General features: G+C 36.4%; 1 protein-coding gene across 2 annotated transcripts; it reads left to right on the top strand.

Moving 5' to 3' along the window:
• The first annotated feature begins 47,212 nt into the window (after positions 1–47,212).
• LOC104092183 (calmodulin-7) lies at positions 47,213–51,430 on the top strand. 2 transcript variants are annotated; one of them, XM_070192588.1, is made up of 3 exons: positions 47,213–47,398; positions 49,505–49,874; positions 51,107–51,430. In XM_070192588.1, exons 1-3 carry the CDS (start codon positions 47,323–47,325, stop codon positions 51,207–51,209), a joined length of 549 nt encoding a protein of 182 aa, XP_070048689.1. In that variant the 5' UTR covers positions 47,213–47,322; the 3' UTR covers positions 51,210–51,430. The 2 variants fall into 2 exon arrangements, with proteins under 2 accessions (XP_070048689.1, XP_070048691.1); XM_070192590.1 differs by lacking the exon at positions 51,107–51,430 and adding an exon at positions 50,447–51,074.
• Positions 51,431–72,089: the final 20,659 nt, after the last annotated feature.

The following is a 72,089-nucleotide window of genomic DNA, read 5'->3' as shown; positions in this document are numbered from 1 at the left end:
CACGGCATCACCCTTCTTGCATTAACACTCACAATATGGCACGACATCACCCTTCGTGTATTAACACTCACAATATGGCACGACATCACCCTTCGTGCATTAACACTCACAATATGGCACGACATCACCCTTCGTGCATTAACACTCTCCCTTACCATAATGCAATACATAAATAACAACAGAGAGATAGAATAACAAGTACAAACCTTACTTCAACATTTGGTTCCATAATATCAATCTCAACTTTGAAATAAAAACTCAATTATCACCAGAAAATCCGTAAACATGATAAGAACGATAAATTGAACAACACTAGTATAACACGTAGCAATTTGGCATAGGAATGAGACAATATAAGAAAAATAAAGAAACATGGAAAACAAGTAAATTGGCGGCGCATAAGTACTCGTCACCTCACATATACGTCGTTCACATGAATTTCACTTAGCAAGTGATCTAAGGTTCCTAATTCCCTCAAGTCAGGGTTAGACACAACACTTACCTCGCTCCGAAGGCCACTTAATTCTCAATCAGATCCTTTCCTTTGGAATTCACCTCCAAACCACTCTTAACTATTCAAAATGACTCAATAATATCAAATATTGCTTAAGAAATCAATTATATCGCATAAATTAAATCCCCCAAAATTTTCTCCAAAAGGTTAAAAAATCGACCCCGGGCCCACTTGGTCAAAAACCCAAAGTTCGGACCAAAATTCTTTTACCCATTCACCCCTGAGCCCGAATATGTAATTAGTTTTGGAATCCGACCTCAAATTGAGGTCTAAATCCCCAAATTTCCGAAATCCCTAATTTCTACCCAAAATCCCTAATTCTACCATGAAAACCTTAGATTTTAGGTTGAAATATTGTAAAATGTAGTGAAAGATTGAAAGAAACCAGTTTAGAATCACTTACCTATGATTTGGGGGAAGAAATTGTCTTTGGAAAATCGCCTCTTGTGTTTTAGGTCTTGAAAATTAGGGAAATGAATGAAAATTCCCGTCCAAAAGTCATTTTGGTCAGCTGCATATGTCGCATTTGCGACATGAGCTTCGCAAATGCGAAGGAGTCACCGCAAATGCGAAGCCCTTCACACTTCTGCTGCCTTCGCAAATGCGAAGATAAGTTCGCAAATGCGACCTTGAATCTTCGCAAATGCGACTAAATGATCGCATTTGCGATCACTGCCCTTCCCCGACTCCCTTCGCAAATGCGAAAATTATTGGCCCAGATTCTCTTCGCATTTGCGATGAGAAGCTCGAAAATGCGAACCTCTCAGAGGTCACAATTGCGATGCCTGATCTCGCAAATGCGAGATCAGAGGCCTGCAATAATATCAGATGCACCAGCAGTGTTTTCCAAGCCAAATCTCACTCTGTAGCCTATCCGAAACTCACCCGAGCCCTCGGGGCTCTAAACCAAAGGTGCACACAAGTCTAAAAACATCATACGAACTCGCTCACACGATTAAATCGCCACAATAACACCTAGAATGACGAATTTAGCACCAAACCAAATGAAATTCTCAAGAACACTTTAAAATTTTTATTTTCTCAACTGGACGTCCGAATCATGTCAAACCAACTCCGTTTCTCACCAAATTTCACAGACAAGTCTTAAATATTATAATGAACCTGTATCGGGCTCCGAAACCAAAATACAGACCCGGTACTAACAATTCCAAACATCAATCAATTCTTAAAAATAATTAAATTTTTAGACTTTTAATTTTTATCATAAATTCATAACTTGATCTAGGGACCTCCGAATTCGATTTCGGGCATACGCACAAGTCCCATAATTCAATACGGACCCATCGGGACAGTCAAAATATAGATTCGGGTCCGTTTACCAAAAATGTTGACCAAAGTCAAGTTAAATCAACTTTTAAGGCATATATTCTTATTTTCATTAATTTTCAACATAAAAGCTTTTCGAAAACCTGTCCGGGCTGTGCACGCAAATCAAGGAGGGTAAAAATGAGATTTTAAAGTCTTAAGAGCGCAGATTCGAATTCTAAAACATAAGATGACCTTTTGGATCATCACATTCTCCACCTCTAAAACAATCGTTCGTCCTCGAACGGACATAGAAGAGTACCTAGGCTGGTGAAAAGGTGGGGATATCTACTCCGCATATCAGACTCAAACTCCTAAGTAGCCGCCTCAATAGGCTGACCTTTCCCCTATAATCGAACTGAAGGGTAACTCTTTGATCTCAACTGGAGAACTTGCCGTGCTAGAATTGCCACCGGCTCCTCCTCGTAAGTCAAATCCTTGTCAAACAGGACAGAGCTGAAATCTAACACATAGGATGGATCACCATGATATTTCCGGAGTATAGACACATGGAACACCATATGAACCACTGATAAACTAGGTGGTAATGCAAGCCTGTAGGCTATTTCACCCACCCTTTCAAGAATTTCAAAGGGTCCAATATACCTAGGGCTCAACATCCCCTTCTTTCCGAACCTCATTACACCTTTCCTAGATGAAACCTAGAGCAATATTCTTTCTCTAACCATGAATGCAATATCACGAAATTTACGGTCGGCATAACTCTTTTGCCTAGATTGAGCTGTGCGAAGTCGATCCTGAATAATCTTGACCTTATCCAAGGCATCCTGTACCAAATCGGTACCAACAACCGAGCCTCTCCAGGTTCAAACTATCCAACTGGCTATCGGCATCGCCTTCCGTATAATGCCTCTTATAGAGCCATCAGAATGCTCGATTGGTAGTTATTATTATAAGCAAACTCCGCAAGTGGCAAGAAATGATCCGAAGAACCTCCAAAATCTATAACACAAGCGCGAAGCACATCTTCTATTATCTGAATAATGTGCTCTGACTATCCGTCTTTCTGTGGATGAAATGTTGTACTCAACTCCACCCGCGTGCCTAACTCACACTGTACAACACTCCAAAAATGTGAGGTAAACTGCGTACCTTGATCTGAAATAATAGACACGGGCACCCCGTGAAGGCGGACAATCTTACGAATGTACATTTCAGCTAACCTCTCTGAAGAATAGGTAATTGCCACTGGAATGAAATGTACTGACTTGGTCAACCTGTCCACAATGACCCAAACAACGTCAAATTTTTTCTAAGCCCGTGGGAGCCCAACAACAAAATCCATAGTGATACACTCCCACTTCCACTCAAGCATTTCTAACTTCTGAAGCAAACCACCAGGTCTATGATGCTCGTACTTAACTTGCTGACAATTCAGACACCGAGCTACATATGCAACTATATCCTTTTTTCATTCTCCTCCACCAATAATGTTGCCGCAAATCTTGATACATTTTGGCGGTACCTGGATGAACAGAATAACAGGAACTGTGGGCCTCCTCAAGAATCAACTCATGAATTCCATCCAGATTAGGCACACAAATATGACCCTGCATTCTCAAAACTCCATCATCTCCAACAGTAACCTGCTTGGCACCACCGTGCCGCACTTTGTCTCTAAGGACAAGCAAATGAGGATCGTCATACTGCCAATCTCTTATGCGCTCAAACAAAGAAGACCGAGCAACTGTACAAGCTAGAACACGGCTGGGATCAGAAATATCCAACCTCACGAACTGATTGGCCAAGGCCTGAACATCCAATGCAAGCAGTCTCTCACCAATTGGAATATATGCAAGGCTACCCATACTAGCTAACTTTCTACTCAAAGCATCGGCCACCACATTGGCCTTCCCGAGATGATACAAGATGGTGATGTCGTAATCTTTCAATAGCTCTAACCACCTCCTCTGCCTCAAATTGAGCTCTTTCTGCTTGAACAAATACTGCAAGCTCTGATGATCCGTGAATAGCTCACATGGCACGCCGTAAAGATAGTGCCTCCAAATTTTCAGCGCGCGAACAATGGCTGCCAGCTCTAGATCATGAACATGGTAATTCTTCTCATGAACCTTCAACTACCGCGAAGCATATGCAATAACCTTGCCACCCTGCATCAATACCGCACCCAGACTAATACGAGATGCGTCACAATATACTGCATAAGATCCTGAACCTGTGGGTAACACCAATACCAGTGTCGTGGTTAAAGCAGTCTTGAGCTTCTAAAAGCTCGCTTCACATTCGTCTGACCACCTTAATGGGGCACCCTTCTGGGTTAATCTGGTCAACGGGGCTGCTATGGATGAAAACCCCTCCACAAATTGGCGGTAATAGCCCGCCAAACCCAGGAAACTGCAGATCTCTATAGCTGATGTGGGTCTAGGCCAGTTCTCGACGGCCTCAATCTTCTTAGGATCCACCTTTATGCCTTTTGTCGATACAACATGGCCCAAAAGGCAACTGAGTCTAACCAAAACTCACATTTTGAAATTTTTTAGCATATAACTGATTATTCTTCAAAGTCTGAAGCACACTCCGAAGATGCTGCCCATGCTCCTCTTGACTGCTGGAGTAAATCAAGATTTCATCAATGAATATAACCACAAAAGAACCCAAATAGGACTTGAACTCTCGACTCATCAAATCCATAAGTGTTGCTGGGGCGTTGGTAAGCCCAAATGATATTATTAGGAATTCGTAATGCCCATACCGAGTCCGAAAAGCTGTCTTAGGGATATCAGATGCCCTAATCTTCGACTGATCTCATAATTATTTACCCGAATTAACGAGTCACATTTAATGCCACCTGGGCGGGCACCTACCTCGTAGGTTACAACTCAATATTACAACACGAATTTAGCAAGTATGCATAGAGAATTTCATACAAAAAAGTTTTCAAATAAGCCTAGCATGCATGACTCCCTATTAGTACTGTAGTACAAATTTAATTTTCACAAGGGATAATTTAAACACAAGAATTTTTATCACAAGGATCTCGTTCTTATATAACTTCCACCGCAGTTCATAGCCCGGTTTAAACATATCAATTTATTTTAAAGTACGAGGACCTCGGCCTCAATTCTGAATCACAAGTAATATGAACATCTTACCAATCGAAACTTTCCATTTTCTCCTTTTAAATAACTTTCGTTAAACAAAATCACAACACATAATGAACCCCACACCGATAGGGTATATAATTCACAATTTGTAATTAATTATCCGGAAATACATCAAAACATACCGAAATAAGTACCAGAAAGGTACCTTTAGCCTCACAGATCTTATTAGAGTCCATCATAGAATGATAGGTATAGTTATGTCCATAAAACCTCCCAATAGAAGTAAACACATAAGTAAATTATAGAATTACGAAGCTCACTCATAAGTGGAGCACAATTGGAGGACTCGTCGTGATACTCAGAACCGAATCAAGTTAAGGAAATTATTCCTTTATTTTAAATCGAGGTCATACCTATAATGATACCATCTGATGTAATGACCTCCACCATACCATAAAATAAATATAACAATGGCTGGGTCTCCACATCTAGGACGCCTTCTACCCGCCTGTACTCCACCCTTAACTGATCGTGTGGGTGGTGTAGTAACTGCAATGGGGCACGTAGCCTGAGTGCTTTGATGAAATATGCCTCTCCCAAGTTTGGGACAATTTTCCCATGATGTGCCTAGTATCGTCGTATTAATAACAATCCATTTGCGGGTTTGGCTGCTCATATTGAGTCTGTGCTAGATAACTGGAATAACCATTGTAGGAAACTCATGTCAGTGGTGCATTAAAAGAACTTACTGGAGCACCTCAATTAATCCGATGTGCGAACTGGGCTGGCCGACTGCCTGAGCCCCCGCCATAATGATTTATACTCGCATAGTAGAATCCACTGAATCCTCCAGAACCTCGAGACGTCTTGGTCTTCTTAGTTTCCCTTTTTCCTCACCCCGAATACGTTCCAATATCTTGGCAATTTCTACCACTAGTGGAAATGAAGTATCAATCTGTAGCTCCCGAGTCATACAAAATTTTACGATCATAATTAATTCCTTTAATGAGCCCGTGGACTCGCTCTCTGACTGTATGAAGCAAAGTAGGAATATGACAGGTTAACTTATTGAACCCGATGGCATATTATGACACTGTCATGATGACCTGACGCAATCGTTCAAACCCTATGCGCCATGCATTACGGAGAGTCCAGGAAACAAACTCTTTCAAAAGTATTTCTGAGAACCGAGCTAAGTGGGCAGTGTTGTATTGGCTGGTCTGCCCTCTTCATAGGCTTGCTACAGACACCTGTGTATAATTATCTATCCCAAGGCCAATTTCTTATTTTGTTATGCTAACTCAACACTGTTGAGCTGACCCATTTCTTAACATACTCTTCGATTATTCTTTGGGGTAAAATTTACCCTTATTTATATATAATGATCACAAAAGTAGAGCTCCATACAGACAATTCTTAGTCCAGAATCTTGTCAACCACTGTACTTCCTCCGAAGCACCCCAAAATCCGCAACCGTGACGTCCATGCTCAGTAGACCTTCTGTAATTTTAATGTTGTTTCTCTAACTTCTTTGGTACTGAAGTATAAGATTATTACGGAGGCGGATATACCGCAAGTCCCAACCTTATCCTATACAAAATCTCAGGCCTTAAACACATGTAAATTTTGGGAGAACCTTTCAGTACCACATATATACATTTCAGGCCAAAACTGATATAACACATGACTCGCATTCCATTCATTGATATTAGACTCCCCCACTCGGCGTGAAGTCATAGTTCACCATGTCCGATGGTCCACAATATTAACCTTCACAACTCGTATAAATCAACCAGATGCCAAGGTACGTTGCACCCCCCACATTACATTGGGTGATCTCTTTATATGTCCGCATCTTCAGTCGAAATCACACGTGGAGGCAATATTTGAGCATCTCTGGCTCCCTCGTAGTTCATCCGCGGCATCACGAACCGTTGACGTACAACTGATACCGAGTGCGCAAAGTCATACACGAGTAGATACAAAGGAATGTGAGATATAGGTTTCAAGAAAAATAAATGTCGCACGATAAGGAATGAAAGAGGTGATATTGTTCCTAAACTTCGTAGCCTCTGAGAGATAAGTACAGACGTCTCCGTACCAATCATTCAGACTCTACTAAGCTTGCTCGTGACTCGTGAGACCTATGTAACCTAGCGCTCTGATACCAACTGTCACGAACCAAAATTCCCACCGACGGGATCCTGATGGCGCCTAACATTTCACTTGCTAGGCAAGCCAACATTAGAGAATCATTAAACTAATTCCTTATTTTCATTCAGTAATTAACAATATTTAACTAAGTTGAAATATAATAAGTGCAGAATATCATAAAACTGTATTAATTACTACCACCCGGATATGGATTCACAATTCACGAGCCTTCTAGAATTTACTATAAGTAATAGTTTGAAAGAAATACAACTGTCTGAATGAAAGAAATAGTAGAACAGAAAAGATAGACGGGGACTTCAAGGTTTGTGAACGTCAACATATCTACCCTGAGTCTCCGTACAACGGACCAATAGCAAAATCTCGATCAATCCGAGCCGGTATCAAAATCTGCACAGAAAGTGTAGAGTGCAGTATTAGTACAACCGACCCCATGTAGTGGTAAGTGTCGAGCCTAACCTCGACGAAGTAGTGACGAGGCTAAGGCAAGGCACCTACGAATCAACCTGTAAAATTTAACAGTGTATATAAAAATAACAGAAATGAAGATCTAGATAGGAAATGTCAGGAGAGGAACATACTCAGGGGAATGCAAGATAAAGAACTACTACAGAATGATTATTAGAGCAGTCAATATACCAGGAATAGTGAATACATTAAGGAAAAATACACGGCATCACCCTTCATGCTTTTACTCTCAATCTCACCATAAAATAAATAGAAACGACACGGCATCACTCTTCGTGCATTAACTCTAATATCATGGTACGACATCTCCCTTCGTGCATTAACACTCACAATATGGCACTACATCACCCTTCGTGCATTAACACTCTCCCTTACCATAATGCAATGCATAAATAACAATATGGAGATAGAATAACAAGTACAAACCTTACTTCAACATTCGGTTCCATAATATCAATCTCAACTTTGAAATAAAAACTCAATTATCACCAGAAAATCCATAACATGATAAGAACGTTAAATTGAATAACACTAGTATAACACGTAGCAATTTGGCATAGGAATGAGACAATATAAGAAAAAGAGAGAAACATGAAAAACAGGTAAATTGGCGGTGCATAAGTACTAGTCACCTCACATATACATCGCTCACATAAATTTCACTTAGCAAGTGATCTAAGGTTCCTAATTCCCTCAAGTCAAGGTTAGACACAATACTTACCTCGCTCTGAAGGCCACTTAATTCTCAATTACAGCTTTTCCTTTGGAATTCACCTCCAAACCACTCTTATCTTTTCAAAATGACTCAATAATATCAAATATTGCTTAAGAAATCAATTATATTGCATAAATTAAATTCCCCAAATTTTCCTCCAAAAAGTTAAAAAATCGACCCCGGGCCCGCTTGGTCAAAACCCAAGGTTCGGACCAAAATCCTTTTACCCATTCACCCCCGAGCCAGAATATGGAATTAGTTTTGGAATCCGACCTCAAATTGAGGTCTAAATCCCCAAATTTCCGAAATCCCTAGTTTCTACCCAAAACCCCTAATTCTACTATGAAAACCTTAGATTTTAGGTTGAAATCTTGTAAAATGTAGTGAAAGATTGAAAGAAACCAGTTTAGAATCACTTACCTATGATTTGGGGAAGAAATGGTCTTTGGAAAATCGCCTCTTATGTTTTAGGTCTTGAAAATTTGGGAAATGAATGAAAATTCATGTCCAAAAGTCATTTTGATCAGCTGCAGATGTCGCATTTGCGACCTGAGCTTCGCAAATGCGAAGCTCGCAAATGCGAAGGAGTCATCGCAAATGCGAAGCCCTTCACACTTTTGCTGCCTTCGCAAATGCTAAGATAAGTTCGCAAATGCGTCCTTGAATATTTGCAAATGTGACTAAATGATCGCATTTGCGATCACTGCCCTTCCCCGACTCCCTTCGCAAATGCAAAAGAAAACTCGCAAATGCGAACCTCTCAGAGGTCGCAATTGCGATGCCTGATCTCGCAAGTACGAGATCAGAGGCATGCAATAATATCAGATGCACCGACAGTGTTTTCCAAGCCAAATCTCACTCAGTAGCCTATCCGAAACTTACCCGAGTCCTCGGGGCTCTAAACTAAAGGTGCACACAAGTCTAAAAACATCATACGAACTCGTCGCATGATCAAATCCCCACAATAACACCTAGAACGACGAATTTAGCACCAAACCAAATGAAATTCTCAAGAACACTTTAAAATTTCTATTTTCTCAATTGGACGTCCGAATCACGTCAAACCAACTCCCTTTCTCACCAAATTTCACAGACAAGTCTTAAATATTATAATGAACCTGTATCGGGCTCCAAAACCAAAATATGGACCCGGTACTAACAATGCCAAACATCAATCAATTCTTAAAAACAATTAAATTTTCAGACTTTTATTTTCATAAAAAATTCATAACTTGAGCTAGGGACCTCCGAATTCGATTCCGAGTATACGCCCAGGTCCCATAATTCGATACGGACACACAAGGATCGTCAAAATATAGATCCGGACCCGTTTAAAAACAATGTTGACCGAAGTCATCTAAAATTAACTTTTAAGGCATAAATTCTTATTTTCATCAATTTCAACATAAAAGCTTTCCGAAAATCTGCCCGGATTGCGCACACAAATCAAGAAGGGTAAAAATGAGATTTTTAAGGCTTAAGAGCGCAGATTCGAGTTCTAAAACATAAGATAACCTTTTGGGTCATCACACTTAAAATATGGGGGGGAAATATAACTAGACAATATTTAAGGAAAATTTGCATATTCGTAGCCACAATAATTAATTGTCATTCTATAACACCTAAATATTAACATAGCATGGTAGTTTCAATAAACATATCTAAAATCAAGCTAGACAATAATCAACCCTAACATATCGGTCCTAGTTTTTCGCCCATAGTTAAATCCCCAAAGATTCCTTCTCAAACAAAATCAATGAATTATACACATTAAACTTAGGAGTCATACACCTAAATTTAAAGATTTGTTTAATTATTTTTCTAAAGAAAATGAAACATATAATTTTTTCTTTTATAATTCAAATTAGGATAATACACGTTCTATTTTAACATGTTACAAATTTGTTGTTGGACCGAGAATCACATTTGTAACTGTGATAACCCAAAATGTCATCTTAAATTTAATAAATAATTCTGTGTTCTAAGACCTCGAAAAGTACCATTTATTATTTCTAGACTTGCGTGCGCAGTACGCAAAAAATTTTCGGAAAGTTTTCATGTGAAAAATGGATTAAAATGTGAAACAAAGCTTTAAAACTCAACTGAGTTGACTTTGGTCAACATTTTTAGCAAACGGACCCGGATCAATATTTTAACAGTTTCGGTAGCTCTGTATCGTGATTTGGGACTTAGGCGTATGCCGAAAATTTAATTTGGAAATTTAAACAATTCTGTTATGTCATTTATGACTTGTGTGCCAAATTTCAAGTCATACCGGATTCATTTGATATGTTTTGGCACGAGATTTGTAAATTGAAAAGTTTAAAACACAAAGTTTGAATCGGGATGTGAATTATAATTTTAGCGTTGTTTGACGTGATACGAGACCCTGAGTAAGTCTGTATTATGCTATTGGACTTATTGGTATATTCGTACGGTGTCTCGAGTACCTCGAGAGTGATACGGATTGAAATCGGATCAAGAATTGGACTTAAGCAAAATCTAATTTTTTCCCCTTCTGTTGTAATCTCACCTGCGGATTTTTGCCCGCGGGTGCGAGCTCGCAGATGCGATCCTTCCATCACAGATGTGCCCAGGTGTGTCAAGGCTTCGATCGCAGAAGCGGACAACTTCTTGCAGAAGCGTGTCCGCAGATGCACACCAAATCACGCAGATGCGGGCTTGGCCTGGCCTGGGGTCTTCGCAGGTGCGGCCATTTTGCGCAGAAGCGGATGTCGCAGGTGCGAAATGAGTGTCCGCAGATGCGGAACTTCACCTGGTAGCCTGGCATCGCAAATGCAAGCTTTGTCTCGCAAATGCGAGTCCGCAAATGCGGAACTTTTATCTACAAATACGAAAATGACTGGGCAGAGCCCATAAATTCGGAAGTCGCCATTTTTACTCATATTTTGAGTTTCAAGTCTCGAATTTGGGCGATTTCAGGGGGGATTTTCATGAATTTGAATTGGGTAAGTGTTCTTTAACCAAAAGTGATTATATTTTACAAATCCATGTCTATATTCATCATTTATTTCGGATTTAGATGGAAGAAATTGGAATTTTTGTAAAACTTTCCAAAAATAAAAAATCTAGATTTGAAGGTCCATTTGACATCGGAATTGGATAATTTTTGTATGGTTGAACTCGTAGCGGAACGGGTGTTCGAATTTAGCGAGTTTTTTCGGGATTTGAAACATGGGTCCCACTGTCAAATATTTTCATGAATTTCGGATTTTTATCCGAAAAATTTATAAATTCATATGGAATTAATTCCTATGATTAGTATTGAATATATCAAATTGTTTGTGAATAGATTTGAAGCTTTCGGAGATAAATTTAAAAAGAAAAGTTGTGGTTGAATAATTGATTGGAATTTGCAAAGCGAGGTAAGTGTCGTGGTTAACCTTGACTTGAGGGAATAGAACCCTTAAATTATTTGTTATGTGAAAAGCATGTGAACAACGTATAGGCGAGGTGACGAGTGTCTATACGTCGTAAAATTAATTATTTACTTGCTTTCTTGAAAAATCATAAATTATTTTAATCACAAATTAATTATTATAACAATTATTTCTCTCCTATTCTTTGTCAAATATAAATTCTTGAATTTCTACATTAATTGTTACATGCTATTTGAATTATGTGTTTTAATTGTTATTTGACATTTAGCATATTAAATATTAAACTGTATATTTTCTCTTTGATTTCTATAATAATTTGCTTTTAGCCTTTGTTTGTTTCGTAATTAAATCATAATTATTGTATGCTTGTTGTCTTATAATTTTATATTAATTATTGCATTTATTGGGAAAATTCTTCTATAAGAATTGCTAAATGAATATGTTGGAGGAGCGGGTTGCATGCCGCAACAGACTTATTAAAAGTCCATATTGGAGGATCGGGTTGCACGCCGCAACAGACTTATTAAAAGTCCATATTGGATGATCGGGTTGCACGTCGCAACAGACTTATTAAAAGTCCATATTGGAGGATCGGGTTGCACGCCGCATCAAACTTATTTAAAAGTTGACTATATATATATATATATATATATATATATATATATATTCGAGGATCGGGTTGCACGCCGCAACAGACTTTATTAAAATAAATATATTGTGAGAGCGTGTTGCACGCTGCAACAAACTTGATTAAAATGAATATATTGTGAGAGCGGGTTGCACGTTGCAACAGAACTGAATGTGAATATATTGTGAGAGCGGGTTGCACGCTGCAATAGAATTGAATGTGAATATATTGTGAGAGCGGGTTGCACGCTGCAACAGAATTGATGGAAATGTTAATTGGTTATGACTGCTGAGTTGGCTTCAATCATTATAAATGAGTTACCTGATTTATTTCTATTATTGCTGTTGTTACTAATATTGCGTACAAGTTAATGTAAGTGAACCGCCTTAGCCTCGTCACTACTTCGTCGAGGTTAGGCTTAGCACTTACCAGTACATGGGGTTGGTTGTACTGATACTATACTCTGCACTTCTTGTGTAGATTTCAGAGTTGGTCCTAGCGGCGTGCCATAGACTTGCTCGGATTTCAGCTACTCGGAGGAGACTTGAGGTATAACTGCATGGCGTCCGCAGTTTTGAAGTCCCCGTCTATTTTACTTTAGTTGTGTGTTTATTTTCAGACAGCTTCATTTTATTCAATCCTTTATTTGTATTATTCTAGAAGCTCGTGCACTTGTGACACAAATTCTGGGATGGTATTTAGACGCTGTTGTTTTTATGGATTATTCACTATATTTCAAACTTTGCTTCCGCATTTGTTTCTTTGATTATTAATAATTTAAAAATTAGTTAATATTATTCTAACGTTAGCTTGCCTAGCAAGTGAAATGTTAGGCGTCATCACGGTCCGAAGGTGGGAATTTTGGATCGTGACTGTTAGTATCAGAGCACTAGGTTACATAGGTCTCAGGAGTCACGAGCAAGCTTAGTAGAGCCTGAAGGATCGGTATGGGGACATCTGTACTTATCTCTGAGAGACTATGAAATTTAGGAACAATATCACCTCTTTTATTTCTTATCGTGCTGCATTGATTTTGCTTGAAACCTATATCTCATATTCCTTTGTATCTACTCGTGTATGATATTGCACACTCGGTATCAGTTCTACGTCGACGGTTCGTTATACCGCAGATGAACTACGAGGGATCGAGAGATGCTCAAATATTGCCTCAACGTGTGATTCTGACTGAATATGCGGACGTATAAAGAGATCACCCAGTGAATAGTGTGGGGGTGCAATGTACCTTGGCATCTGGTTGATTTATACTAGTTGTGAAGGTTAATATTGTGGACCTTTGGACGTAGTGAACTATGACTTCACGCCGAGTGGGGGAGTCCACTATCAATGAATGGATTGCGAGTCATGTGTTATATCAGTTTTGGCCTGAAGTGTATATATGTGGTACTGAAAGGTTCTCCCAAAATTTACATGTGTTTAAGGCCTGAGATCTTGTAGAAAATAAGGTTGGAACTTGCGGTATGTCCGCCTCCATAATAATCTTATACTTCAGTACCAAAGGAGTTAGAGAAACAACATTAAATTTATAGAAGGTCTACTCAGCGTGGACGTCACGGTTGCAGATTTTGAGGTGCTTCGGAGGAAGTACAGTGGTTGACGAGATTCTAGACTAAGAATTGTCTGTATGGAGCTCTACTTTTGTGATCATTATATATAAATAGGGGTAAAGTTTACCCCAAAGAAGAATCAGAGAGTATGTTAAGAAATGGGCCAGCTCAATAGTGTTGAGTCAGCATAACAAAAGAAGAAATTGGCCTTGGGAGAGATAATTCTCCACAGGTGTTTGTGGCAAGCCTATGAAGAGGGTAGACCAGCCAATACAACACCGCCCACTTGGCTCGGTTCTCAGAAATACTTTTGAATGAGTTTGTTACACGGACTCTCCGTAATGCATGTCGCATAGGGTTCGAACTATTGCGTCAGCTCACCATGACAGTGTCATAATATGCCATCAGGTTCAATAAGTTAGCCCGTCATATTCCTACTTTACTTCCTACAGCCAGAGAGCGAGTCCACAGACTCATTATAGGACTTAAGTATGATCGTAAAATTTTGTATGACTCGGGAGCTACAGACTGATACTTCATTTCCACTAGTGGCAGAAATTGCCAAGATATTAGAACATGTTCGGGGTGAGGAAAAAGGGAAACTAAGGAGACCAAGACGTCTCGAGGTTCTGGGGGATTCTGTGGATTCTACTATGCGAGTATAAATCATTATGGCGGGGGCTCTGGTAGTCAGCCAGCCCAGTTCGCACATCGAATTAATCGAGGTTCTCCAGTAAGTTCTTTTAATGCACCACTAACATGAGTTTCCTACAATGGTTATTCTAGTTATCTGGCACAGACTCAATATGAGCAGCCAAACCCGCAAATGGATTGTTATAAATAGGACGATACTAGGCACATCATGAGAAAATTGTCCCAAACTTGGGAGAGGCATATTTCATCAAAGCACTCAGGCTACGTGCCCCATTGCAGTTACTACACCACCCACACGATCAGTTAAGGGCAGAGGACATACGGGTAGAAGGCGTCCTAGAGGTGGAGACCCAGCCATTGTTATATTTGTTTTATGGTATGGTGGAGGTCGTTACATCAGATGGTATCATTATAGGTACAACCTCGATTTAAAATAAAGGAATAATTTCCTTAACTTGATTCGGTTCTGAGTATCAGGACGAGTCCTCCTATTGTGCTCCACTTATGAGTGAGCTTCATAATTCTATAATCTACTTATGTGTTTACTTATGTTGGGAGGTTTTATGGAGATAACTACACCTATCATTCCATGATGGACTCTAATAAGATCTGTGAGGCTAAAGGTGCCTTTCTGGTACTTATTTCGGTATATTTTGATGTATTTTCGGATAATTAATTACAAATTGTGAATTATATGCCCTACCGGTATGGGGTTCATTATGTGTTGTGATTTTGTTTAACAAAAGTTATTTAAAATGAGAAAATGGAAAGTTTCGATTGGCAAGATGTGCATATTACTTGTGATTCAAAACTGAGGCTGAGGTACTCGTATTTTAAAATAAATTGATATATTTAAACCGGGCTATGAGCTGCGGTGGAAGTTATATAAGGACGAGATCCTTGTGATAAAAATTCTTGTGTTTAAATTCTCTCTTGTGAAAATTAAATTTATACTATAGTACTAATAGGGAGTCATGCCTGCTAGGCTTATTTGAGAAATTTTTGTATGAAATTCTCTGTGCATACTTGCCAAATTCGTGTTGTAATATTGAGTTGTAACCTACGAGGTAGGTGCCCGCCTAAGTGGCATTAAATGTGACTCGTTAATTCGGGTAAATAATTATGAGGTCTTCATGCCTCGCATCTCGTTATTAGTATTGTGAAGGTTTGAAACGAGATTTTTGTTAACATGAAGTTAATTGATGATTCTGTAAATAATTATGAACAACTATTAAGACCAGATTGACCCAGAAGGGTGCCCCATTTAGATGGTAAGACGAGTGTGTGTTGAGCTTTTAGAAGCTCAAGACCGCTTTGACTACGACGCCAGTGTTGGTATTACCCAGAGGTTCAGGATCGTATACGGTATACTGTGATGTATCTCACATTAGGCTTGGTGTAGTATTAATATAAGATGGCAAGGTAATTGCATATGCGTCGCGGCAGTTGAAAGTTCACGAGAAGAATTATCCTGTTCATGACTTAGAATTGGCAGCCATTGTTCATGCGCTGAAGAATTGGAGGCATTACCTCTACGGTGTCTCGTGTGAGGTATTAACTTATCATCGTAGCCTTCAGTATCTATTCAAACAAAAGGATCTTAATTTGAGGCAGAGAAGATGGTTGGAGTTATTGAAAGACTATGATATCACAATTTTGTATCACCCCGAAAAGGCTAATGTGGTGGCCGATACTTTGAGTCGAAAGGCTGTGAGTATGGGCAGTCTTGCGTATATTCCGGTTGGTGATAGGCCATTAGCTGCAAATGTTCATACTTTGGCTAGTCAATTTGTGAGGTTAGATGTTTCAGAACCCAGTCGGGTTCTAGCTTGCACAGTCGCCCGATCTTCTTTATATGAGCGCATCAGAGAGAAGCAGTTTGATGATCCTCATTTACTTGTCCTTAAGGACACGGTGCGGCAGGTGGTGCCAAACAGGTTGGTGTGGGGGAAGATTGGGTTCTGCGAATGCAGGGTCATATTTGTGTGTCTAATGTGGATGTGCTTCGTGAATTAATTCTTGAAGAAACACATAATTCCAGGTATTCTATTTATCCAAGTATCGCCAAAATGTATCAAGATTTGCGGCAAAATTATTGGTGGAGGAGAATGAAAAAGGATATAGTTGTATATGTAGATCAGTGTATGAATTGTCAGCAAGTTAAGTACGAGCATCAGAGACCTGGTGGTTTGCTTCAGAAGTTAGAATTTCCTGAGTGGAAGTGGGAGCGTATCACTATGGATTTTGTTGTTGGGCTCCCACGGACTAAGAGAAAATTTGATGTAGTTTGGGTCATTGTGGACAGGTTGACCAAGTCAGCATATTTCATTCCTGTGGCAGTTACCTATTCCTCGGAGCGGTTGGCAGAGATTTACATTCGTGAGATCGTCCGTCTTCACAGTGTGCCCGTGTCTATTATTTCAGATCGAGGTACGCAATTTACCTCATATTTCTGGAGGGCTGTACAGCGTGAGTTAGGCACGCGGGTGGAGTTGAGTACAATATTTCATCCACAGACAGACGGATAGTCAGAGCGCACTATTCAGATATTAGAAGATATGCTCTGCGCTTGTGTTATAGACTTTGGAGGTTCTTGGGATCATTTCCTGCCACTTGCGGAGTTTGCTTATAATAATAGCTACCAGTCGAGCATTCAGATGGATCCATATGAGGCATTATACGGAAGGCGATGCCGATCGCCAGTTGGTTGGTTTGAACCGGGAGAAGCTCGGTTGTTGGGTACCGATTTGGTACAGGATGCCTTGGATAAGGTCAAGATTATTCAGGATCGACTTCGCACAGCTCAGTCCAGGCAAAAGAGTTATGCCGACCGTAGAGTTCGTGATGTTGCATTCATGCTCAGAGAGAGAGTGTTACTTCGGGTATCACCTATGAAAGGTGTAATGAGGTTCGGAAAGAAGGGCAAGTTGAGCCCAAGGTATATCGGACCCTTTGAAGTTCTTGAAAGGGTGGGTGAAGTAGTCTACAAGTGTCACGACCCGAAATTCCCACCTTCGGACCGTGATGGCGCCTGACATTTCACTTGCTAGGCAAGCCAACGTTAGAATAACATTATCCATTTTTAAAATAATTTTAAGTTTATTAATAACAAGAAAGCAAATGCGGAAGAAATTTTGAAATAATCCATAATAATAACGATGTATAAATACCATCCTAGAATTGGTGTCACAAGTGCACGAGCTTCTAGAATAAATACAAATAAAGGTCTGAATAATATAAAGCTGTCTGGAAATAAACACACAGCTAAAGTACAATAGACGGAGACTTCAGAACTTCGGACGCCATGCAATTATACCTCAAGTTTCCTCCGAGTAGCTGAAATCCGAGCAAAACTATGGTACGCTGCTGGGACCAACTTCAAAATCTGCACAAGAAGTGCAGAGTGTATTATCAGTACAACCGACCCCATGTACTGGTAAGTGCTGAGCCTAACCTCGATGAAGTAATGACGAGGCTAAGGCGGTTCACTTACATTAACCTGTACGCAATATTAGTAACAACAACAATAATAGGAATAAATCAGGTAATTTATTTATAATAATTGAAGGCAACTCAGCAGTCATAATCCATTATTATTTCAACCAATTCTGTTGCAACGTGCAACCCGCTCTCACAATATATTCACATTCAATTCTGTTGCACCGTGCAACCTACTCTCCTAATATATTTCTTTTAATCAAGTCTGTCATATATTTATTTCAATCAAGTATATATATTAGACTTTTTAATAAGTCTGTTGCGCCATGCAATCCGATCCCCCAATATTGACTTTTAAATAAGTCTATTGCGGCGTGCAATCCTATCCCTATATATATATATATATACTTTCATTTCCGTTGCGGCGTGCAATCCGTTCCCCCAATATAATTTTAAACAACTCATAAATGTAATAAAACTTACTCCAATAAATACCACGTCCAATGAGAAATTATTAATCATCAAGGCACACAAAAATTATAATTTATTTATGAACCAAACAATGACAAATAACAATTTATTATGAAAATCATAAGGTAGTTTAATATTTAATATGCTAAATGTCAAATAACAAATAAGGCACATAATTCAAATAACATGTAACAATTAATGCAGGAATTCAAGAATTAATATTTGACAAAGAATGAGAGAGAAACAATTATTATAATAATTAATTTATGATTAAAAATAATTTATGATTTTTCAAGTAAGCAGGCAAATAATTAATTTAACGATGTATAGACACTCGTCACCTCGCCTATACGTCGTTTACATGCAATTCACATAACAAAAAATTTAAGGGCTCTATTCCCTCAAGTCAAAGTTAACCCCGACACTTATCTCGCTTTGCAAATTCCAATCAATTATTCAACCACAACTTTTCCTTTTAAATTTGCCTTCAAAAGTTTCAAATCTATTTACAAATATTTCAATATATTCAATACTAATCATAGGAATTAATTCCATATGAATTTATAAATTTTTCGGATAAAAATCTGAAATTCATTAAAATATTCGGTAGTGGGACTCACGTCTCAAATCCCGAAAAAACTTGCGAAATACGAACACCCGTTCCAATACGAGTTCAACCATACCAAATTTGTCCAATTCCGATATCAAATGGACCTTCAAATCTAAATTTTTTGTTTTTGGAAAGTTTTACAAAAATTTCAATTTCTTCCATCTAAATCCGAAATTAATGATGAATTTAGACATGGATTTGTGAAATATAATCACTTTATAATAAAGAACACTTACCTAGTTCAAAGTCGTGAAAATCCCCCTTGAAATCGCCTAAATCCGAGACTCAAAACTAAAAAATGAGTAAAAATGGCTAAGACCCGATTGTTATTTATTCTGCCTAGCATTTTCGCATCTGCGATGCCTGGGCTCGCACATGCGAGCTCGCATCTGCGAGAAAAATCTCACATCTGCGAAAAGGGGGGTGCCACGCGAGGTTCCGCATTTGCGGACAAAATGTCGCACCTGCGACGTCCGCTTCTGCGCAAAAGGGCTGCACCTGCGAAGGCCGCATCTGCGATAGAAGTCTCGCTTCTGCGAGCTCGCACCTGCGGTCAAAATTCCGCAGGTGCGATTATACGAGAACCCATATTTCAGATTTTTGCTTAAGTCCAATTCTTATTCCGATTTTAATCCGTTTCACTCTCGGGGTACTCGGGACCCCGCTAGAATATACCAACAAGTCCCGTAACATAATACGGACTGACTCGGGGTCTAAAATCACATCAAACAACACTGAAATTATAATTCACACCCCGATTCGAATTTTGAGTTTTAAACTTTTAATTTGCAAATCTCGTGCCAAAACATATTAAATGAATCCAGAATGATTTCAAATTTGGCACACAAGTCATAAATGACATAACGGAGCTGTTCAAATTTCCAGAATCGGATTTCGGCTCCGATATCAAAAAGTCAACCCTGTGGTCAAACTTGAAATATTTAGCCTTTAAATTGCTAGTTCTGTTAAATGGTTATAACTTGAGTTAGGGACCTCCAAATTAAATTTCGGGCATACGCCCAAGTCCCAAATCACGATACGGAGCTATCAGAATTTTCAAAATACTGATCCGGATCCGTTTGCTCAAAATGTTGACCAAAGTCAACTTAGTTGAGTTTTAAAGCTCTATTTCTCATTTTAATCAATTTTTCACATGAAAACTTTTCGGAAAATTTTACGGACTGTGCACGCAAGTCGAGGAATGATAAATGGTACTTTTCAAGGTCTTATAACACATAATTACTTATTAAATTTAAATATGACATTTTGGGTCATCACAACAGGCTTGCATTACCACCTAGTTTATCAGCAATTCATCCGGTGTTCCATGTGTCTATGCTCCGGAAATATCATGGTGATCCGTCCCATGTGTTAGATCTCAGTTCAGTCCAATTGGACAAAAAATTAACTTACGAGGAGGAGCCGGTGACTATTCTAGCCCGGCAGGTCCGACAGTTAAGGTCTAAGAGTTATCCTTCAGTTCGGGTGCATTGGAGAGGTCAGCCGGTAGAGGCATCTACCTGGGAGTCCTAGTCATACATGCGAAGTAAATATCCACACCTTTTCTCCAGCTCAGGTACTTTTTCTAACTCCGTTCGAGGACGAACATTTGTTTTAGAGGTGGAGAATGTGATAACCCAAAATGTCATCTTTAAATTTAATAAGTAATTCTATGTTCTAAGACCTAGAAAAGCACTATTTATCATTTCTCGACTTGCGTGCACAGTTCGTAAAATTTTTCGAAAAGTTTTCATGTGAAAAATGGATTAAAATGTAAAATAGAGTTTTAAAACTCAATTGAGTTGACTTTGGTCAATATTTTTAGCAAATGAAACCGGATCAGTGTTTTGATAGTTTCGGTAGCTCCGTATCATAATTTGGGACTTGGGCGTATACCCGGAATTTAATTTGGAGGTCCCTAGCTCAAGTTATGATCATTTAACGAAAACTAGTAATTTAAAGGATAAAGATTTCCAAGTTTGACCACGGGGTTGACTTTTTGATATCGGAGTCGGAATCTGATTATGAAAATTTGAACAACTCCGTTATGTCATTTATGACTTATGTACCAAATTTGAAGTCATTCCGGATTTATTTGATATGTTTTGGCACAAGATTTGCAAATTAAAAGGTTTAAAACTCAAAGTTTGAATTGGGGTGTGAATTATAATTTCAGCGTTGTTTGACGTGATACGAGACCCCGAGTAAGTCCGTATTATGCAATTGGACTTGTTGGTATATTTGTACGGGGTCCCGAGTACCCCGAGAGTGATACGGATTGAAATCAGATCTAGAATTGGACTTAAGCAAAATCTGAATTTTTTTCCCCTTCTGTTGTAATCGCACCTGCGGATTTTTGCCAGCAGGTGCGAGCTCACAGATGCGAGCCTTCCATCGCAGATGCGCCCAGGCATGTCAAGGCTTCGATCGCAGAAGCGGACAGCTTCTCGCAGAAGTGTGTCCGCAGATGCGCACCAAATCACGCAGATACGGGCCTGGCCTGGCCTGGGGTCTTCGCAGGTGCGACCATTTTGAGCAGAAGTGGATGTCGCAGGTACGAAAGGAGTGTCCGCATATGCGGAACCTCACCTAGCAGTCTGGCATCGCAAATGCAAGTCCGCAAATGCGGAACTTTTATCCGCAGATGCGAAAATGACTGGGCAGAGCCCATAAATTCGGAAGTCGCCATTTTTACTCATTTTTTGAGTTTCAAGTCTCGGATTTGGGCGATTTAAAGGGGGAATTTTCACAACTTTGAATTGGGTAAGTGTTCTTTAACCAAAAGTGATTATATTTCACAAATCCATGTCTATATTCCTCATTTATTTCGGAATTAGATGGAAGAAATTGGAATTTTTGTAAAACTTTCCAAAAATCGAAAATTTAGATTTGAAGGTCCATTTGACATCGGAATTGGATAATTTTTGTATGGTTGAACTCGTAGTGGAACGGGTGTTCAGATTTCGCGAGTTTTTTCGGGATTTGAGACGTGGGTCCGACTGTCGAATATTTTAATGAATTTTGGATTTTTATCCGGAAAATTTGTAAATTCATATGAAATTAATTCCTATGATTAGTATTGAATATATCGAATTATTTATGAATAGATTTGAAGCTTTCGGAGACAAATTTAAAAGGAAAAGTTGTGGTTGAATAATTGATTGGAATTTGCAAAGCGAGGTAAGTGTCGTGGTTAACCTTGATTTGAGGGAATAGAACCCTTAAATTATTTGTTATGTGAAAAGCATGTGAACGACGTATATGCGAGGTGACGAGTGTCTATACGTCATGAAATTAATTATTTGCCTGCTTACTTGAAAATCATAAATTATTTTAATCATAAATTAATTATTATAATAATTAATTCTCTCCTATTCTTTGTCAAATATAAATTCTTGAATTCCTGCATTAATTGTTACATGATATTTGAATTATGTGTTTTAATTGTTATTTGACATTTAGCATATTAAATATTAAACCGTATATTTTCTCTCTGATTTCTATAATAATTTGCTATTAGCCTTTGTTTGTTTCGTAATTAAATCATAATTATTGTATGCTTGTTGTCTTATAATTTTATATTAATTATTGCATTAATTGGGAAAATTATTCTATAAGATTTGGTAAATAAATATATTGGAGGAGCGGGTTGCACGCCGCAACAGACTTATTAAAAGTCCATATTGGAGGATCGGGTTGCACGCCGCAACAGACTTAATAAAAGTCCATATTGGAGGATCGGGTTGCATGCCGCAACAAACTTATTAAAAGTTCATATTGGAGGATCGGGTTGCACGCCGCAACAGATTTATTTAAAAGTCGACATATATATATATATATATATATATATATATATATATATATATATATATATATATATATATTGGGGGATCGGGTTGCACGCCGCAAAAGACTTGATTAAAATGAATATATTGTGAGAGCGGGTTGCACGCTGCAACAGAACTGAATGTGAATATATTGTGAGAGCGGGTTGCACGCTGCAACAGAATTGAATGTGAATATATTATGAGAGCGGGTTGCACGCTGCAACAAAATTGATGGAAATGTTAATTGGTTATGACTGCTGAGTTGGCTTCAATCATTATAAATGAGTTACGTGATTTATTTCTATTATTGCTGTTGTTACTAATATTGCGTACATGTTAATGTAAGTGAACCGCCTTAGCCTCGTCACTACTTCGTCGAGGTTAGGCTCAGCACTTACCAGTACATGGGGACGGTTGTACTGATACTATACTCTGCACTTCTTGTGCAGATTTCAGAGTTGATCCCAATGACGTGCCATAGACTTGCTCGGATTTCAGCTACTCGGAGGAGACTTGAGGTATAACTGCATGGTGTCCACAGTTCTGAAGTCCCCGTCTATTTTACTTTACCCGTGTGTTTATTTTCAGACAGCTTCATTTTATTCAAACCTTTATTTATATTATTCTAGAAGCTCGTGCACTTGTGACACCAATTCTGGGATGGTATTTAGACACCGTTATTTTTATGGATTATTCACTATATTTCAAACTTTGCTTCCGCATTTGTTTCTTTGATTATTAATAATTTAAAAATTAGTTAATATTAATCTAACATTGGCTTGCCTAGCAAGTGAAATGTTAGGCGCCATCATGGTCCAAAGGTGGGAATTTCGGGCCGTGACAGTAACTATCCAGATAATCTCTTCTTTTTTTCTTGCTAACAAATGTTCTCCTTCTATATTTTCTTTGATTTTGTATCATTTATAAAATATGAAACTAATAAATCTAGATTATATAATTTATAATAATATACATATGAAATCAAACAATAGTATACAATAATATCAAATATTACTATTATATATTGAGTATAAGTAAAAACAATACTACAACATTGAATATACCACGCATTTTAAAAAAAATTACATTGAAATATATACATTGTTTATTTGATGTATATCATTGTGAAATATACATTATATTTTATTATGTTTGCAAAGACATGGAGAAGTCCAAAAAATGTTTCAGGTCAAATATACATAAAATATATTTAGATTACACCCAAATTACATAAACGATACATTAAATATGTGCATTCTGTTACAAGTCATATATGCAATAATATATAAATTACAAATATAAATGTATTATATACAAAGAAGAAGTAGAGTGAAGGCAAAAGAAAAAAATTGGATTAGCAAAAGTGAAGGGGTAAAGTATTGACAAGAGGGAGTTGCTCTGATGGTCAACACCCTCCACTATAACTCCATGGTTGTGGGTTCGAGTCACTAAAGTAGCATTAGTGGGGATCAAAGTAGAATAAAAAAAGGGGTAAAGTGTTAGGTGAGATTTGAAAAGAAATTTATGTAGATTCAACTATTATCCCCCACCCAAATATAACATCAGATAAAAGAAAAGTTAGCTATATTAAATTCCTTATTTAGTGCATTCTTTAATTTGTGCATTCATTAATTGTGACATAATCTTTATAATATGATAAGATTGTCAAAAAAAAAAATGCTATTTATGGAATAAAAATAATTTTAATAAAATGCCCAGCCATGTAAAAATCTCTTAAAATATCCATAAGCTAATAAGGAACCTAACTAGAGACAAATCACAAAACTAGCCTAATTAAAAAGCTAACCGCAATAACCCTAATCGCAAATATAGCCCCCAATTATTTCTTCTAGCTTGATCCTTGACCTTTGAAGTATTTCCTTGACTTGATATCACGTAGTAAGCTCTTCTCAACGTGGGTGAAACACGGATCATCTATATTATATTAAAAGCATGAAGGCGCTTAGCGAAATATTGTTCGCCTTTTTTATCCCTTAATAATAGAGTTTACATCAGACAAAATAGTCAATTTAATTAATTTTCAAATATTTAGGACATTAAAATCAACTAAATTTTGTTTATTAAATTATTCCTTATTTGAACTATGTATGAAGTCCTAATATTTAGGACTCTAAAATTGATAAATATTTTTACTTTATATAAATCAACTAAATTTTCAAGTATGTATTCCGTATTCACCAAATTGCATTTGGACATGCTAGGAAGAGTTCCAAACCTCCAATCCTTAGAATCAATTTGAGTTGTTAGAAAGGTATAAAAGTTCCCATAGACACATAATTTAGTTCTGTTAGATTTATTAAAAAATAATTACATGAGGAATAATTTAGGTCCAAGGTGCAACTCACATTGGAATAACATATTTATCTATACTATATTAAAACACAAAACTCCTTAGCGAAATGTCGTTCGCCTTTTTACAAATAGAAGTCCACATTAGACAAAATAGTAATTTAAGTTATTTTCTAATATTTAGGATTTGAAATCAACTAAAATTTTATTTATTAAATTGTTTCTTATTTGAACTATGTATAAAAAGTCCTAATATTTAGGATTTTAAAATTATTTTTTGAATAGCTTGATTTCCATAAATTATAACAATTATAAAGTGACTTCCGTAAAAGATAAATTGAAACTTACATGAAAGAGGAAAACACCTTAATTTGATAAAACACGTCCACAAATGCATGAGCAATTGCTCTAGGCATTAATGAGCAAATAAATTTTACGGTTCTCCTAAAATGAAAAGGTTACTTAGAGTTAATGTAAGGAATATAACTTAGGTTAAGATGAGTAACTCAGAACAAACCATGTAAAATAAGTTAATCTGTTAATCTACTTGTATTTAAATGCACTAAATTTCAAGCAAATCAACTTTTTATTTTTTTTTAAAATTTGATTTTACATTTGGCAAAATAGTATTTTATTATTTTTTTAATATTTAAGATTTTAAAATAAAAATAAAAATTTAGCTTACGAAATTATTTTTTATTTAGATTATACTTAAGAATTCCTGACGTTTATGACTAAATCACTTAAATTTTATTTGTATAAATTCTTTTCTCATTGAACACTTTAAAAATAAAATTGTTATTAAATAAATTACAAATTTCTTATTAACTTCTTTCTTGTTTGAACGAATATGGAGGATCTCCTAACGTTTAATAATTTAAAATTAATTAATATTTCATCTTACATAATTTTTCTTAATTGAACACATTGAAAATAAAAGTTTAATTCGATAAAATTATAAATACACTTTAATATTTAAAATTGAGATGATTTAAAAATAAAAGTTTCAAAATAATTTTTACTTATTTATACTATTATAAAAGTACAAAACTCGAATACAAAATATTTATCATCGACAAAATGTGAGTGAAATCAATCATTAAAAAGGATAAAGAATGAAAGTAAAGAGCATAAAACGTTTTTAAACTTTTCATCTCTTTTGTTATAAAAATAGCTTAACCTCATTTTGTACATAAAATATTTATTTTAGAATCTTGATAAATTAAAATTAAATATTATTTTCCTTATTTTTCAGAAATGTGAAAACTATTTGATTTGTTACAGGATTAGAATTAGCATAAAGTTTTTATGCTCCATTTTATATCAACTGATCTATTATAAAGATCGATTGTCCAAAATTTACAATTAATAATAAAATCTTCGTTATTTTTTAATATTCGTTACTTGCCTTTTTTAAAATTCATTATCTTCTTAATGTAATAACATTATGAATGTAACATTTATAAAGAGATGTTTGGGGAAATATTATAATATAACATATTTATTTTTTATACAATAAATTATTTATAATTACAAATACTATTGAACTAATCCAACTAAATTCATCATCTTTTACATGTTCAAAAGATATTGAATTTAACTATTCTGTCAATATAAATTAATTTTTATTATTTAAACATATATTGTATCTATTTTAACTTCAATTTCAATTTGTGAACAATTTTTTTGTCTGGTATATGTTTAATAATGATTGACGCGATGTACGCGTGCAACGCACGTACACTAACACTAATATAATTAAAGATTCGTTTGGTTCAGGAATTATATGGTTATCCAAGTATAAATTTGGGATTAAATTTATCTTGTATTTGGTTGGAGGTATAAATTAAAATTGTTATTATTATTTTATACCAAAATCTTGATATATTATTGTTTACCCGAAAAATCGGATAGAGTTGAATTTATGTATGGTTCTAAGGACACGTGATATAACTTGATACAAATTGTAGAGTAAAATGTAAAAATATCTATTCTTGGCAAAATGGAATGAAATATAAGACAAAGAAAAGGAAATGTTGATCAACAAGATAACCTGCCCGTAAATGTGTTAACATCCTCCTTTTATATTAGAGGGATCCTACTTTATCTATAATAATAAAAATATATAGTGGAGGTCCCATGATGAATTGTCTTTTCCTCGATTTCCGCTAAGCTTCTCTCCCATAGTGCGGTTGCAACGACTCTTGTCTACGAGCTCGATACTGGCTCGAGCTCGGTATTGGATCGAGCCCTCGGTCTTGGTTCGAGTTTGATTCTGACTTGGGATCTCGATATTCGAGGTGAGTGTTGGTCGGTCTATGCATCTTCGATAATCTCCGCCTTGCCTCATAGTTCGATTTGGATATGAGCTCGATAATGATACCGAGCTTGTCATTGATCAGTCTTATAGGTCGAAGCTCGATGCCCTTACTTCGAACCTCGACCGAGCTTGTCATGCAGATACCCTTTGATCGAAGCATCATCATCTCGACCAGTCCGTACGACTGACTCAATCGGTTTTGACCGTACACAGATAGTCCCCTCGTTTCTCGGAAAAGGATGTGGCGAGAAACGATATGATTTCCCAACAGCTCGATCATATACATGCTGACGTTTACATCGATCTCGACCATAACATATGTGATAGTTGTCCCATCGGTTCGGTTTTACCAAGGCATTTAATGTGTGTCAGACAGTGGTCGGCCACTGATGATATTGAACCGTCATTGCTTCAATCTATAAATAGCCTTTCCTTCCACCATTCATCACTTTTACGTATTCAATCCTCCAAATTTTCTAAGTTCATTTTCATCTTTTCTGAGTTTTCTGCCTGCAAATCTGTGAGTTTTACTGCAAACTCTTTCTTTAAACATCGAATACTCCCATTCTTTGTTCACGGAATTTTAAATGGCAAAAACGTCTAAAACTGTTCCGCAAAAAGAGATTGCTTCTTCATCTCGACCTGTGGCGAGGATGTGGAAGATCCCTGCCCTGAGGAATTTGTTTCGGTAAAGTGTTCGACTGTAGGTGATTTTAAAATTAAAAAGCCTTCTCCGATACCGGGTCGGTGTGAGCCGATGTCGAGGTACCAATGTTCAATTACCGTAAAAGTTATCAATAAAGTCATACAAGAATGCAACTGGGATAATAAACTCGTAGTAATCCCATTACCTGATGAATCAATTACTACCCATGTCGAAGGGTTCTTAAGTGTTTATACTTATCCTTTCACGTTGGGACCTCTAGAACCTATCATCGTTGCCTTTTGTAAGAGGTACGATGTGACCCTTGGCCAAATCCACCCTTCCTTTTGGAGGATAGGGATTCTTCTTCGATTTTTCTCGAGCAAGGTTGAGGGGCATATCTTCACCCTCAATCATCTTATGCGCCTTTATAGTCCCCGACTTTATCGAGGAGGGTTGATCAATCTTGCTCACCGAGCAACCAAAGCACCATTCTCGAGCATAGATGAGACTCGGGATCGGGGTTAGATGGGCTGTTTTGTTCGAATCAAAACCTCGAACCTGATCCCTGCCGACGACTTGCCATTTCCCGAGAAATGGAATATGAGCCATGAGTAAACATTTCTCTTCGCCCATTTTGATTTTGTGATTGCCTTTTATTTTGTTGATCCATTTTTCTTTTCTTATCACAGTCGTAGCTCGAATGCCGGAACCGATCCCGGATCTTAAACAATGGGTCGAAAGTCTGGTGTTGCAGAGACCGTGCTCCGAGCGCGCTTGGGTCGAATTATCAAAAGGTCGATGGGAGGCCCGCAGTCATGGTAAATGATTTTGTCGATTTGTTTATTCATCGGTTTGTATGGTAAATCTCCCTTTTCCCTTTTGAAGGACTCAGGAAAGATGTAGTCATGAGGCACCTATCTGGTGGCGAAGAAGTTCCTGTCCTGAAGCAGGTAAAAGAAAGGAAGAGAAAAGACATATCGGGCTCCCCGAGCTCGGAAAAGAAGAAACCGGCTAAGAGATCTCGAAAGCCGAAGGGGGGGATATGGTGTTATGTCTTCGGAAGTGGCCCGCCATTTAAGGGACGAACCCGAAGAAAGAGAGGAGAATTTAGCCTGCGTACGGGCTAATGTTATGATTCAACAATCTTTCAATTTGGTGAAAGGGATACCGATGGTGGGTCTTTTCGAGCAATAGAAGATATTTCAAGGGATGAGTTTGGGATAGTTGACATTGGCGGATCCCCTCAGATTTAGGATGCCATGATTCGAGAGACCGTCATGTTGGAGGATCGGTCCTATGAGGGTATTCAGGGGTAGGCCGATATCCATGGTTTTCTGGAGGGGCTCGAGTCAGGTGCCTCAGAGGAGGTTACCAATTTTGGTGGAATGCCGGTACCCAAACAAGCGCCGTGGCTGGGTTTTACCGAGCCTTCATCGATTCATAAACTGGCGGATCGATTTCCGGCCCCGTGTATCGATCCCGACCGAAGGCGGAAGATAGTGCTCTCCGTACCTGCGGATACCCAAATATTTTCTTCCCCTGTGGGGGTTGCCAGTTACCTTCGGTCCTTGGTGACCAAAGAATATAAATCAATAATGAATGCGGTGGGCCTGCCTGTCTTTTCAACGAGGCCCAACATACTTTGAATCGGGTAATTCTCATGGTGTTTTGCCGCTTCTTTTACACATAGAGTTGTAGGTAATTCTAATGTTTCTCCTTTTGTTTGTAGGCTTCAGTGTTGCATCACGAGGCCTTTCTTTGAATCTGGGAGGAGCATGATGTCGAGGTTCGTAGCCTCCCTAAGAAGAGTGACTCGTACAAGGTCCTTAGTGAAAAACTTAGAGCAGATTTGACAGCGGCTCGGGAAGAGCATTAGGAGATGGTTGAGCAGGTATTCCGAATGTTCCATGATGGTGAAGATGAAAATGAGATAACCACTAATGATCTGATTCTGCAGGTCCGGCAGAGGATCGAGCAGATTGGACGACTTAACTCATAAGTAGATGCGCTAATGGCCGAGGCAGAAAAAATTAAAAAGTGTATGGATATCCTTGCCTTGAAAAAGGAAGTCGTTCAAGCTCAGTTGGAGTTGTCTAATGCCCAGCTTCGATCTGCGAAAGAAAATACTTCGGGGCTGATCGAGAAGATTAAAGAGCTTCAACATCGGTTGGATTTGGCCATTTCAGATAAAGCAGATTTGGCTAAAGAACTTGAAGTGGCCAGATCTGAGGTGATCGAAGCCAATAAAAGAGCTGATACCAAAGTGGCTCAGTTCAGGATCGATGTCGAGATTAACCAAGCCAAAGCTGAGAGCATGGTCGAACATGTAAAATGGCAAGCTCGAAGAGAAGTTCTCGAGGAGGTCAGAGCTCAGGGCTTCGATATTGGGACTGAGATTGAAGTAGCTAGGGCGAAGGAGAACAAAGCTCGAAGGTTGGCCTTTCCTGAGGAGGACTCCGATGACTCGAGGGAGTCTGAAGATGAGGACGATGCTAAAAATATGGCCTCCGAAGAAGATTGAGTCATTTAGGGCCTTAGGTCGTTTGCTGCATTTTCTTGATACCGCTTTCGGTTTTTGTATAAAGAACTTCCTTTTGGCAGAGTTGCCGCCTCTATACAAAAGAATTGTAAATATAAAGCTTTCTTCCTTTTGAAGTAAAATAGCCTTTCTAACTAAATAGATAGTTTGAATTTTAATCTCGGTTGCCTTCGGGCCTTGTGGGTAGTCCCCTTTGCTTTATCGGGCTCGAACATCCTTCAGATTAAATAGTCAAGTGTTTGTTTGAATTCGAAGAAATGAGTAGTTTTGCTCGAAATGATGTAGCTCGTAGGCATAATGGTCGAGTGAGTGCTTGCTCGAACGCGAAATAAAAGTAGCTTGTAGGATTAGTAGTCGAGTGAATGATTCAAACTCGAAATAATGTAGCCCGTAGGCGTAATAGTCGAGTGAGTGCTTGCTTGAACTCAAACTAAAAGTAGCATGTAGGCTTAGTAGTCGAGTGAATGATTCAAACTCGGAATAATGTAGCTCGTAGGCGTAATGGTCGAAGTAGCCCGTAGGCTTAATGGTCGAGTGAGTGCTTGCTCGAACTCGAAATAAAAGTAGCCCGCAGGCTTAGCAGTCGAGTGAATGATTCGAACTCGATGTAATGTAGCTCGTAGGTGTAGTAGTTGAGTGAGTGCTTGCTCGAACCCGGAATAAAAGTAGCATGCAGGCTTAGCAGTCGAGTGAATGATTCGAACTCGATGTAATATAGCCCGTAGGCGTAATAGTCAAAGTAACATGTAGGCTTAGTGGTCAAGTGAGTGCTTGCTCGAACTCGAAATAAAAGTAGCCCGTAGGCTTAGTGGTCGAGTGAGTGCTTGTTCGAACTCAAAATAAAAGTAGCATGTAGGCTTAGCAGTTGAGTGAATGATTCGAACTCGATGTAATATAGCCCGTAGGCGTAATAGTCTATAACGACCCGACCGGTCGTTTTGAGCATTTACGTTCCTTTCAACTATTTGAAGTCTTGAATAACTTCCTACGATGTATTATGACTTGTGTGAATTGTTGATTTTGGTTTTAAGGTATTTCGGAGTTATCTTGGAAGAATGAATTTTCATGTTTGAAGCTTAAATTGAAATAGTTGACCGAGTATTGACTTATGTGTAAACAACCACGGAATTTAATTCTAATGATTTCAATAGCTCTGTACGGTGATTTTATACTTAGGAGCATGTCCGGAATATTATTTGGAGGTCAGTAGAGGAATTAGGCTTGAAATACCGAAAGTTTAATTTTTGAGAAGTTTGACCGGGGGGTTGACTTTTTGACATCGAGGTCGGAATCCGATTCTGAAAATTGGAATACCTCTTTTATGTCATTTATGTCTTGTGTGCAAAATTTGAGCTCAATCGGACGTGATTTGATAAGTTTCGGAGTCGTTTGTAGAAATTAGAAATTTCAAAGTTCATTAGACTTGAATTAGGGTGTAATTCATGGTTTTAGCGTTGTTTTAGGTGATTTGATGGTTCAACTAAATTTGTATGATGTTTTAGGACTTGTTGGTATATTTGGTTGAGGTCCCGAGGGGCTCATGTGAGTTTCGGATAGTTAACGGATCAAATTCGGACTTAGACGAAATAGCTGAAGTTTCTGCCCTCTACTGCAATCGCACCAGCGGAAATTCTATCGTAGGTGCGAGCTTGCAGAAGTGAGCCTGGCAAGCGCAGATGCGCAAATGGACTATGGGGCAGTGGTCGCAAGTGTGAGGGAAATTCCGCACCTGCGTGAGCGAAGATGCGGAGGAACGCGCGCAGATGCAGCCTGCACAGGAGCACAAACAGGCACGCAGATGCGGGCAAAGACGCAGACGCGGGACTTTTTCCGCACATGCGGTTGGCGCAGAAGCGGCCAAGTTGCCGCAGGTGCGAAAATCCCTGGACAGTACAAAAACATAGGGGTTTCGAGCTTTTGCCATTTTTCGCATTTCAAGCTCGGGTTGGGCGATTTTGAGCAAGGTTTTCACAGGAAAACTTGAGGTAAGTCCCTTGTGATCAGTTTTACTCCATAATATTGAATTATCATCGAATAATCTGACTAGATTACATGTTTTTGAGGTGTAAATCGGAGGTTGGAACTTAGAGATTTGAAAATAAGATTTGAAGCTTTGGGGGTCGAGTTGAGGTCGTATTTTGGTAAAATTTGTATGGTTAGACTCGTGGTTGAATATGCTTTCGGATTTTGTAACTTTTGTCGGGTTCCGAGACGTGGTTCCCACAGGCAATGTTTGAGTTAAATTTTGGATCTTTATGAAAAATTAGTAATTTCTTATGGAATTAATTCCAATGAATTTTATTGACTGAAACGAAATATTTATGGCTAGATTCGAGACGTTTGGAGACCAATTCACGAGGAAAGGACATTGCAGAATAATAATTTCACGGCTTGAAGTAAGTAACAGTTTCAAATCTGGTACCGATGGTATTAAACCCCGAATTTTGGTATCATGTGATTATTTTGGAGGTGACGCACATGCTAGGTGATGGGCGTGTGGGCGTGCACCGAGGGGATTATGACTTGGTCCGTCCCGCAAAACTGTAAAGTTGAATAATTTGTTGTTAGCTATATGCTATCTATGTGTTGATAAAATTTGACTGTAAATCATATTAGAAATCATCCTTAAGCTGTGTGATAGTACTGTTGGGACCCACAAAGGTCATGTACTTATTGAATTACCTGCTAAATGGTATATGTACTCAGTCTCAGTTTTTACTTGCACATTTTATCTCAGTCTCTGTTATTATTATTGATACATCATATCATTGTTGTTTGGGCTGATTTCATAATTAATGAGAGCCTGAGAGACTGGAGAGATTTATGACTGAGAGAGGTCGAGGGCCTGATTGTGAGATATTGATATCATAGCACGTGAGTTGTCCGTGAAGCACGTGAGTTGGCCGTGCAGATCCTTATATTATACTCTAGCACGTGAGTTGGCCGTGCGGATCCTTATATTATACTATAGCACGTGAGTTGGCCGTGCAGTACGTGAGTTGGCCGTGCAGATCCAGATATTTATATTATGGCACGTAAGTTGTCCGTGCAGAGTATATCGCTTGGGGTATAGGAGTCCCTCCGGAGTCTGTACACTCCCAATGAGCGCGGGTACCCATTGAGAGTGAGTGATGAGGGCTGAGAGCCCAGGGAGTGATGAGGGCTGGGAACCCAGTGAGTGATTGTTTTTCCTAAGAGGTTGTACTTGATTTCTATTTGTTGTTTCACTTAGTTGCTATCTGTCATTGTTGTGAAATCTCTGAAAGAATGTTGATATACAGATTACATGGACAAGAACTGTATAAAAATTGATTTGTCATTAAACTGCCAGATTTGATAGCATGTCTATTATATGCTGGAATTACTCGAAATGAACCATAACTGTGTAGCTCGTTACTATCTTCAGTTCCTTATTTATTATTGTTACTTGCTGAGTTGGTTGTATTCGTACTACACCCTGCACTTCGTGTGCAGATCGAGGTTTTCCCGGACATAGCAGGTGTTGATCCTTTCGCGCGGTTGATTTTCAGGAGATTTTGAGGTAGCTGCCACGTTCTGCAGACCTTGTCTCTCCTTCTCTATCTCTTTGTTTACCGCATTTGGTCTCAGACTATTATAGACTATATTTTTCAGAATTGTATTCATATTAGATGCTCATGTACTCAGTGACACCAGGTTTTAGGGAGTGTTTGTATTGTATTTAAATATTAAATTTTCAACCTTAAAGAGGAGTTTTGGTTTATTGAGATTTTCGGCTTGCCTAGTATCGAGATCTGCGCCATCACGACAGGTTGGGATTTTGGGTCGTGACATAGTTAAAGTATCCCGTATGCTTAGTGGTCGAGTAAGTGCTTGCTCAAACTCGAAATAAAAGTAGCCCGTAGGCTTAGCAGTCAAGTGAATGATTCGAACTCGATGTAATATAGCACGTAGACGTAATAGTCAAAGTAGCCCGTAGACTTAGTGGTCGAGTGAGTGCTTGCTCGAACTTAAAATAAAAGTAGCCCGTAGGCTTAATGGTCGAGTGAGTGCTTGTTCGAACTCGAAATAAAATTAACCTGTAAACGTAGCAGTCGAGTGAATGATTCGAACTCGATGTAATATAGCCCGTAAGCGTAATAGTCAAAGTAGCCCGTAGGCTTAGTGGTCAAGTGAGTGCTTGTTCGAACTTGAAAATAAAAGTAGCCCGTAGGCTTAGTGGTCGAGTGCATGATTCGAACTCAATGCAATGTTGCCCGTAGGCGTAATAATCAAAGTAGGCCGTAGGCTTAGTGGTCGAGTGAGCTCTTGCTCGAACTCGATCCTCTTTGCATAATAAATCTTGAACATAGAATATCGGTAAAGAAGAGGGCTTTCTTTGCAAGTCATTATACATGTGTTCATGTTTTGCGTCAGAGCTCGGGCCAAATACATAATCATGGTTCGTTTTGACCATTTGGCTCTTACAACGTTTCCTGTTGAGACACTGTTTGTCATGAAATAATGAAGTAACTTCCTTTGCACCGAACTTGATAATCATCACAGATGCATTCAATGATAAAGCCCCCCCAGTATACGAGGTTGATTTTAAAGAGGCCTCGGATATTCATCAGTAGTATCGTTTCCGCTATATGGCTGGTATCGATCTCTGGTCGACTTTTGCTTGGTAGTTCTTTTCGTAACGAACCTAGAAATCAACTAGTCATCTTCGACTCTTATTTTGGATTGATATAGATTGTGCACATCGGTCCAAGTAATAGCTGGGTACTCGATCAAATTTTGCTTCGGCCGCCGTGAAGCCATCTAGCTCCGATCGTTCAGACCTTGAGTGAAAGCTTGAACAGCCCAATCGTCTGTGACCTGTGGCAGATCCATTCGTTCCATTTGAAAATGAGATACAAACTCCCTTAGCATCTCGTTATCCTTTTGTATTACCTTTAACGTGTCCGACTTTCTGGTTTTGACCTTTATGGCTTTGACATGTGCTTTTACGAAGCAATCTGCAAGCATAGCAAAAGAATCAATAGAGTTAGATGGTAAATTATGATACCATACCATTGCCCCCTTTGACAGGGTTTCACCGAATATTTTTAACAATACAGATTTGATCTCATCATCTTCCAAATCATTGCCCTTGATGGCACACGTGTAAGAAGTGACGTGCTCGTTGGGGTCAATCGTTCTGTTATATTTGGGTATTTCAGGCATACATAATTTTTTGGGGATTGGTTTTGGGACTGCACTCGAGGGAAAAGGCTTTTGAGTGAATTTTTTCTAATCTAGCCCTTTTATCATTGGTGGAGCTCCAGGGATCTGATCAACCCTGGAATTATATGTTTCTATTTTTTTATCGTTGGCTTCCACTCGTTTTGTGAGGTCCTCGAGCAATTTAGTAATTTCGGGAGTAGTCTCCGATTCTTGCTCATTTGACTTCACTATGGCTGGTTCCATTCTGTGGATGATTTCTCGAAATGGATTGGGCTCCGGACTGCTTTGTACCTGAGTTTGGCTCTGCAACTGAGCTGTCGATATTTGTTGGGCTTGTAACATCTCGAAGATCATCCGTAAGCTGACTCCTATTTCCTACACGTTATGGGTGTCTCGAGCTACAGATCGAGTACCGCCCTGAATGCTCTTTTCTGGTTCGGAACGTTGGTTCGCCTCAAGAGCCACTTGTGAATTGACATCTAGCGGTACTTCGACTCGAGCGTCGGTGACATCGTTAATTCGCCTTCCGGCCTTGGGTGTCAAGTTGTTGGTTTCATATTGAAGGCCGACTTCGTGGTCGATAGGTAAAGCCATCAATCGAGGGTTTGCCATTATTGATTTGAAATTGTAAACCGGTGTGTATTGCAGCTTTGTATCAAATAATCACTGTTACCCTTAGCCCCACGGTGGGCGCCAAATTATTTACTCGAAAAATCGGATAGAGTTGAATTTGTGTATGGTTCTAAAGACACGTGATATAACTTGATACAAATTGTAGAGTGAAATGTAAAAATCTCTATTCTTGGAAAAATGGAATGAAATATAAGACAGGGAAAAGGAAATGTTGATCAACAAGGCAACCTGCCCGTAAATGTGTTAACATCCCCCTTTTATATTAGAGGGATCCTACTTTATCTATAATAATAAAAATATATAGTGGAGGTCCCATGATGAATTGTCTTTTCCTCGATTTCTGTCAAGATTCTCTCCCATAGTGCGGTTGCAACGGCTCTTGTCTGCGAGCTCGATACTGGCTCGAGCTCGGTATTGGATCGAGCCCTCAGTCTTGGTTCGAGCTTGATTCTGACTTGGGATCTCGATATTCGGAGTGAGTGTCGGTCGGTCTATGCATCTTCGATAATCTCCGCCTTGCCTCGTAGTTCGATTTGGATATGAGCTCGATAATGATACCGAGCTTGTCATTGATCGGTCTTATAGGTCGAAGCTCGGCGCCCTTACTTCGGACCTCGACCGAACTTGTCATGCAGATACCCTTTGATCGAAGCATCATCGTCTCGACCAGTCTGTACGACTGACTCAATCGATTTTGATCGTACACAATTATCCCATATAAAAGATAGGATTGATTATCTAGGTTATAATCCTAGTTATAATTCCAAGATTGTAATCGTGATAAATTCTAGTTTTAAACTAAACCAACCCCAAGCGTATTAGAATAATTGCACTTATAAGTGAGGGCCCTAAAGTAACATCACAATTTATGCATAACATTAGTACTAAATCATAACCTAATTAAAGTGACGCATATGAATTTTCAAGAAAATATGCTACGTATGTTTATGAAGAATATATATATATATATATATATATATATATATATATATATATATATATATATATATATATATATAATCCACGATGTACGAATGTTTCAAGCTGCCTAGTACATGGTCAATTAAAAAAAAGCCATTGCTAGTTAATTGAATAAAAGAATACGCGTGGCTTTCATAATCCACAATGTACGTATGTTTCACGCTTCGTAGTACATGGTCAATTAAACAAAAGCCATGGCTAGTTAATTGAATTAAAAAAGAGGCCATTTTAACACTATATATATATATTTGCTCAAGGAATTACATTCTCACATCATTTTCAGGGACTCTAAACTATTATCTCTTCTCCCTTTTCTTCATAAATATTACTCCACATTAAAGTACGTAAAATTATAGTAATGGGTATTTCAGCTCGTTTTGGTAGGGAATTGATTTCTATTATTGCAAGTTTCGGTAGTGCTGCAAGTGTAGGTGTCAGTATTAATGTAGGTGGAAATTCGGTGCGGCTACAACTGGAAACTAATAATTAACCTTATTCTTGCCGACAATGGCGTACACATAATTTTATATAAGCGATGTCATAATTTAAAAAATAAATAAATAAATAAATTACTATAATAATAAGCAATGTCATTTTCTATATATGTATCTCCAATATTTTTATTTTTCTTTTAAATGTATAGTGAAAAATTTCTGCCAAGTGGTTGTCTCATGACATCACATGGTATAAGGTGCATACGTCACTGCTTGCAGAAGAAAGTCATGATTTTTTTTTTATAACAGTATCACTTATTTATCTTATCCTTGTTGCTTCTGTCAGCAATACTGGAGATGTTATAAGAGAAATCAAATTATGGTGGATATCTACTCTTCCTCCATGATCTTCTCAAATGCTTAATGACATATTCAATGACATATTTCTATGCTTAATGACATATTTTTATTCACTTTTCATGCCTATATAAAGGCCTTGTAATAGATAGGAAAAGACACACAATTGAAGAAGAAATAAGAATCTCTCTTCCTCTCTATATCTCTTAGTTTGTTTTTCCTTGTTCGATATTGTTATTTTGAGTTATATTTCATAATACGTTATCAACACGATTGTCATCCTCATTTTTACAATCACATCCTAGTTGTGTTCGATTCTACTTCAGGTATATCACTATATATTCTTTTGGTTTATGGTAATATATATGCACCAATATGCTATTTATTAACAAATTCATATATTGTTAAGCATTTATTTATTTGATCATGTTACTGAAATTTTCTTACCTTACTTATTGTTAAAGAAAATATAAGATATAGATCTTAAGTGCGTTAAACTAACAAAACCAATTTAATAAATATGTGTGGACTTGCGTAGATCAAAACTTATCTTCAAGACATATTACAAAATAAAATAGTGATAACCAAGGTGACAAAGTAATTATTGTACATACTGGTTTAAATTACTTTACAATTGATGGAAAGTAATATTTGAATACATTCACTCTTATCACCGTATATGGTTATTCCTCAAATCCCCGTTTATAATAAATTGCTTTTCTTTTACCATACTGAATATATCTCTTTGTGTTTATTCATATACTGCATAATTCTTGTTTATTTGACATATATATTATATGTTACTTACACCTTTTTTTTATACTACATGTTTGAAGTGATCAACTTCTTAATTAGCTGTCTGATTTATTTTTACAAGTATATTTTCATTGAAAACTATTTTTATTCTTTCTAATCCATTTACTTTTGTGATTAGTTTCAATATGTCAAACTTGTCAAAACTTGAATTCGTGGCACTAAACATTACCGAGAAGAATTATTTATCATGGGTCCTTGATGCTGAAATTCACCTTGACGCTAAAGGTCTTGGAAATACTATTATACAAGGAAATAAAGCATCAAATCAGGATAAAGCGAAGACCATAATTTTCCTTCGTCATCATCTACATGAAGGGTTAAAAATTGAATATTTAACTGTAAAAGATTCACTTGAATTATAGATTAATTTGAAGGATCGATATGACCACCTAAAACTTACGGTATTACCGAAAGCTCGGTATGAGTGGATACATTTAAGGTTGCAAGACTTTAAAATCGTAAGTGAGTACAATTCTGCTATCTTTAAAGTAAGTTCTCTATTAAAATTATGTAGAGACACTATCACAGATGAGGACTTATTAAAAAAAATATTTTTTACTTTTCACGCTTCAAATGTGGTGCTACAACAGCAATACCGTGAAAAAGGTTTTAAGAAATATTCTGAGTTAATCACATGCCTACTTGTGGCAGAGCAGAATAATACTCTATTAATGAAAAATCATGAAGCCCGTCCCATTGGGTCAGCACCATTCCCGGAAGTGAATGTTGTAGCAACATATGATAAGTCTGAAAGAAAATAAAATAATTACCGTGGTCGTGGACATGGCAGGGGACGAAGTAATTATCGTCATTATGGTGAAAATAAACAGGAGAACAATAAGGGTTCTCAAATTAATCCTTCAAAAGGTAAAATCAGAATGTGTCACCGATGTGGTATGAAAGGTCATTGGGCATGCATTTGTCGTACGCCAGATCATTTTGTCAAACTTTATCAAGTCTGCCATAGAAAGAAAGAAAATAATGTGGAGGCACACTTTACCTTTCAAAATAATGATGATGAAGCATGTCCCTCAAACAAATATGATTCTGAGGCACGTCTTGCATATAAAGATGATGATTTTGGAGGCCTAGCAAATATTAGTCATTAAGAAGCTAGAGACTTCTTTGAGGATATTGACTGAAGAACTAATCATCTTATTGGGAATGAAGCTATAATAAAAGTTGTCATTTTATTATGTTTGCAACTAGTTTATTTTTCTTAAGTGTATTTTCCTAATGCATCATGTGTTGCTAGTTTTTATATTCCTAATGTATTTCTTAATATTTTTTTTGTTTGTCTTTCATATTTCTTATAATGTACTTTTGATTTTTTTTATGAAGAATATGAAATATTTTCAGTCTTCAGTTGGACTCAAGATTAATAAAGATGATATATGTCTTCTGGATAGTGCTACAACACACGCTATTTTAAGAGATAAGAGATATTTCTCTTATTTGGTAATGAAAGAAGCCAATATTAATACAATATCCAGCAATACAAAATTAATTGAAGGTTTTGGAAGAGCCAATTTATTACTACCAGGAGAAACAAATTTGGCTATTGATAAAGCACTATATTGTAGTAAATCTCAAAGAAACTTATTAAGTTTCAAAGATATTCGCCAAAATGGCTATCATATTGAGACTACAAATGATGAAAAGATTGAATATCTTTATATTACTACAATAATGTCTGGTAAGAAATATGTGCTTGAAATGTTACCTGCTCTTTCCTCCGACTTATACTACACAAGTATTAGCAGGATTGAAACGCATGCCATAGTAAATGAAAAATTTACTAATCAAAATAATTTTATTATTTGACATGACCGGTTGGGTCATCTTGGTTCTACTATGATGCGTAAAATAATTGAGACTTCACATGAACATTCAATGAAGAGCCAAAAGATTTTTCAATTTAAGGAATTCTTCTATGCTGCATGTTCTCAAGGCAGATTAATTATTAGACTTTATGGTCTCCCCATTGCAATTGGCTTTTGGTGAGGAGCCAAATATTTCGCATCTTAAAATCTTTGGTTGTGTGATATATGTTCTAATTGCTCCACCACAACGCACAAAGATGGGTTCCTAAAGAAGGTTGGGAGTATATGCTGGGTATGAACCTCCTTCTATTATAAAATATCTGGAGTCTATGACTGGAGATTTATTTACGGCAAGATTTTCTGATTGTCATTTTGATGAATCAGTATACCCAACATTAGGGGGAGAAAATAAGCAGCTGATAAAGGAGATAGATTGGAATGTATTATCGATATCTCATTTAGATCCTCGAACAAATCAATGTGAACAAGAAGTTCAAAAGATAATTCATTTGCAAAATATTACAAATCAACTGCCAGATGCATTCACCGACCTACCAAGAGTGACTAAGTCACATATTCCAGATGTTAATGTTCCAATTCGAGTGGATACCCCGGTAGGATAATTAATTAAAGCAAATGAGTTTAAACCACGCTTCAAACGTGGTAGACCAATCGGTTCTAAGGATAAAAATCCTCGAAAAAAAGGAGCAAATGATCAAAGTGAACATAATGCGGAGGTAATGACTAAAGAAGAGCACAGGGACATAACAAACTATAAAACCTTAAGGGAGGTTCAGGTACCTGAAAATGATGAGAATGGAGAGATCTGAATAAGTTATGTCTCAACGGGAAAAATATGGAACCGAAAAAATATTGTTATCGACAACGTTTTTGCTTATAATGTCGATGTTGAAATAATGCAACAAGATGAGGATCTTGAACCAAAATCTGTTGATGAATGTAGACAGAGAAATGATTGGCCAAAATGGGAAGATGTTATCCAGGCAGAATTAACTTCACTTGCGAAACGTGAAGTTTTTGAGTCTGTAGTCCAAACACCAAATGGTGTTAAGACTGTTGGCTATAGATGGGTTTTTGTACGTAAGAGGAATGAGAAAAATGAGGTACAAAGATATAAGGCACGCCTTGTTGCATAAGGATTTTCACAAAGGCCTGGTATCGATTATGAAGAGACGTATTCTCCTGTTATGGATGCTATAACATTCAGTTGTCTCATTAGTTTTGCTGTCAATGAAAAGCTTGACATGTATTTAATGGATGTGGTTACAACCTACCTTTACGACTCACTTGATAATGAGATATACATGAAAATTCCACAGGGATTAAAAATGCTTGATACATATAATTTGAAGTCCCGAGAAATATTTTCAATCAAATTGCAAAGATCTTTGTATGGTCTAAAGCAATCAGGTAGAATGTGGTATATCTGCCTTAATGAGTATTTATTAAAGGAAGGTTATATAAATAATACCATTTTTCCAAGTGTTTTTATAAAAAAAAAATAAACATCGGAGTTTGATGTACTTGCTGTATATGTTGATGACATAAACCGTATTGGAACTCCTACAAAACTCCAAAGGCAATTGATTATTTAAAGAAGGAATTTGAGATGAAAGATCTCGGAAAGACAAAATTATGTCTTGGTTTGCAAATTGAACATTTGGCAAACAGAACTTTTGTTTATCAATCTGCCTACATAGAAAAGGTATTGAAACAGTTTTACATGGATGAAGCACATCCATTAAGTACTCCGATGATTGTTCGATCACTTGATGTGAATAAGGACTCGTTCCGACCTCAAGAAAAGAATGAAGAACTTCTTGGTCCTGAAGTACCATTTCTTAGTGCAATTGATTCACTTATGTATCTTGCTAACACTACAAGGCATGACATAACTTTTTCAGTTAATGTCTTAGTAAGATATAGCTCTGCTCCTACAAGGAGACATTGGAATGGAATCAAACATATATTGTGATATCTAAAAGGGACTACCGATATGGGATTATTTTATGGCAATAATTGCAGTCCCGATCTTGTTGGTTATGCCGATGCTGGGTATTTATCTGACCCACACAAGGCTCGATCTCAAACAAGCTATGTGTTTACATATGGAGGCACTACCATACCTCGGCGATCGACTAATCAATCAATCGTGGCTACTTCATCTAATCATGCCGAGATAATTGCTATTCATGAAGCAAGTCGAGAATGTGTATGGTTGAGGTCTATAATACACCTTATTCGAGACAGATGTAGTTTGAAGTGTGATAAACTATCCACAATTTTGTATGAAGACAATGCAGCATGCATAGCCCAATTGAAAGGAGGATTCATAAAAGGGGATAGGACAAAGCACATTTCACCAAAATTATTTTTCACATATGATCTTTAAAAGAATGGTGATATCAATATGCAACAGATTCGTTCAAGTGATAATATGGTTGATTTGTTCACCAAATCTCTACCGACGTCAACCTTCAAGAAACTAGTGTACAAGATTGGGATGCGAAGGCGCAAGGATGTGAGTTGATGCTCTCATCATGGAGAGTTAATACGCGTTGTACTCTTTTTCCCTTACAAGGTTTTGTCCTACTGGGTTTTCCTTGCAAGGTTTTTAACGAGGCAACCAAAAGGCGTATTTCTAAACATGTGTACTCTTTTTTCTTCACTAGGATTTTTCCCCAATAAGATTTTAACAAGACACATTATCTATGGACATCCAAGGAGGAGTGTTATAAGAGAAATCAAATTATGGTGGATGTCTACTCTTCTTCCATGATCTTCTCAAATGCTTAGTGACACATTCAATGACATATTTCTATGCTTAATGACATATTTAATGACATATTTTTATTCACTTTTCATGCCTATATAAAGGCCTTGTAATAGATAGGAAAAACACACAATTGAAGAAGAAATACGAATCTCTCTTCCTCTCTTTCTCTCTATATCTCTTAACTTATTTTTTCTTGTTCAATATTGTTATTTTGAGTTATATTTCATAATAGTAGTTATTTTATTGTTTATTTTTATTTTGGCAGATAGAGAGATGGTATATCAATTTGTGTTTGGTGTGTTTCTTTTAGATAATTAGCTCTTTCTTGTCTTGCTCTATTCAATATTTAGTGGGCGTTTGGACATAAGAGTTTTAAAATTTCGAAAAAAAGTAAAAAAAAAAATTCAAGTGAACATAGTTTGAAAATTAGAGTTGTGTATGAACATGAACTAATTTTGGGCTGTTTTTGAATTTTTGGGAGTGATCTGAAGTAAATGTTTTGAAAAGTAACTTTTTGAATTTTTTTAAATTTCCGAAAAATTTCGAAATTCATTTTCAAGTGAAAATCGAAAATTTCATGATGAAATACTGATTTAGAAAAAAAGAAAAAATAATATCGAAAAAAGAATCTTTTTTAATGGCCAAACAGGCCCTTAGCTATTGTATCGTTTATTATACGGAAAAGGGCCAACAATACCCCTAACGTAGTGAAAATGACTCAAAAATACCCTCCGTTAACCTTTTGGTCCGCAAATACCCTAACGTTTGTTTTTGGGCTCAAACTTACCCCTATATCTAACTGAACTAATCCGGTCAATTTTTTGACTTTAACTTCGCCATGTGGCATTTTTTTTAACCCGCCACGTGTATTATTTGTATTAAATAAAACCCACCTGTATCTTTTAAAATACCCAACGACCTTTACCCGTTCCTATATATTTGGACGGTCGACTAAAAATAATTATATTCGCTAGTTAAATATATATAAAAAATATACACTGATTTTATATTAAAATATGTATATTATATATTAATATTTTAATATATATTTTACATGACATTATTTTTAGAAAAAATTATACGGTATAATATTTTCTATTAATTATGATCTATAACTCGAATTTATTAAGCAAATCTGACAATTGAATGATAATTTTTGCTAATATTTTAGCTCTATCGTTATATATTAAAACACTATTAGTTCCCATTGAAAAGACCAAGTGAAGTCCATTTAACCGACCGTTCAAATATATAGGAGCGAGTCAGGGTCGTTGGGTATTTTAAAAGATACAGATGGTTTTATTCAATATAAATAATACACGTGGCGGGTTAAGAAAATATCACATGACGAAGTTAAAGTCAAAAAATTGACCAGGTTAGTTCGGTTAGATATAGAGGTAAGTTTGAGCCCAAAAACAAACGTTAGTGATATTTGCGAACCAAAAAATTAACGAAGGATATTTTTGAGCCATTTTCAATACGTTAGGGGTATTGTTGGCGCTTTTTCGTTTATTATATGTGTTTGTGTGGACAGTAACATATGCTTCTATAATTGTCCTTGTAGAGTTCTTTTCATATACAATTCAATTACACTGTATATTTGTAAACAACGGACTCGCCAATGGCTAATTGGCATTTATCGATAAATTAGAAGGTTGTCTAAAGAATGGATGCGAGATCAATCGAACTGAGATCATTTGTATTGGGATCGTTTGTATCGAGAATCACTAAAAAGAGGTAAGACGAGAAGATTTTTCGTAAAGTTTCACGTGTATGAATAAAGATGAAAAATTCTTATATCTCACTTTAGTTGGGATTTGGCATTAATTGCAGAGTCTAATTAGGGGACAACTATGGTGAATTCTTATTACATTACAAATTTAATTGATTTGGCCTATGATAGAAACTAAGAGTTACCGAATAGTATAGAGAATCATGTTTTCTATCTATTTCTACAGTAAAAAGACAGAAAGTAAATGACGCACAATATTTATGTGAAAAACTCATTGCTCAAGAAATTTAAAATCATAACATATTTATGTAAGATTTCCAACTTCACTAAATCAAATAATAATACTAGCCTAATTACAAAGCTAGCCGCAATAATCTTAATTGCAAATGTAGCCGCCAATTACATCTTCTAGCTTGATCCTTGATCTTTTTAAGCTCTCCCTTGACTTGGTATCATGTAGGAGGCTTTTCTTAAACCAAATTATATTATTAAGGGTCGTTTGGTTCAAGAAATTATGTGATTATCTCGATATAAATTTGAGATTAAATTTATCAAATTGGAGGTATTATCTAAAATTATTATTATTTTATATTAAAAAATTGATATAATTTATCCCATATAAAAATTAAGATTGATTACTAGATTATAATTCTAGTTATAATTTTAGGATTATAATCCTGAGATATTCTGGTTTTGAACCCAATGACCCCTAAATGTATAACCATAATTATACTTATAAGTGAGCGTCCTAGCATAACATAGCAATTTGTGAATAACATTAGGGGTATTATCACTTTTAGCCCACGCCAGAAATTATTTATATTCGATAGCCGAAAAAGTGTATAAAATTTGTATAATTTTTGTATATAACATATAAAATACACGTATATACAAAAAATATACAAATTTTATATATTTTTCGGCTATTATTATTACATCGGCTATACCGTATCATTTTTTCATAACATTATACTAAATCCTAACCCAATTAGAGTGACACTTACTGGATTTTCAAGAAAATATGTTATGCAGGGTTATGAAGAATCAAATGAAGATAATATAAAAAACAATAGTTACTCAAGTACCAATATTTATGTTGAACATGAACTTCACTTAGCAAAAAGTCTTAAGGTTTATGTAGAGATCATTATTACTTTAAATACTAAAACTCACTATTACAAGAATCACATGTTATGTACGGTTAAAGAATCAATCGGAGATGATTAAAAAGTTACAAAATAAAATGAATAACTCAAGCACAAATATTTATATTCAAACATGAACTTTTGAAAATCAATAGTAGAATATTAAAACATAAAACAAAATGAAAATATTAAGCACAAATATTTTTGTTTGATCATGAATGTCAGAAAATTTGTCCATAAATCATCATTTCACTTAAATATTATTTTAGATATTTAATTTGCTATTACACACTCTTTATGTGAGTCGAGCCTCCAACTAATCAATAAGCCTGCACCCAATATTTATATCAAATTAAACAATGCGTAACATGTGTATTTTTTATACATTAATTTACTATTTAACCATGATTAAATACTATTTATACTATATTTTGACCATTAAAAATAATTATTTATTTTTGTATAAATATCGGGTATGAATAAGTATTTGCTCGACCAACCTATAGGCTCTTTATGACAAAATTTCGACCATATTAGAATTTTTTTTCTAAAACATTTTTCACCCCAAAAATATTGGCACAATTACAACCATTAAGAAAATAACCCCTCGTCAGCCTTTCATTTTTCTTCTTTTACAGTTTACACACACTCCATTTCTTCATATTTTGTCCACATTCCAATTTCCCAATCTGCAACTTTCTCTTTCAGAAAAATCTCAAAGAGAAAAATGGCGGATCAGCTCACCGACGATCAGATCTCTGAGTTCAAAGAAGCCTTTAGTCTCTTTGATAAGGACGGAGATGGTAATATTTAAATACATATTTCGAAATTATTTTTCATTTTATAATCATTTTTTCCCTCAGATCCAGTGCTTGGTTCTTTGTATTTTACAAATTTATGTATTTATATTTTACGGGTCTTGCTTTTTCTGATTGATTTGTGATTGTGTTTGAGTTCCTATATGCCTAAGCTGACATAGTTACTCGGTACCTGTGGTGGTGTGCGCCGAAGCTAAACAGAACAACACCGTTATTTAAAAAAAATGTGATCTATGGTTGATTTGATGTACCTTTCGAAAAGAGTGAAGGGTTCAAAGCACGAGAGTCAAAACATCTAATTTTCGCTATTAATTCAATATGGGTTTACGTTTTGGTCACAAATTGTTATAACTATATAGGAAATATTTGAATCTTAAGTGAAGAAAGGATAGTTTGACTTTTTGAATAGTAATACTATCGTATAAAGTTGGTGACAGAGGGAATATTTGATTTGATTTCATTATGTAGAAAATTTACACTTTTGGGCATTGGATATGTTGTTTCCTCTTTGTTGTTATTTCGATTTTATTTCATATTGGTTTGATTTTGCGCTCGGGGTTTGATTCGGTTCTTAAAAGAAATGGATATGATGACCTATCTATGTGAAGTTGTGGGTTTTAATGTTGTTAAATAGCTCAATTTAAAATATTGTTAAGGCTTCATGGGATCTCGAAGACTGTTTAGCATTGACAAATTGAATTCTTGTTTGGGATCTTTACACAAATAGCCGACCGAATTTACTGAATACTTCTACTAGCCGGTATACATCGATTATACACTAATCATACATGGTTATACACATATTATATATGGATTATAGTATTATATTAGCCGATTTTTTAGTTTAAGCGGTTGGGTGGGCAACTATTTAGGTTGATTCTTCTTATTTTGGGTTTCAATCACAATGGGAGCTGGTTGAAGTTGGTTTTGATTGAAATCGGTTGACAAGTCCGGAAAAGGTTGTACCTTTTAGGTGTTTTCTATTATTTGTTGATTTTGTTGTTGATTCGTGTTTTGTTTCTTGTGATTTGTTCATCTGTTTCACTCTATGTCATAAACTTGTTTATACTGGTAGATTGCTAACTTACCATACATGTATGCAAGTCTTTTACGGAACCGTGTACAAAATCTCTTCACACTTGATTTTATAGAATGTGTTTACTTGAATTCTCTTCTGACGTTTTAGTACAAGTTACTTTTTCAGAGACTGATTCAAAGCTGATGTCCTTTCTTCTATATTTGAACTATGGAGCAATTTAGTTTGTTATTCTGGTGAATATAGAAAGCTTATCAGTAGATGGTCACTGTAAAACGTCCTTTCCTATTTACTATGTATACGTGTGTGGGTGTGTGTGTACGTACATATGCTTGTTTATCATGATATCACTTTTCTTCTGGTGTCTTATCTTTTATGGATTCTGGGGATGAGCTGGCGGATACAAATGAGCTTCCTTCTCAGATTAAAATGATTGTGCTGCTATTTTGGCAAGAACAACTTATGGTGATTTTTTTGGCAAGTTCAGTAACAACAACTACGCCTCAGTTCCTAACAAGTTGGGGTCGGCTATATGAATCTTCACTGACCTTGTTTTTTTATTTAAGCTCAACTCATGTCATTATCATATACCAAAATAAAAATAAATGTGAATAAATAAGTTAAATAATTCTATTATATAGGAGAGCGAAGATCTCGACTTGTTTGCTTCATGTCAATAAAAGAATAAGGAGAGATGCTTTATGCAGTGATTTGCACCTGAAGATAGAAAAACCTTTTTTAGTTGTCATGAATCTGCCAACCAAACATATCTTGATGTCTGTATTCTCTTTAGAAAGAATAGTTCTGTTTTTTATCCTATATAGATTGAAGTGATTAACCCACTTAGTTATGTCGCTCATCGGTTTCATTTCTGGTTCAAATCTGTGCTGTTGGATTCAGATGATTTATACTCCTTTTGTGAGAACAAACCGGTCTAAGTCCCATGTTAAACTTGTTTCTCTAACCTAGGGAAATAAGGAAAAAAACAGTAAGTTTTGTAAGCAATTTGAATGATGGCTATAACTGTTCAATAATTATCTCCATATATGCTGCAGGTTGCATCACAACTAAGGAGCTTGGAACTGTAATGCGGTCATTGGGGCAGAACCCAACCGAGGCTGAGCTTCAAGACATGATCAATGAAGTTGATGCTGACGGGAATGGGACCATTGATTTCCCAGAGTTCCTTAACCTGATGGCTCGCAAGATGAAGGACACTGATTCCGAAGAGGAGCTCAAGGAAGCTTTCAGAGTGTTCGACAAGGATCAGAACGGATTCATCTCAGCAGCTGAGCTTCGTCATGTCATGACAAACCTAGGCGAGAAGCTTACAGATGAAGAGGTCGATGAGATGATCCGTGAAGCTGATGTGGATGGCGATGGGCAGATCAACTACGAGGAGTTCGTCAAGGTCATGATGGCCAAGTGAGAACTGATGAATCCAACTTTTAATCTTTATTAGAAGTAAAGATACGAAAGAGAAGGAAACAGGGCAGATAAGTTTGTTGAGATTCTGTTTCAAATTAGGACATGTTTACCTTTGTCTCAGTGCTTGCCTATTTTCCAATTCTCATGATTCTGTAGTGTTGTTCTTCAGTATATGCCTGTTTGGCCTGTTCATTGTCTTAGTAGTTTGGGTTGTTAGTAACTCCTGGTAATTTCTTCCTGAATTCGGTTTTGTGAACCTACGACGTGTCAAACTTTTTTGTTTGTATTCTAAGTGACTAATTCTGTTGATACTCCAAATTCTTGCTTATGTGTGTTTTTTGTGTTTTCTTGATTTGCATTAACCTGTAGCAGTTACACAACTTGGTTTCTGTTTTACATTGGTATGCTTGACTTCGAGCTCGAGGCATTCCACGCCTCAGGCTCATTTAAGGTTTTGAAGGTGTAGGACATATATGGCATAAATTGTATGACTGTACTTTCAACATCCTTAGCAAGATCATCTGGAGTTAGCTTCTTAATTTTTGCCTTTTGTTTTACCTGGACCATAGTTAAATGGAGCAGTGCAGTTATGTGGATGATTGGAGCAGATAGTAGGTACATTTCTTGGTGGGCGGAGTTAACCGGCACTTGTGCTGGTGGGAGGTAGCATGTACTCGGTGTAACAATTGAGGTGCACGCAAGTTTTCCCGGACACCATTCAAGGAATGGGTATAACCATTCAGTCAATTCCTTTGGGTTCCCCTTTCATGCACGCATGCCCTAGGCCCGGGTTTTGGAACCATTAAAATTTTGCGGCAGATACTACTTTAAAGGGATGAGAAAGAGAGGTAGACTCCAGAAGGCACCTGACGGTGTAGCCTAACGGTTAATAAAGTGGGTGACGACTATGGGATATTAGGGTTCAAACAGACGAAAATTGCTTGAGTGGGTACTTGTGCCTACAATTTTTTGCAACGATAGTAGTTGGGTCATCTTGCGTGCACCTCGACGCACCTCGACTATCACATTTGATACTTGATAACTTCCACAAGCATAAGTATTGGGTAACTCTACACATCAGCATGGATCTCCTTCTATCTCGGGAAAAAAATTAATATTATGTACTTAATTTTTTTTATTTCTTTATTATATTTATGCTTTTCCATTGGAACCGAATGGAAATTTAGCTTTTGCCCTTTTTCTGTTTTTGTGGGTTAAATGACGGACAGAAAAGGACTCTGGGCTGAAGAGGTGACTCCACGAGCCAGCAAAAAAGAGAGAAATAGCATCCGAGGACGTGATTGGAAAAAATGGCTATGCTTTTCTCGTTAATATCTTTAACCCCCCCCCCCCCCCCCCCCAAACCCCCACAAAAAAAAAAAAAAAACACAAAGGAAAAGAGGAATTAAAGAAAAAGGAGAGAGAAAGAAAGTATAATTGAAAAAAGGTAATTAATTGATATTTCAATACTTTCTCTCTTTGGTCAATAGGTCCATTAAGTCTAATCATGAAATTATTATAATCACATGAAAATTACTTTTATTGAGAATTTACTTTCTCTGTCTTGATCTCATTTTACTTTGGTTGATATCTGATTATTTTAGCTCAATGTAAAGAATTAACATAATAATCGCCCACCAACTCCTTAAATTAAAAATAGTCGTCGACTGTATAATCTATGCATATCCATGAATAATATGTATATGAATAATATGTATATAAACGTGTATAATTATAGTATACACGCATAAAGTCTAGAATGATTTTCAGACTTTGTATAAAGTCTAAATGAATCAGATATACTTAAGAGGTTCTGGAGTTTATTATATGTCCACATTCAGTGGATTCCTAAACAAATACACAGGTTTTAGGCCGAAGTTACTGGTACGTTCCATGCTAGCTCCGTCCCGACTGTCGTCTGTGTCCAAAATCATAGCAGTTGGTGGTGGTGCGCTCGGAATGAGACAAGAACTCATACAATGGATAATATCAACCGCGCAATCCTGAAAGCATTTATCTGGCGCTGAGATGCATTTAACAACACAACTGATTGCTTTTGTACCACAAGTGACCGGACATGGCGTTATAGTTGATTGGCCTTGAGCATGCTGGAATAGTATGGTGGATGCAGAAATGAGCATAAGTAAAGCTAGAGAATGAATTGATAAAGTTTTTGCAAGAATAGCCATAGTGGAATATGAACTTGAAAGTTGCATTATTGTTTTTGAGTTTATATAAGGGGGAAATGTAGAACAAAGTTATTGGTTTTCTGTTATGGACAACTTTGTTCATACAAAATACGTGAACTAATCTTGTTAGAGTAAAGAAGAGACACATTTTAATTATAAACGGCAACCATTTGAATATAATTCGTGAGGGTTACTCGCTGTCTACAACAGTATAGTCTAGGGTAAAAATCAGAAATAGCCATATTTACAATTGGTAATTGATAGCCATAGTTTCAAAAGTAATCGAAATTTAGCCACTTTTTATATAAAGATAAAATCTGAACAAAAACACGCTTAAAAATCCAGAAATATTCCATCATAATATGCTGGAGTTCGATTTTTTTTACATATGAGCTTCTAGCATAATATGCTGGAATTTTATAATGTGCTGGAGTTCCATCATAATATGCTGGAAGTTCATATGCAGGAGCTCCATAATCCCGCATATTATGCTGGAACTTTCCGTGTGCTGGAGTTTCACATAATATGCTGGAAGTTTATACGTAGGAGCTCCATAATCTCGCATATTATACTGGGACTTTCCATGTCCTGCAGTTCCAACATAATATGCTGGAAGTTTATACGCATGAGCTCCATAATCCCGCATATTATGCTAGAACTTTCCGTGTTTCACCAAAACAATGGCTATTTTTCAGTGACTTCGCAAATGCTGGCTATTTTTCGATTACCAGTCCGAAAAATGGCTCGCCCGTACTAATTTTACTATAATCTATGGGCTCAAGGGAAATCAAATGTCAAGACTATGTATATGTATAAGAATCCATAAACTCCGAATAAAGGAGGGGGGGGGGGAGTACATTATTAGTAATACTAGATTTAGTGTATGTGCGTTGCACGTGTATTATGCGTTATGCACAAAAGAGCGCATTTTAATTAGGTAGAATCATAATGAATTAAGTATAAAGGTAATTGATGATGCAACAAATATTTAAATGGTAAATTGCCTAAAATAGTGTATATTAAATTGAATAAGAATGAATTAAGTGTAATAGAAAATTGACTATGCAAAAAACGTTAGTACATTAAAGAAATCATTGTAATCAACGTGTAGTCTTTTTAATGTAATCAGCGGGACACAATATATCCCTTCATTTCTTCGTACCTTCTCCCATTGAGGGTTTCCACTAAATCCCAACCATATCTAGAAAGAATATTATAAAACACACACACACACACACACATATATATATATATATATATATATATATATAAAAACTAAAAAATCAATAAGGCAAATAGAAGTAAAATAATGTTTATATATTTAGTGAAAGATTACGGGATGGAATCTAAAGAACTTGCCAAAAATTATTCCATTGGTGCACTTTGATGCCTCATCGAGTGAAATAAAATTATTTGAAAAACTAATGGTCGAAAAGTGACTATTGCTTTCTTTAACTAAAGTATTCTCCTTAAATCCAATCTCAAGCTCCTTGTGCACTAATTAGAAATTAGGATTAGCAATATTGATGCATCCTTTTATGATGTACAAATCTTGTTTTGTTGTAAATAATTTTCTCACTTCTCAATATAAGCATTGAAAAGTGTAGCGTGAATTTTTGCCCGGTAAAAATTTTCACTTTAAATTAATCTGATGGTTAAAACTATAATATCAAAAGATATAAAATAAAATATTGATATAAAATAAAAATTACCTCGTCATCAACTAATGTCATAATTTTTCAAGTGTCTTGATTTGTTTTATTGTTGAACTCTTTTACTATTTCACTCCCAAACACTAAGACTCTATTACCCAACATGAATCAGACACTCTTAGACTATTAATTGGGATACATTGGTGTGACAATTTCTTTTCACTGGCCATTACAGGTGTACCTAAAATAAAGCATGCTTAAGAGTTCTATAAGTTATCAAAGTAACTAATTTAATAATTGATTATTTTTTTGATATAAGGAAGATTATTTACCTGAACAGATGTAATTGCTGAAATCTGAGTGATTCAGGCATGGCAATTGCAAATAACACAATTGTAAATCATGTAGTATTAATATTACACATACCTAAAGGAGATAGTATAATTTTTTATTTTTTTAAAACAAGCAATTTGAGCTGGCATAGCATAACTATTATTAATTATACAACAAAGGAAAAATAATAGTAATATTTAAGTAATAAGACTTAGATCGAATGTCTAACCGATTTTCTGTGATGAATTGCAATTGTTCAATAACATGTATTAAATTTGTAAATTACGTGAGATGTGAAATTAGCCAAGTCCAAAACATAAAATAAAAAATTATATAATAAAAATTTCGTGATGCAACACTAAACATAAATTCTCGATGTAACACTAAAAACTGGTGCATGCAAACGTGCTTGCAAAATATGAAGTAGCAAAAGATGTTGATATTAGTAAAAGAAACAAAATCCGAAATCGCGGTGTTGGAATAGGGCGAGGTTTGACGATTAAATTGTAACATTGTTGTCACGACCCAAACCGATGGGCCGCGACGGGCACCCGGTGCCTTACTCAACCGAGTACCAATGTTACATATCCTTCTTATCGTACTGTCATTGGCAAATGGGCCAAACGGGCCGCATGGGCTAACCAGAATAAACATAAGGGAATACTCAATATAAGACGACCTAATCTGATATAAAAACTTATACATTTGACATACGGGCCTATAAGGCCACGATGAGAACTCGTACACTGAACATAGGCCGACAAGGCCATACAATCTTTCATATACATGACATCTGTCTACAAGTCTCTAAGAATACATAATTGTCATAAAGTTCAGGACAGAGCCTTGCCATACCAATCATTACATATCTTAATCATACTGACCAAATAACAACTTCGGAGCAATTGGAGTGCACCAACACCTTCCACCGAGCTGATAGCCTACTTGGAGGACTCTCGACCTGGCTATCGGTTCTTGCGAGCATGAAATGCAGCGTCCCCAGGCAAAAGGGACGTCAATACAAATAATGTACCGAATATGTAAGGAATGAAAATCAGTAAACAATGGACATGAGAGAAACATGGAGTAAAAGACTCAACATGTAAGTATGAATAACTCTGTGAATCATTAATATTTACAATGCCATGCATATGCATATAAATGTCATACCATGCATAAGTATATGCGTACATAACATCATCAAGCCTCTAAGGGCATCCCATCATATCATCTCGGCCACTGTGGGCAAATCATCAAAGTATACCAGCTGATCAGGTGGTGGTGCATATATAACGCCGTAACCTTTTTTTATATCCCATATATATATAATATATGCGTATATAACGCTATCTGGTCATGGGTCAATGTACATGTATAAATGAATGAAATGCATATGAAATATGTCAATAAAGTCTTTCGGAATGTCATAGGACCATTATGCCTTTGATTAATGTCATAAAATAAACTTATCAACTTACGTATTTTCTGAGACCCATAAACAAATGATAGAATAATAAGACACATGAGAAATCAAGAATATAGACACCCATAATATTTCTATGAATAGAGTCATTTATGAAAGTTGCGCATTCTGCTCGTTTCATTTGTATTATTTGGATCATACCAAAAGAAAGAAGGGATATTCTTAATATACCTGAGCCGATTCTCTTGACAATCCCTTTAACACGTATCAATTGCGACAACACGTAACGGCAAATCGAAGTAGGAAAAAATCCGTATGATATTCTTGAGAAAGATTGTACCGTACTTTTTTAGAATTGCACCTCACACATAATTGGATCTTGTATGAATTTCGTTGAAGCAATTTCACGTTGCCATCACTTGTAGGAGTTTGGTGGAGCATTTCACTTTGTTATGAAGATTGAAATGTGTCTCTCTTTGAACCTTTAAGATGTCTTTTACCTTAGTGGGTGTGGGCCCCGCTAAGGTGATGAGTTAGCCACAAAAGATCCTCCAATTGCCACCTATTTTAATGACTACGAGTCATTACTTGGGCTTTAAAATCAAGACCCCTTGGCTGCCACATTAGAAGATTAATCAACCTTATCCAAATATGCTTAATTAATTAGTTAATCTTTCACTAAAATTAATAATTATCTAATTATTCACATAATCAAGAATTATCTCAAATTACTCAAAATACTACTCACTTTTAACACACTTTATACACCTTATAATCATGGTCATGTGGTACCTTGTATGACACTAGTCCATAAATACAGGGTATTATAGCTTGCATCGTATTTTATCCCCAAATTGCCAAACTTCGACGAAACTCATTTTCTTCGATTTGCTTACCCTCTCACCTTTACGAATTTACTTATCACTTGTTTGAAATAACGTAATACTTATAAATTCAAAGTAATCTCATTCCCGAACTTACGTCGATTAACTTACGACGAAACTTTAATGTACGAAAATGCGGGATATAACATCTCATTTCCGAGCTTTCATCAATTTACTTATGTCGTACTTTCACGTACGAAAACATGAGGTGTAACAATTGTAGCTTTTTTTATAGAAGTATTATGGTACACAATTTGACACATGAAAGGAATTATATAAAGTAAATTTGTGCGTAGGACAAAGAGACAAAAAAAATACCAAATAATAAAGACTTCTACCAAAATAGAAGTCATAACAAAAGAAGTCATTTACTACTCCAAAGAGTAAAGGGAATTTAACCAAGTCCGATTCCCTATAACTTTCCTTGTGTAAGAAACGTGAAGAAAACTTTTACCAAATAATTAAGGCAAACATAATAAGTCATTTACTACTCCAAAGAGTAAATGGAATCTAACCAAGTCCGATAGAGATAGTGTCATTTAATGAGAGTGAAAGTTTAGGGAAAAAAATTTATTAACTTTCCTTTTTTAAGAAACGTCAATAAAAATTTAACCAAATAATCTCGTAAACATTCCAAGATTGTTAATAACAGGGGAAAAGCTAAAGTAATTAAATGAATATTTTTAAATATTAATGAAATACTTAAATTACTATATTGTCCAATGTGAACTCTATGTTTAAAGGGTAAAAAATGCGAAAGACATTTAACTAAGGGCATTCGTACTTTTAATATAATATAGATATAGATTATTTTTAAAAATTATCTTTTATTGATTGACCTTGTTTAGTATAATTTGACCAGTTTCAACAAACTTTAATTTTGATCGGCTTGGTGTTGGTACATAAATTTTTCGTAAAAATAGCAGGGACTAGCCAGTTTTCGAACTGGTAATTAAAAAATAGACAGCATTTGTAAAGTCATTGCAAAATAACGACTATTTTGTTGCAACACGGAAAGTTCCAGCATAATATATTGGAGATTGGAGCACTTGTGTATGAACTTCCAGCATATTATGCTGGACCAGTATATTATGCTGAAAGTTCACATGTAAAAAATTCGAACTCCAGTATATTATACTAGAATATTTTCCGAATTTTGAACAGTGTTTCGTTGAGATTTATCTTTACATAAAAAGTGGCTAAATTTTGATTAATTTTGAAACTGTGACTATTTTTCAATTACCACTTGTAAATCTGGATATTTTTGAATTTCACCCAAATTTTTCGGCTTGCGTTATAATCCAACCTTAGGGTCGAACAATCGCATACTCACCCCCCCTTTTTATCCCAAAAGATGATATATGATATGGATTGTGGGTTAAAGAATTTTCCAATTAAAGTGACAATTTTGAAATAGGAATTGTTTTGTCATTCAGAGTCGCCACTTGGAATTGATTTTTGGTATTCCAAGTCGCCTTTTATTTAAATCCCTAGTCAAAAGAAGGTTTTACTCTATCATTATTGGTCTGCGAAAATAAAGTCCGGGTAAGAAATTTTATTGACCGAGGAGAAGGTGGAAGGCATTCCCCAAGTCCCGTGATTCTAGCACAGTCGTTTTATTGACTATATTTGGTTTATATTATTTTTGAACAAACTGTGTTTTAATGAATTTCCATATTTTACATATCCGCTCTTAATGCTTGATTATTAGAATTATTAAAAGAAGTTTTGAATAAAATAAGATGCCGTAACCACACTACGCAAGTGAATGCGTGATCGAGACGAAATTTATTAATTTTGTCATAACAGCGTTACGCAAGTGAATCCGCAATCATGATAAAGGATTATTAATACATTATTACTCTCAGAAAAATTATAATATTTTATATTGATTTATTATGAAAAATGGGCTAGCAAAATAAATTCATTTGGCCAAACATGTTTCTCGTAGCCCCGTTTAAACAATAACATGAGGGATAGGCTAAAAGCACAAGAAAATAATTTACTATATGCATAATATTAAATACTAGTTAATAACATGAAATAGAACAAACTAAGGATAAAAATTAATTAAAATTTCTATGGCCCATTAATGTTACTACTAGCTTAAACCCACAATCTATTAATTGCTGCCAAACAAACACATGGCCCATTATTTGTTATTTGATACACCCCAAAATCATATGGCCAATATCCACACAGTTACTGCCTTCCCCAATATTCTAAACAGAATTAATTTTGGGGACATTTCAGGTGTGTTTTTTAGCTTCATTTATTTTGGGAACTTACCTTTTGTGACGTTCGTCCTTTGAGAATCACCATTATGCGTAGCTTTGTTCCTGCTTAAAATAAAAAAAAATTGTGAGTTTTCAAAGTGGTGATCGGTTTGTGGCCTTGATGTCTTTGGCAGCTTGGCTTTGTGCGCATTTGCTTCAGGAAGACCGACTGTATTGGTAGTTGGCTACACTGTTGGTAGACTCTGTTGTTGCTTTCAAGAGATTTTTGCTCTCTGTACCAACCCTAATTGTGTTTGTGGCTCAATCAACCTTATCCCAACTGGAGAGCTTTGCTTAGGTCACCTTTTCTGATATCTTGAATGGCTTCTTGCTTTTCGAGCAATTTATTTGTTAGAGAGAATCGCAACTGGGTATGCGCCTTTTGCGTGATGTGCACATTTCATAGTCTCTGTTCAGTACTACAAGGAACCCGTAATCAATCTTGCGGTCTTTTCTTTGCTTGTTTTTGACAAGTAAGCACACATAAATATCTTTCGGGAAACCTTTGTACTGCACGAATCGTCAAGACTTGTCGACTGTAACAACTGTGTGTGCATGTTACTTCTCCGATAATGTTATCTTGAATGTTCTGGCCAGAATTTGTTTTGTGAAACTGAAAAGCTGGTAGCAGATTTTGAAATCCTTTCTTACTTGTTTTGACAAGGACTGACTCAAAGCAAAGGATATAATGATGCGAAGAAACAATATTTACAAGAGATGCCTTCATCAGGAAGGAAAGAAGAAAGATGTTTATATATATATATATATATATATATATATATATATATATATATATATATATATATATATATATATATATATAAGGAAGAATCAGTTTTGGAAGAGGGTTTTTTTGAATGAGGTAACTAGCCTTAATGATCATGACATACATTTTGGACTCAACTGCCTGATCTATCAAACTGATCTAGTCATTCCTCTCGTTATTCCTTCGGGCCTTGAAGTCAGGCTTATTTGTGTTAATTCTTTGCATCAGTTTCATGACTTACTTTCGACTAGTGGTGCCTCGAGAGATTTTCACCCACAAGGCTCTCTCATTTATTTATCTCTACTTACCGTCGTCTTACAATACCCGTGGGGGTTTTCACTAGTAAGACTCTCTTATTTTTTTTTTTTTCTTGATTCCTTGAGTGAGAACTATGACCACGTCGTCCATATGACAACCATTGCTCATTGCGGATTTCCCTTGGCATTCTCAAAACTAGTCAGGAGGTCTTGTTTGGAAGGCTTTTGGATATGGTTGAAAGAAAGGATGGCATGAAGGCTCAAAGTAGACTCAATATGATGGGTTTTACACTTACAACTCTTGGAATCGACTCTTTCAAAAAACTAAAACAAACTCATGTTCCAGTTTTAAATACTGGATTTTTTTTGAAATTCTTATTTGGTTGGACCGAACCGTGTAAGACTGCCTACGTATCCCTTTTTTTAGGAATCAGGTCAACCGTAGTTCAAACTCTGGCCTAACTATATATTTTTTATTTTTTTTTTCTCTTTGTTTTTTTTCAAAACAAGTTGCCCCAACTTTTATTTCCTGGGGGCATGGATCTTTGACTGTACTTTTCTTATTCGTTTTTTTCCAGTTGCACCAGTTTGTACTTTTGGGGCATGGTTTTTTCTTTTCATCTTTTTTTATTTCAATTTTTTTGGACTTTTAACTCGAAACTTGATTCCAAAAGAGGGTGGTCAAAGAAAATAACACAAGTTCAAAAAGAGCAACGAAGGGTATAAAGTGTTTGGATAGCAGAAAAAGGCTTCCCAGCCTCGAGAACGTCAAACATTGATGAACATGTCTGTCTTCTTGGTATATCGTGGTCGAAAGACACTTTTCATCCATTGATGTCAAACTTTACACCAATCTTCAATTGATTCTTCCTCAAACCCGATCTTCACAATGATTTGAAGGTAAAGATCGTTAACCTCTACATGTATGACTATTCTAGTTCCACGTGAATTTTACTTGAGCTTAATTCCAAAGTGTTTCGATTATTTATTTATCCTCGAAAGTGTCTTGTTCTTATTTATCCAGTTCAAGACTAAATCAGTTTTCTAAGACCTGTCCAAAAACTTCGCATACATGTCATGTCACTAGAACTAGCGAGAAAAGGATTAAGCACATAATGACACAAAAAGACAAACTATATTTCATTGAGTAAAAAATGGAAAGGTTGGACGACAAGATAAATAAATTAAAATCTGGGTTACAACCTGGATAACCCAGATAACAGAAAAGACGACAAAATAAGCTACCAAGACTCCTCCCTGGCTAAAGAGGAGTGACTTTTCAGTTACCAATCGACATCTTAGCCACAGACTTGCACATCAGCATTACTACGACATTCAACCATTTTTATTGCTATGGATTCAACACTCAAATTTTGACTTTTGGTCAAACTGCTCCCCATATTGGCTATCGGATTTTAGGACTTACAGCATGGGAACTTTCACAGTAACTAATTTGCTAAAGGACTGGGACAAATTCTCATGTCTCCCTATCATCACAGAACATCCAAGTAGAGCATGTCCTGTTGCTCAAAACTGGTAGAAGTTAGCCAACATTTGCCTCCATTTTTATTACCAACTTGTCTACTTGCCTTTTCGTGACCTTAGTTGGATCAACAATAGTGGTTCTTGTTCCTTCGGTTGAGAAAATACTTTTATTTCTGAGGGATCCTGGACTCGCCATTGCAAACCAACAAACCGACCACCTTAAACAAACATGTTAGAATGAACACTCTTTTTTTCTTTTTCTTTTTTATTTTTTTTACTTTTTTTTTTTAAAAAAATCATTCGATCGAACCTGATGTGGGTTGCCTACATATCATGTGAGAACATGAATCAGATCTTGCGTAGTTCAGGGAGGATCAGAAATAAAGTAAATAAACTAACTCTTTCTTTACTCATATATAAATAACCCCACGAAACATCCTAGCAAGGAAAATATTTTGGATTTTTTTTTTGTTTTTTTGTTTTGCAAGAAAACTTCTAAAGAAAGATTTTTTTTTTCGCTTTTTTTTGTTTTGTTATTTCTTTTTTGGAATATTCGAAAGAAAGACATTTTAAAAAAGAAAAAAAATATTTTGGATTTTTTTTATAAATAAAAAAGGCAGAAAATATTTCTTTTTGGATTTTCATTTTTTTGTAAATTTAAAAAGACAGAATTTTGGGAAAAAGACTTTTTAGAAAATATTTTTGGACTTTTTAGACTTTTTAGACTTCTAAAGAAGGAATTAAATGAATGATTTTTTTTTAAAATTCCACTCAATTAATTTTCTAGAGCCGGTCAATAATGTGAGCAAGCTTTCCAAATGATGTAGCAAGTAGTACATAAGTGGACATGATGGTCTCAAAGAGGATACCTGTCTTATACCTTGTGCCGAGCTTCGCTAAGTCAAATGCACATGATGCAAATAAAGCGAACCTACTAGGGATATCCAACATGAGGTTTGCTCTTCTAGGTTTAAATCTTGGTGGATAAAGGTATCTAGACTGGCTTACTCGAGCGGACAACTCGAGCCGAGGAGGGTCAGCGTACCGGTAATATTGCTTTCCGGCTTAGCTGGTGGTGCTCCTCGCCTAAAATATGTGTGACTAAACATCCTTCACCGGGTGAAAAGCACCTCGGCTATCTCAAAGAAAGCGGGATATGTCAATCAAATGCCCAATTTTAATTTTAAGAAGACTCAGAGGGGGTGCGTGAGAAGACAATTTATAATGTACCGTTCAACAATATCAAAGCGGTAAAAAGTAGACAAGTAGCACATTAGGCCCAAAAATAAATCACAGTATATACAAAATTAATAAAGCCAAATAAAGTCAATGTACAAGCTCAAATTCTTGAAGTCCCCAGCAGAGTCGCCAAAGCTGTTACACCCCTTTTTTTACCCCAAAAGATGATATATGATATGGATTGTGGGTTAAAGAATTTTTTCAATTAAAATAACAATTTTGAAATAGGGATTATTTTGTCATTCAGAGTCGCCACTTGGAATTGATTTTTGATGTTCCAAGTCATCTTTTATTTAAATCCCTAGTCAAAGGAAGGTTTGACTCTATCATTATTTGTCTGCAAAAACAAAGTCCGAATAAGGAATTTTGTTGACCGAGGAGAAGGTGTAAGGCATTCTCCGAGTCCCGTGGTTCTAGCACAGTCGCTTTAATGACTATATTTGGCTTATATTATTTTTGAACAAACTGTGTTTTAATGGATTTCCATGTTTTACATATCCGCTATTAATGCTTGATTATTAGAATTATTAAAAGAAGTTTTGAATAAAATAAGATATCGTAACCATACTACGCAAGTGAATGGAGAAAAAGGAGAAAGAAAGTTTAATTGGAAAAAAATAATTAATTGATTTTTCAATTTTTTCTTTCTCTGGCCAATAGGTCCATATCGAGTCTGATCATGAAATTATTATATTCACATAATGAAAATTATCTTTTGTTGAGAATTACTTTCTCTGTCTTCATCTCAATTTACTTTGGTTGATTTCTGATTACTTTAGCTCAATCAAAAATGTGAAGAACTAACCTAACAGTGGCTCATCCAACTGTTTAAATTAAAAATATAGTCGTCAAATGTATAATATATATATAACTCATGGACCATGAATAGTATATGTGTAACCATATATAATCATATATAGTCTATGTATACCTTCGCATAAATCTTTAGGTGAACAACTTCAGAATGATCTCAAGACTTATAGTCTTGAATGATTCTGAGACTTCGTTTAAAGTATAAATGAATAAGATATATTGTTGTTCACAATGATTTTAAGACTCCATATAAAGCCTATAATGATTTTAAGATTTTGTATAAAGTCAAGAATGATTTTAAAACTTTGTATAAAGTCTAAATGAACCACATATAGTTAGAGCGAATAATTGGTTGTAAATGAAAAAAATGCACTTAATAGGTTTATACTTGATTATTTAAATATTTCGAATCAAAGACCGTGAGTGGTTAGCACACACTCACTCCCTAAATGATATGTATACATATACGTTTGTTTAGAGGCGGATTTAGAATATGAAGTTCATGAATTATATATTGAAGCTTATGGGTTCTGAAATTTATTATATGTCCACATTCAGTGGATTTTTCAACTAATACATAGGTTTCAGACCAACGTTGCTAGTACGTTCCACGCTAGCTCCGTCCCGACCGTCGTCCGTGTCCAATATCATAGCCGTTGGTGGTGCCGGGCGCTCTTTGATACAAGAAGTCATACATTGGATACTTTCAACCGCGCAATTCTGAGAGCATTTATCTGACGTTGAGGTGCATTTAACAACACAAGCGACTACTTTTTTGCCACAAGCAACCACACATGGCCCTATAGTTGTTTCACCTTGAGCATGGATTTTGGTAGATGCAAAAATAAGCATAAGCAAAGCTAAAACATGAATTGGTGAAGTTGTTGCAAGAAAAGCCATAGTGGAATTAGCGGGACCAAAATCCGTTGCCTTACCACTTGGTTCTGAAAATGATACGAAAACATAAACTTGACGTGACATTATATGGGGGGGGGGGGGGGGGGGATGTAGAGCAAAGTTTCTGAGTTTTCTGTTATGGACAACTTTGTTCATACAAAAGATGTGAACTAATCTTGTTGGAATAAAGAAGGCAGATTTACAAACGGCAATCCCATTTGAATATAATTCGTGAGGGTGAGTTGTTACTCACCATTACGTATATAGGGGGTTGAACTATTATTATCTTTTGGACGTTGTATATTGTAATTTGACCTATTTTAACAACTTCGCTAGTTGAAAAAGCGTATAAAATTTATATATTTTCTTGTATATAATATATATAAATACATATACATACAAAAAATATATATATTTTCGCCTATCACGTTAAGAGAAACTATCCAATATCATTTTTCATTTCAAGGAACTTGTTTTTGTCGGCTTGGAATTGATGCATCTTTTTCTTGGCCCACGTTATGATTCAAAACTCTGGCCCGAACAATGGCGTATATAGTATTTTGCACAAAAGATATTATTAACATATTGTTATGCTAAAATTCTACAAGTTGAGACTTCTATGATTCAGAAAGTTTAGAAACGTCACCTAAAAGTTATTTTGTATGTGTTGTTGATTCTCCTGAAGGGCTAAGTAAAATTATTAGTAGACAAAATGAGAATTTTTTTAGTCTTGATCAGTTCTTTTTTTACTAAAGAAAATGAGTCTTAGGTTCAATTAAAATGAGAATTATTCTTGCTATTTTTTTGCTAAAGGGAAAAATAGCACAAAAATCATTATGACGTTAAGTACATAAGTACAAAGTACTTTGACTAAATAAAAAAGAATAATTGAAATTCAATTTACAATTATACTGTAAGAATATTAAATAGTGCAACACTTTATATACCCAAAGATTTTTTTAGGTCGCCCGGTGCACTAACCTCCCGCTATGTGCAGGGTTCGAGGAAGGATCAGACCACAAGGATGTATCGTACACAGTCTTACCCTACATTTTTGCAAGAGTCTATTTATTACACTTGAATATACGGGGGAAGACGAAGAGTTCAAAGCTACAAGATACTAACATCTGTAGGCCCATCTCATATGAGCCCTACATGGACCATGTTGGGACCATCATTGTTGGCATTTTGATATGATCCTTTTAGCTCTTTTAACTTTCTTTCAGACGTTGGTTGTATACTTAGTCGATTAGCTAGTTGAATTAGTTGTTGAGATGGTCAGTTAGTTAGAAGGTCGTTGGGAATTAGTTGAGGCAGGTGCTGGGCACGTGAGTTGGGAAAGTAATTATAACTAACTTTCCCGCTCAAGCTCCTCTTCCTTTATTAGCCGATCTAATCTCATTTTGTAAGCATTCTATTCCCGTTGAAGAATCAATAAAACTCTCTCTTTTCTTCTGAATTCTCATCTATTGCTCATAGAGCTATGAGTGGACTGTTCAAGAGTAATTCCTGGTTTTACTCTTTAGTAACACTCAATTTCTTTCCATTTTAGTCTTTGAAATTTGTGAGCAGCATCATTGGTATCAGAGCCCTCCATTCTCGGACAAAAAATAGGGATCACAACACACGTATGCAGGAATTGCGAAAGGAAGTCGATAGTCTCAAGGGATCCATGGACATTGTTGTCACTATAAACATCAAAATTTATCGGATCAAATTCATATGAAATTTGAGCAAAATCCTAAATTTAAGATACTACAAGTAGAGTCCATCGAGGTTTTCTTGGAGGCTATTCTATCTGAAACCCTAACTTGGAGGCTACTCTACCTGAAACCCAGCTTGGAGGGTACTCTACCTAAAATCCTAGCTATACCTATAAAAAGGGACCACATATTCCCTTTGAAAGCATCTCGAAATTCCATAAAAATACATAGAATATTCACAAAGAGATCAAAGACATCAAATATTGTCTTTCTCAAAGTCGTCGAAATGATCAACGGATGTTCTTCCTTTTCATGGAGATCAAATACATCCTAAGGAAGTTCGTTTCATCCTACGTTCGAGAAATATGTTGATTAAGCCCTCGAATTACGGAGAACGATCTAGAAAGAAGAATCAAGGAAACAAACATAATTTACCCCCATCATTTTATCAATAAAATTATGTTTCTTCATATTTATATGTGGTTGTAATTTATTTTATATCACAAATAATTTGTTGCAAACAAATTGGCATGCTCAGTGGGATCAAATCTGCCCTTCATCTCTTCTCCCACGGTGAAAAGAATGTGGTGTCTTCTTTGCCGGTACTTCAAGCCTCGTCTATGACGATCTTATAAATCTACGCCCCGACAAGCCTTAAAGTAGGGGGCATTTGTAGACATCAAAATTTATCAAATCAAATTCATATAAAATTTGGGCAAAATTCTAAATTTAAGATACTACAAGTAGAGTCCATCGAGGTTTTATTGGAGGCTACTCTATCTGAAACCCTAACTTGAAACCCTAGTTTGGAGGGTACTCTACCAAAAACCCTAGCTACACCTATAAAAATGGACCACATATTCCCTTTGAAAGCATCTCGAAATTCCATAAAAATACATGAAATATTCACAAAGAGATCAAAAGACATCAAATATTGTCTTTCTCAAAGTCGCCGAAGTGATCAACGGATGTTCTTCCTTTTCATGGAGATCAAATACATCCTAAGGAAGTTCTCTTCGTCCTACATTCGAGAAATATGCTAGTTAAGCCCTCGAATTATGGAGAACGATCTAGAGAGAAGAATCAAGAGAATAAACATAATTGAACCCGCATTATTTTATCAATAAAATTATGTTTCTTCATATTTATATTGTGGTTGCAATTTATTTTGTATCACAAATAATTTTTTGCAAACAATCACTTTTGTTTCAAATTTGAGGCAGGTGATGGATGCGAAGGTCGCGCAAGCTATGGAAGAAATAAAGAGGATGATATTAGGTAATGTGGTTGCAGGTGGGGATACACAATTATATGGTGAAGCAGCAGTTGCAGATAGTGCCTCTGCAGTCGTTCAAGCTCGAAATGAGGATTACCAGTTACCAACTATAGAGGTTTACTAGGTGGAATTCCCAAAGGTTAATGGGGAAGGACCGAAGGATTTGTTGTACAAATGTGAACAATTCTTCGATGTTGATGAAACACCTGAAAGCTCTAAGGTGAAATTAGCTTCTTGCAAGCTTGAAGGTAAGGCCTACAATGACATCAATCTTTCATGAAGCATCGGATAGCAAGAAAGTGGCCTAGGTGAAGTGAATATGTCAGAAGCCTATATTCTAGGTTTGGATTTGAATTTTTTGATGATCCTATGGGTGACTTGAAGGATCTGAGATAGGTGAGTTATGTTCAAGATTATATTGATATCTTTGATGAACTACTTACTAGAGTAGAACTATCTGAACACTATGTGGTTAGTTGTTTTATTAGAGGGTTGAAACCTGAGATTGAGTTGTCCGTGAAAATGTTGGGCTCTAGAACTTTAGCTAAGGCCATTAGCCTGGCCAGAATATATGAGCAAAATTTGGTAGTGCAGAAGGAGGTTTTCACATCTGGCCCTATATTGTCAGAAATGTTCCTAGATTTTCAAATTATTTCACTCAAAATACCTCCTCTACAATATCTCAGTTACCTTCCAAAACTCACTATCCTCCTGCTGGAAATTCCAAACCAACATACAAGAATACTAACTCCTACATAAATGAAGGAAAGAAGAAGTAAGGGTTTGTGTTTTAACTGTGATGAGAAATATACTTTCGGGCATGTGTGTAAGAAGAAAAGACAACTATAATGTGATGTTAGATGCAGCTAAGTTCTTAACCATCATGGCTCAAGGATTAGAAACAGATGAGGATGGTTCCACTTTGCCCAATGTTTTAATGCATGCTATAAGTGGTATCCATGACTTCAGAACTATGAGGGAGATATTTTCTATTAAAGGAAAGGTTGTTCAGGTCCTCATTGATACTGGAAGCACGCACAACTTCTTGGATATGAACATTGCCAAGAAGCTAGAGTGTATGATGACTACTATTGCTCCCATAAATATTTTTGTAGCTGATGGCAGCAAGGTGCAGAGCAATTATATTTGCAAGAATCTAGAGTGGAAGATGCAAGGTGTGAGTTTCAGCTATGACATGCTGATATTACCTATTGGAGGGTGTGGTATAGTTCTTGGTATTTAGTGGTTTATGACCTTAGGAGACATTATGTGGAACTTCAAGAAGATCAAGATGGAATTCAATTTCAAATGCCAGAAGGTGTCTCTCAAAGTAATTCAACCTCCTGTTGTAAAACTAATTGCTTCAGGTAGGAAGGACAAGTTGTTGGACAAGCTTTCTGAACTTTGCATGATTTCAATGGGTTTAGTTGTGCAAGAGGAGCAATCAGTGGAGGGCTAGTTTATGTGCTTTGGGAGGAGAAACCAAAATAGTTGGAGAGGCTCAGGAAATACGGATAATGCTTGACAGGTACAATAACATGTTTGAGACACCTACTGAGTTGTCATCCTCTAGGAGCCATGATCACAAGATTACATTGAAAGAAGGAACTTCACAAGTGAACATCAGACCTTGCAGATATCCTGCAATTCAAAAGGATGAAATAGAGAAGAAGGTAGATGAGATGCTGGCCACATGAGTTATCAGAAGTAGTAACAGTCCATACTCTTCACCCATTGTTATGGTGAAGAAAAAAATAGTACTTGGAGTCTATGTATGAATTATAGGGAGCTGAACAATTACAAAGTAAAAGATAAGTTTCCTATTCTAGTAATTGAGGAACTACTAGATGAACTGCATGGTGCAAGGTATTTTTCTAAGCTAGACCTCAGATGTGGCTATCATCAAATTAAAATGTTTGAAGCTGATATTCCTAAAACTTCATTTAGAATACATCATGGCCACTATGAGTTCTTGGTCATTCCATTTAGCCTGACCAATGCCCCTCCACCTTTCAAAGTCTGATGAATCAAATCTTTATTACCCATCTTAGAAAATTCATTCTGATTTTCTTTGATGATATACTCATGTATAGTTCTTCTTGGTCTGAGCATATGAAGCACTTCGAGATCACCTTTGAGATATTAAAGGCCAATGTATTGTATATAAAGAAGAGTAAATGTGACTTTGGAGCAACAAAGATAGTCTACTTCGGGCATGTTATCTCTTAAGAAGGTGTATATATGGATAGGCTTAAGGCATAAGTTGTCCTAGATTGGCCCCAACCTACAACTGATAAAGGAATTAAAGGGTTCCTTGGCCTAACTAGATACTATAGGAGGTTTATACCCTTGAATAGGACTATTGCTAGACCCCTTTCATGATCCGGTAAAAAAAAGTGAATTTGCAATGGACTCAAGAGGCTTATGCAGCTTTTGAAAAACTGAAGGTATCATTAGCTTCTGCCCTTATGCTGGCCCTTACTCACTTCTCAAAATAATTCCCTATAGAGACTGATGCATCTGGGGATGGGATTGGAGCTGTACTAACCCAAGATAATAGACCTATAGCTTCTTTTTTTTTTTTTTTCAGTAAGGGACTATCAGCTAAAACCAAGGCACTATCAGTTTATGAGAGGGAACTACTAGCTTTGGTCAGTGTTGTACAGAAATGGAGACCATACTTATTGGTAAGGCATTTCAACATAAAAATTGATCACCATAGCCTCAAGTACTTACTTGAGCATAGGATCACCACACCTAGTCAACAAAAATGGCTGGTCAAAGAAAGAGGATATGATACATATGTTCAACATCTCAGGAGTTCAATCTACTTTACTCGAGGAGGTCACACAATCTTGGACAACTGATCCTCCGCTACTGAAGCTTATTCAAAAGATTTAGTCATCTGTGAGTTCTAAACCTTACTATCTCTATCAGTCTGCATCTTGAGCAGAAAAGGAAAATTGATGGTTGGGTTTGATAATTCTCTAAGGAAGAAGCTGATTGCTTATTTCCATGAGAGTTCAATAGGGGTCCACTCAGAAATCAGTGCTATATTGCATAGGTTGAAGCAAGAATTCTATTGGAAAATTATGAAACATGATGTTTATTCTTTTGTCAGGGAGTGTGACACATGCAAAAGATGTAAGGGTGAAAATGTAGCTTATCTGAGGCTGCTGCAATCCCTCCCAATCCCTGACAAGGTTTGGCAGGGGATATCAATGGACTTCATTGAGGGGTTACCAAAAGCTGTTGGCAAGGAAGCTATCTATGTAGTTGTGGACAGACTGAGCAAAGCATCTCACTTCTTGGACCTTAAACACCCCTACATTGCATTAGATGTTGCTTAATTATTCATGGACCCGGCCGGTCATTTTGAGTATTACAGCCCTGTTCCCCTATTTACTACTCAATTTGTGCTTTACAGTTATTATATGACTTACCAGGGTAATTGGTTCGGGTCTGGTGAAGTCTTGGAATGAATGGGAACACTTAGTTCCAAAGTTTAAAACTTAAGTTAAAAAGGTTAGCTGGATGTCGACCTATATATAAACGACCCCGGAATAATGTTTTGATGACCCAATAGTTCCGTATGGTGATTTTGGACTCAGGAGCGTATCCGAAAAATTAATTGGAAGTCTATAGTTAAATTAGGCTTGAAATGGCTAAAATAGAAATTTAAGTTTGGAAGTTTGATCGGGGAGTTGGCTTTTTAATATCGGGGCCTGAATTCGATTCTAAAAATTGAATAGGTCTGTTATGTTATTTATGACTTGTGTACAAAATTTGAGGTCAATCGGACTTGATTTGATAGGTTTCGTCGTTGAATGTAGATGTTGAAAGTTCTTAGTTTCATTAAGCTTGAATTGGGGTATGATTCGTAGTTTTAGCGTTGTTGGAAGTGATTTGAGGTTTCGACTAAGTTCGTATGATGTCTTAGGACTTGTTGGTGTATTTGGTTGAGGTCCTGGGGGCCTTGGGTGAGTTTCGGATGGTTAACAGATCAATATTTGGACTTAAACAGTTGCTGGAATTTTCTGATGTCTTTATCTGGTTTCCTTATACGTGTTCGCATGAATGTGTCCGCGATCGCGTAGGCTTAGTTGGACAGTGGAGGTTTTGTTCTATGCGATCGTTGAGGATATCGTCGATTGCGTAGGGTTAATTGGGGGCTGCTAAGTTTTGTTCTATACGATCGCGTGAAGATGGATGCGATCGCGTAGCTCTAGGATTTTGTGATTCGCGAATGCGTGGCTAAGGTCGTGTTCGCATAGAGGAAATGGAGCAGAAGTGGAGGTCACGCGTTTGTACTTCGCGATCGCGTGGACGAGTCCGCGATCGCGTTGGTTTGTGAAACTGAGCTTCGCGATTGCGTGGTCAGGCTCGCGATCGCGTAAGGGAAAATTGGTCAGGGGAAATGTGTGCTTCGCGATCGCGTGAGATTTTCCGCGATCACGTAGAGCAAATAACTGGGCAGAGAGTTTAAGTTCTGAAAATGGGACGAACCATTTTTTATTTTTGACAAATTAAAGCTCGAGAAGAGGCGATTTTCGGGAGAATTTCAAGAAAAACAATGGGGTAAGTGTTCTTAACTCAATATTAGTTAAATTACCCGAATCCATGGTTGTTTTTAACAGTTAATTGGTGAATTAAGTTGGAAAATTTAGAAAACTCTCTTGGTTTAATTTGAAGATTTAAGGGTCGAGTTGATGTCGGAATTTGGTAAAATCTGTATGGTTGGACTCGTGGTTGAATGAGCGTTCATATTTTGTAACTTTTGTCAGGTTCCGAGACGTGGGCCCCATAGGCGATTTTTGAGTTAATTTTCGAATTTTGTTGGAAAATTAATATTTTCATATGGAATTAATTCCAATAATTTGTATTGACTGAATCGAATTAATTGTGACTAGATTCGAGGCGTTCAGAGGCCGATTCGCGAGGCAAAGGCATAGCGGAATAAAGAATTACACTCTTTGAGGTAAGTAACACTTCTTAACTTGGTTCTGAGGGTATGAGTCC

This window comes from Nicotiana tomentosiformis, chromosome 1 (genome assembly GCF_000390325.3).
Source record: "Nicotiana tomentosiformis chromosome 1, ASM39032v3, whole genome shotgun sequence".
Taxonomy (NCBI): domain Eukaryota; kingdom Viridiplantae; phylum Streptophyta; class Magnoliopsida; order Solanales; family Solanaceae; genus Nicotiana; species Nicotiana tomentosiformis.
Note: the sequence above shows the minus strand (reverse complement) of the source record. Positions and strands in the feature narration are given on the sequence as shown.

Coding starts and splice junctions, on each gene's coding strand:
- LOC104092183 (XM_070192588.1), top strand. CDS start 47,323: ATGGCGGATCAGCTCACCGACGATCAGATCTCTGAGTTCAAAGAAGCC. Junction 47,399..49,504: donor CTTTGATAAGGACGGAGATG/GTAATATTTAAA, acceptor TATATGCTGCAG/GTTGCATCACAACTAAGGAG. Junction 49,875..51,106: donor GTCAAGGTCATGATGGCCAA/GTGAGAACTGAT, acceptor AATGACGGACAG/AAAAGGACTCTGGGCTGAAG.